Source organism: Salmo trutta, chromosome 8 (genome assembly GCF_901001165.1).
Source record: "Salmo trutta chromosome 8, fSalTru1.1, whole genome shotgun sequence".
In the NCBI taxonomy this organism is placed as follows: domain Eukaryota; kingdom Metazoa; phylum Chordata; class Actinopteri; order Salmoniformes; family Salmonidae; genus Salmo; species Salmo trutta.
Window position 1 is genome coordinate 3,014,303 of NC_042964.1, and position 61,554 is coordinate 3,075,856.

The 61,554-nt window shown below is 41.8% G+C and overlaps 2 long non-coding RNA genes across 2 annotated transcripts; both read right to left on the reverse strand.

Moving 5' to 3' along the window:
* Positions 1-54,078: 54,078 nt before the first annotated feature.
* On the reverse strand, positions 54,079-54,573 carry LOC115197896 (uncharacterized). Its single transcript, XR_003879097.1, has 2 exons — positions 54,385-54,573; positions 54,079-54,278 (listed from the first exon to the last, which is right to left on the reverse strand). It is a non-coding gene; the product is annotated as an uncharacterized LOC115197896 (long non-coding RNA).
* A 3,586-nt stretch (positions 54,574-58,159) lies between these two features.
* Positions 58,160-58,672, reverse strand: LOC115197898 (uncharacterized). The gene is made up of 3 exons (XR_003879098.1): positions 58,615-58,672; positions 58,334-58,381; positions 58,160-58,241 (listed from the first exon to the last, which is right to left on the reverse strand). It is a non-coding gene; the product is annotated as an uncharacterized LOC115197898 (long non-coding RNA).
* Between the last annotated feature and the right edge of the window lie 2,882 nt (positions 58,673-61,554).

A 61,554-nucleotide genomic window follows, 5' to 3' on the forward strand; every position in this document is an offset into this window, starting at 1 on the left:
CGCTCTGTTCCAGACATTATTATGAGCCGTCCTCCACTGCTTGAAAGGCTGGTCATTGCTCACATCAACACCATCATCCTTGGCACCCTGGACCCACTCCAGGTCGCATACTGCCCCAACAGATCCACAGATGACGCAATCTCTGTTGCACTTTCCCATCTGGACATATGTGTCAATGCTGTTCATTGGACTACACCATAGTACCCTCCAAGCTCATCACCATAGTACCCTCCAAGCTCATCACTAAGCTAAGGACCCTGGGACTGAACACCTTCCTCTGCAACTTGATCCTGGTATCCTGAAGGCCACCCCCTGGTGGTTAGGGTATGCAACAACACATCTGCCACACTGACCCTTTACACGGGGGCCCCTTAAGGGTGTGTGCTTAGTCCCCTCCTGTACTCCCTGTTCACCAACGACTGCTTGGCCATGCACGACTCCAACGCCACAACGGTGGTAGGCCTGATCCCCGACGACAATGAGACAACCTATAAGGTTTGGGTGTGCTGACATGGCCATACTTGTAATCGTATCCGTAAATTGAAAGTTAATGGTCAAATCGGATGATGATCAGGAAAGAACTTTAGTGTTTTAATATGCCTAAATGATGTTGGCGTTAATACACTATATATACAAAAGTATGTGGACACCCCTTCAAATTAGTGGATTTGGCTCTTTCAGCCATACCCGTTGCTGACAGGTGTATAAAATTGAGCACACAGCCATGCAATCTCCATAGACAAAGATTGGCAGTAGAGTGGCCTTACTGAAGAGCTTATTGACTTTCAACGTGGCACCGTCATAGGATGCCACCTTTTCAACAAGTCAATGTTTCACATTTCTGCCCTGCTAGAGCTTCCCCAGTCAGCTGTAGGTGCTGCTATTGTGAAGTGGAAACTTCCAGGATCTACATTGACTCAGCCGCAAAGTGGTAGGCCACACAATCTCACAGAACTGGACCGCAGAGTGCTGAAGCGCATGGCGCGTAAAGATCGTCTGTCCTTGGTTGCAACACTCTGGAAGCAACGTCAGCACTGTATGTCGGGAGCTTCATGAAATGGGTTTCCATGGCCGAGCAGGCGCACACATGCCTACGGTTACCATGAGCAATGTCAAGTGTCGGCATAAAGCTCGCTGCCATTGTACTCTGGAGCAGTGGAAACGTGATGAATCACGATTCACCATCTGGCAGTCTGACAGACGAATCTGGGTTTGCCCCAATGCATAGTGCCAACTGTAAAGTTTGGTGGAGGAGGAATAATAGTCTGGGGCTGTTTTTCATGGTTCGGTTTTGTGCTTCCAACTTTGTGGCAACAGTTTGGGGAAGGCCCTTTCCTGTTTCAGCATGACAATACCCCTGTGCACAAAGCGAGGTCCAAAAAGAAATGGTTTGTCGAGATCGACGTGGAAGAACTTGACGGCCTGCACAGAGCCCTGACTTCAACCACATCGAACACCTTTGGGATGAATTGGAACGCCAACTGAGAGCCAGGCCTAATCTCCAAACATCAGTGCCCAACCTCACTAAAGCTCTTGTGGCTAAATGGAAGCAACTCCCCGTAGCAATATTCCAACATCAAGTGGAAAGCATACCCAGAAGAGTGGAGGCTGTTATAGCAGCAAACGGGGGACCAACCCCGTATTAATGACCATGATTTTGGAATTAGACATTCGACGACCAGTTGTCCACATACCTTTGCTCACGCAGTGCACCTCCCTGCACGTTCTCACTCCAAAAAAAGATGCAGATTAGGAGCACCGTGCGGAGGGGTGGGTGTATGTGTTGGTGTGTCAGTGTGTCCCAATGATGTGTCCTCAACTTGCAGTGGGCAGACAAGTTTGTCTGGATGAATTAGCATTTCATCTGGTTTTCCTACCCTTGCCGCACATGTTAGATATTATGCACATTGATAGCTTGATATCAAATGTCCTCGCCATGTGATTTATCATAGTAGCAGGCAACAGCAATCTGTAGTGGAGTGGGTCAAGAGCGTCAAGTTCCTCCGTGTCCACATCACTAAGGATCATGGTCCAAAACACACCAACACAGCTGTGAATAGGGCACGACAATGCCTCTTCCCTTAGGAGGCTGAAAAGATTTGACATGGGCCCTCAGATCCTCAAAAAATTCTACAGCTGCACCATTGAGAGCGTCTTGACTGGTTGCATCACTGCTTGGCATCCAACTGCAAGGCACTATAAAGGGTAGTGCGCACAGCCCAGTTCATCACTGGGGGGAGCTCTCGCCATCCAGGACCGCTATACCAGACGGTGTCAAAAATTGTCTAATAACTCCAGCTACCGAAGTCATAGAATGTTCTCTCTTCTACAGCACATCAATTGGTATTGATGCACCAAGTCTGGAACCAACAGGACCCTGAACAGCTTCTAGCCCCAAGCCATAAAACTGCCAAATAGTTAGTTAAATAGTTAACCAAATAGCTACTCGGACTATCTGCATTGATAATTTTCGCGCTAACTTTTTTGACTCATCACAAACACTGCTGCTACTGTTTATTAATTATCTACCTCAACTACCTCGTACCCCAACACATCAACTCGCTACTGGTTCCCCATGTACTGTATATAGCCAAGTTATCGTTAATCATTGTGTATCTATTATGACTTTCATTATTACATTTTTCTATTATATCTCCAAAAAAAGTATCTCTGCATTGTTGGGAAGGGCCCGTAAGTAAGCATTTCACTGTTAGTCTACACCTGTTGTTTAAAAAAGCATGTGACGAAAACAATTTATTTGATTCCTCCACAGTGGCAATCATTTTGAACCCCAAAAGGTTATTCGAGGCTCAAATAAGTGTGGAGTGTACTTGCCTGTGTTATGTAGTTGTTTCCCCTACTAAACTTAGTTGAATGTATTAAGTCTCACTACGTAATAGCATCTGCTAAATCTGGGGTTTTCAAACTTTTTTATGTCAAGGACCCCCTTGACATATATATTTTTTTTTTAGCCGCCAATTATGTTCCTGAGCGCCGCATGTAACTCATGAGCTGTGTCGTGAGTTGACTATCATTAATCTGATGATTGTTATTTATATAATCAACCTATTTATGTTTAATTTTTACTCGATTAAATTAATCGTGTATCAATTAACTCATTAGGAATTTGGGGCACCAGGAGAATAGTTGTTTAACGAGTTACTATCTCCCAACTTAAACTCTAAAGGTATACGGATATCTCTTACATCAATAACAGTCAATTATTCATTATTACCTCATCAGTCTTATTCTGAACATCGTAGACCTCTTGATATCTGCAAGAATCCTAGTCCTTTTGAATATTCAGAACTACACGAATTACTTTAATAATGTATTTATTAACTAACTAAATAATAGCAGAATACACATACACACTTACATGAGATAAAAGACCCTAGTGGACTGACACGATATGATGGCTTGTTACACAATCGAAAGGAGGGTGGGGAAAGTTGAAGAGAGGGAGGGACAAAGAGAGTCAAATTATCGTACATACATTTGGAAGTTACGCTCACGGAAATACGAATACTTAGCACCCTAACCACGCTCATTCTGATGAGAAATGCAGCTGCAGTGTCACAGAATAAGTCGTACATGAGAGAGAAGGACCAAGGCGCAGCGGAAGTGTGGACACTCATGTTTCTTTAATTAACAAAACAAGTAAAGTATCCACTGGAAAACGCAAAAAAAACAGTACTCACGACAGCAAACAGTTTTGCAGGCTCACAAAGCAAGTGCAAAAACAATTCCCCACAACCCCAAAGACAAACACACACACCTATATAGGACTTCCAATCAAAGGCAACTATACACACCTGCCTTCAATTGGAAGTCCCAATCATCAACCCAACATTTAACAAACACAAATCCCCTGCCACATCCTGACCTAGACTAAGCAATACGCCCTCTGCTGGTCAGGACGTGACATGCAGACTGTGAATGTTCTGGTCTAGTCTTTACCTTCTTCAATCATGTTGAGAGTTTCAGAGTTTGACAATATCCCACAATGACAAAGCAAAAAACATGTTAGAAATGTTGGCTAATGTATTCAAAATAAAAAAACTGAAATATCACATTTATGTAATTAGTCAGACCCTTTACTCAGTACTTTGTTGAAGCACCTTTGGCAGCGATTACAGCCTCAAGTCTTCTTGGGTATGACGCTACAAACTTGGCACACCTGTATTTGGGGAATTTCTCCAATTCTTCCCTGCAGATCCTGGTTTCATCAGACCAGATAATCTTCTTTCTCATGGTCTGAGAGACCTTTAAGTGCCTTTTGGCAAACTCCAAGCGGGCTGTCATGTGCCTTTTCCTGAGGAGAGGCTTCCGTCTGGACACTCTACTATAAAGTGCTGCAGAGATGGTTGTCCTTCTGGAAGGTTATCCCATCTCCACAGAGGAACTCTGGAGCTCTGTCAGAGTGGCCATCAGGTTCTTGGTCACCTCCCTGATGAAGGCCCTTCTACCCCAATTGCTCAGAGTGGTGACCAAACTTCTTCCATTTAAGAATGATGGAGGCCAATGTGTTCCTGGGGGCCTTTAATGCTACAGAAATGTTTTGGTACCCCTCCCCAGATCTGTGCATCAACACAATCCTGTCTCGGAGCTCTGAGGACAATGCCTTCGACCTATTGGCTTAGTTTTTGCTCTTACATGCACTGTCAACTGTGGGACCTTATTTAGACAGGGGTGTGCCTTTCCAAATCATGTCCAATCAATTCAATTTACCACAGGTGGACTCCAATTAAGTTGTAGAAACATCTCAAGGAATATCAATGGAAACAAGATGCACCTGAGCTCAATTTCGAGTTTCATAGCAAAGGGTCTGAATACTTATATAAATAAGGTATTTCTGTTTTTATGTTAATACATTTGTTAAAATTTCTACAAACCTGTTTTCACATTGTAATTATGTGATGTCATTATGGGATATTGTTTGTAGATTGATGAGGAAAAACATGTATTTAATCCATTTTAGAAAAAGGCTGTAATGTAACAAAATGTGGAAAAAGTCAAGGGATCTGAATACTTTCCAAATGCACTGTATATCAAAAGAGTTGAAGTCGAAAGTTTACATACACCTTAGCCAAATACAATTAAATGCAGCTTTTTACAATTCCTGACATTGAATCCCAGTAAAAATGCCCTGTCTTAAGTCAGTTAGAATCACCACTTTATTTTAAGAATGTGAAATGTCAGAATAATAGTAGAGAGAATGATTTATTTCAGCATGTACTTCTTTCATCACATTCCCAGTCGGTCAGAAGTTTTCATACACTGAATTAGTATTTGGTAGCATTTCCTTTAAATTGTTTAACTTGAGTCAAATGTTTCGGGTAGCCTTCCACAACCTTCCCACAATAAGTTGGTGGAATTTTGTCCCATTCCTCCTGACAGAGCTGGTGTAACGGAGTCAGATTTGTATGCCTCCTTGCTCACACACACTTTTTCAGTTCTGCCCACAAAGTTTCTGTAGGATTGAGGTCAGGGCTCTGTGATGGCCACTCCAATACCTTGACTTCGTTGTCCTTAAGCCATTTTGCCACAACTTTGGAAGTATGCTTGGGGTAATTGTTCATTTGGAAGACACATTTGCGACCAAGCTTTAACATCCTGACTGACGTCTTGAGATGTTGCTTCAATATATCCACATAATTTTCCATCCTCATGATGCCATCTATTTTGTGAAGTGCACCAGCCCCTCCTGCAGCAAAGCACCGCCACAACATGATGCTGCCACCCCCGTGCTTCACGGTTAGGATGTTGTTCTTCGGCTCGGAAGCCTCCCCTTTTTCCTCCAAACATAACGTTGGTCATTATGGCCAAAGAGTTCTATTTTTGTTTCATCAGAACAGAGGACATTTCTCTAAAAAGTTTTTTTTTGTACCTGTTTCCTCCAGCATCTTCACAAGGTCTTTTTTGGGAATGATTTGCACTTTCCGCACCAAAGTACGTTCATCTCTAGGAGACAGAAAGCGCCTCCTTCCTGAGTGGTACGACGGTTGTGTGGTCCCATGGTGTTTATACTTACGTACTATTGTTTGTACAGATGAACGTGGAACCTTCGGGCATTTGGAAATTGCTCCCAAGGATGAACCAGACTTGTGGAGGTCTACAATTTTTTTTGGGCTGATTTCTTTTGATTTTCCCTTGATGTCAAGCAACGAGGCACTGAGTTTGAAGGTAGGCCATGAAATACATTCACAGGTACACCTCCAATTGAGTCACGTGATGTCAATTAGCCTATCAGAAGCTTCTAAAGTCATGACATAATTTTCTGGAATTTTCCAAGCTGTTTAAAAGCACAGTCAACTTAGCGTAAACTTCTGACCTAATGGAATTGTGATTCAGTGAGTTAGAAGTGAAATAATCTGTCTGTAAACAATAGTTGGAAAAATGACTTGTGTCGTGCACAAAGTGGATGTGGGGTGAGACATGGTTACTAATTTGGAGAGGGGAGAGTTTGCGGGATTCCACACAGAGGGGCAGATCTTGGGCGGGCAGCCATACCTTCTGCCTGAGACGATACCAGAGAGCCGGGGTCCAGCGGCGATCTGCTTGTCGTTGATACCTGGAGGTGGTCCTGAGAAGGGCTGACCGGGCTCTCTTCCAGGTACGATGACAGCGGCAGACAAATATCTGGGTCGAAGGTATGCCGACCTCTTCCTCCTGCTCAGGGATGAGCGGGGCTGATACCCAGGGAACTCGAAGGGCTATAGAACTGTGGCAGAGCAAGTAAGGGTGTTGTGGGCGTATTCGACCCGCACAAGTTGCTGGCTCCAGGTGGTGAGGTTGGCGGAGAACAGGCAACGCAGTCGTGTCCAGGTCTTGGTTGGCTCGCTCTGACTGGCCGTTGGACTTGGGGTGGAACCCGGAGGACAGGCTGTCTGACGACCCAGTGAGAGTGCAGAAGGCCTTCCAGATCTGGGATGAGAACTGCGGACCACGGTCGGAGACCATGTCCATGGATCCAGAAGACGTGCTGCACCATGAGCTGGGCCTTCTCTTTGGCAGAGGGTAGCTTGGGGAGAGGAATGAAGTGGGCGGTCAGGCTGGTGGTGTTGCCATGAGATGGGGGGAGACCCGTGACAAAGTCCAGAGATATGTGAGACCAGGGACGGTGAGGGACAGGCAGATGTTGGAGTCCAGCCAGAGCTTGCGGAGCGGAAGAGTTGTCGCACAAAGTCCAGGGTTCTACGGGAGCCAAGGTGGCAGGCAAGCCTGGAGGAGTGGGCCCACTCCAGGACTGAGGACTGTGCCAGGAACAAACATCCGGTTATCTAGGCCCCCCGGGGTTTGGCTGGGAAGGCTGCGCCTCACGAACCTGCTTCCCTATTCCCCAACTGATTGCCGTCACCAGGCGCGAGGAGGGAGGTTGGTCTTGGATTCCGGGGTTGATGCCGTGGGGTTATTGTGGCGTGACACCATATCCGGCTTGACATTCTTGGATCCCGGCCGGTATGAGAGGGAGAAGTTAAACCGGGTGAACAGCAGGGCCCACCTAGCTTGCAAGGGAATTGAGGCACTTGGCGGTGCAGAGATTTTCCAGGTTCTTGTGGTCGGTCCACACAATGAACGGATGTTCCGCCCCCGCCAGCCAGTGCCTCCACTCCTCCAACGCCGTCTTCACAGCGAGATGCTCACGATTCCCCACATCGTAGTTCCTCTCCATGGCATTGAGGCGGTGGGAGAAGAAGGCGCAGGGATTTAACTTGAGGACCAGGGCAGAATGCTTGGACAGGACAGCCCCCACTCCGACATCTGAAGCACGAACTGGCGGGTCATAGATATCACACTCATAGATATCATCCTGACCAACTTGCCCTCTAAATACACATCTGCTGTCTTCAACCAGGATCTCAGCGATCACTGCCTCATTGCCTGCGTGTGTAAAGGGTCCGCGGTCAAACAACCACCCCTCATCACTGTCAAACGCTCCCTAAAACACTTCAGCTAGCAGGTCTTTCTAATCGACTTGGCCCGGGTATCCTGGAAGGATATTGACCTCATCCCGTCAGGAAGGGATTCCTGGTTGCTCTTCAATAGTGCTTTCCTCTCCATCTTAAATAAGCATGCCCCATTCAAAAAATGTAGAACTAAAAATAGATATAGCCCTTGGTTCACCCCAGAATTGACTGCCCTTGACCAGCACAAAAACATCCTGTGCCGTTCGGCATTAGCATCGAATAGCCCCCGTGATATGCATCTTTTCAGGGATGTCAGGAACCAATATACCCAGTAAGTTAGGAAAGCTAAGGCTAGCTTTTTCAAACAGAAATTTGCATCCTGTAGCACTAATTCCAAAATGTTTTGTAAAGTCCATGGAGAATAAGAGGACCTCCACCCAGCTGCCCACTGCACTGAGGATAGGAAACACTGTCACCACTGATAAATCTACGATAATAGATTATTTCAAGAAGCATTTTTCTACGGCTGGCCATGCTTTTCACCTGGCTACCCCTACCCTGGCCAACATCTCAGCAACACATGCAGCAACTTTCCCAAGCTCCCTCCCCGCTTCTCCTTCACCCAAATCCAGACAGCTGATGTTCTAAAAGAGCTGCAAAATCTGGATCCTTACAAATCAGCTGGGCTAGACAATCTGGACCTTCTCTTTCTAAAATTATCAGGCAAAATTGTTGCAGCCCCTGTTACTGGCCTATTCAACCTCTTTCGTATCGTCTGAGATCCCCAAAGATTGGAAAGCTGTCATCCCTCTCTTCAAAGGGGGAGACACTCTAGACTCAAACTGTTATAGACCTATATCCATACTGCCCTGCCTTTATAAAATCTTCGAAAGTCAAGTTAACAAACAGATCACTGACCATTTCGAGTCCCACCGTACCTTCTCCACTATGCAATCTGGTTTCCGGGCTGGTCATGGGTGCACCTCAGCCACGCTCAAGGTCCTAAACGATATCATAACCTCCATCGATAAAAGAGAGTATTCTGCAGCTGTCTTTATCGACCTGGCCAGGCTTTCGACTCTGTCAATCATTGCATTCTTATCGGCAGACTCAATAGCCTTGGCGCCTCAAATGACTGCCTAGGCGAGGCACCAACTACTTCTCAGATAGAGTTCTGTGTGTCAAATCGGAGGGCCTGTTGAACCCTCTGGCAGTCTCTATTGGTGTGCCACAGGGTTCAATTCTCGGGCCGACTCTTTTCTCTGTATATATCAATGATGTCGCTCTTGCTGCTGGTTATTCTCTGATCCACCTCTATGCAGATGACTCCATTCTGTATACATCTGGCCCTTCTTTGGACACTGTGCTAACAAACCTCCAAAATAGCTTCAATGCCATACAACACTACTTCAGGGGCCTCCAACTGCTTTCAAATACTAGTAAAACTAAGTGCATGCTCTTCAACTGATTGCTACCTGCACCCTCCCGCCCGACTAGCATCACTACTCTGGACGGTTCTGACCTAGAATATGTGGACAACTACAAATACCTAGGTGTCTGGTTAGACTGTAAACTCTACTTCCAGACTCACATTAAGCATCTCCAATCCAAAATTAAATCTAGAATCAGCTTCCTATTTTGCAACAAAGCATACTTCACTCATGCTGCCAAACAAATCCTCGTAAAACTGACTATCCTACCGATCCTTGACTTCGGCAATGTCATTTACAAAATAGCCCCCAACACTCTACTCAACAAACTGGATGTAGTCTATCACAGTGCCATCTGTTTTGACACCAAAGCCCCATATACTACCCACCACTGCGACCTGTATGCTCTCGTTGGCTGGCCCTCACTACATATTCGTCGCCAAACCCACTGACTCCAGGTCATCTATAAGTCTTTGCTAGGTAAAGCCTTGCCTTATCTCAGCTCACTGGTCACCATAGCAACACCCACCCATTATATTTCACTGGTCATCCCCAAAGCCAGGACTTCCTTTGGTCGCCTTTCCTTCCAGTTCTCTGCTGCCAATGACTGGAACTAATTGCAAAAATCACTGAAGCTGGAGTCTTTTATCTCCCTCTCTAACTTTAAGCATCAGCTGTCAGAGCAGCTTACTGATCACTGTACCTGTACACAGCCAATCTGTAAATAGCACACCCAACTTCCTCATCCCCATATTATTACTTACCCTCTTGCTCTTTTGCACCCCAGTATCTCTACTTGCACAGCATCATCAGCACATTTATCACTCCAGTGTTAATGATAAATTGTAAATATTTCACCTCTATGGCCTATTTATTGTTTACCTCCCTACTCTTCTACATTTGCACACACTGTACATAGATTTTTTTATTGTGTTATTGACTGTACATTTGTTTATGTGTATCTCTGTGTTGTTGTTGTTGTCGCATTGCTTTGCTTTATCTTGGCCAGGTCGCAGTTGTAAATGAGAACTTGTTCTCACTGGCCTACCTGGTTAAATAAAGGTGAAAATAAACATTTTAAAGTTTGTGTGTTCTCTAAAGTTATGTACTTCAAAATGTATCAATTGACCAATTCGGCACATTTAGGCAGACTTGATACAACACTTTGAACAGCAATGCAATGGTTAATTCGACCTGTCTAAAACTTTGCACGTACACTACTACCATCTAGTGGCCAAAACCTATATTCTGCATAGGCTCCTAAGTGATATAATGGTCTTTCTCTTGCATTTCAAATATGATGGAACAAAAAATATGTAGAAAACAAAGTTTTGTCATTGTATTATCTTTTACCAGATCTTCTACATTCTTCTACATTAATTTCATATTTCCACAAACGTCAAAGTGTTTCCTTTCAAATGGTATCAAGAATATGCATATCCTTGCTTCAGGTCCTGAGTTACAGGCAGTTAGATTTGGGAATGTAATTTTTGTCAAAAACAAAATTAAAAAGGGAACGATCCTTAAGTTAAACCACAGACAAATTAGCATTAAGATCATAAATCAATTGACAGTTCTCTTACTACATCTCATGTTTCAACCACAGTAGCTATAGCTTAAGATATAGAACAATTCCACAATAATGAATTGAGACAGCTTTCAGCTAAATGAGTTCTGCAGTTATCCTATTCTAATAGGTACGTTTTCCCCTTTAATCATATCACAATCAATTTTTAACAATTGAATTTAGATACAAATATTATATATTTTTTATTACACATTTTCTGAAATACTGTATTTAAAAGGAAACATTTGACAATATCTAATTAAATATGAACATATTTGCATATACCGCAAATCCATTTTTCTGGACTCTGAAAGAAGTCAGCCTAAATATTTTGGTTTAATTTTGTTAAGACATTCCAGGATTGGACTTTTAACCAGCAGATTATGGATGAATACTTTATTCATCTTTCAAACTCTAAAATGCAAAAACATATATTATTTTTTTTGCATTTTTTCAAAGAAAATGTTATATTGATACAAATTTGACAACATAAAAACAATCCCTTAGTAAAAGTCTGACGTTATCTAAATATAATTACACAAACTTTGGTGAATGTAGCTGAGAAAAAATAACTTGGCCTGTGGGAAGAGTCTGACTTTCGGGAAATGTCAGTTAAAGAAAATGTAACAGAATTTAGCCTACCAATTGCCAAATGCTTATTTAGGTCCAATCACCATCTTTTCAAACTAAGTTACTACATATATTCTGTTTGTAACATTCTCTATGAATTTGGGTTTTACATGATGTGGGATTCAATATAGTGAGCTTTGAAAGTATGTATGCATGTTCATTTTAAAGGGGGTAAAATGTATGACATTTTGGTGATGGTAGCAGTGGCGTATTTAGGTATAGGCAACATGGGCAGCCGCCTGAGGCAGCATCTTGCCGGGAGTGGCACGGAGCAGCTGCACCAAAACATTTCGGAAGAGTGACATTTGCGAGATCGGTTTTCTGTCGCTCATTTGTACATCAGGGAGCCATACAAGCTAGACTGGACATACAAGCTACATACAAGCTACATACAAGACAAGCTACATACAAGCTACATACAAACTACATACAAGACATACAAGCTACACTGGACGTTACATTTTGTTGACGATGGTATGATAAATTAAAGACAACATACATTTATATCTAGTTTTTGACATTTTTATGTTTCCTTTTGAAAGCACTCATATTATTAAAGTACCAAAATACCCCAAATTCTCAAAATGTATAAGCAGGGCTCTATGAGCACATGTGTTCCTAAGTTGAAAAATGTAGGAACACATAAATACATTTAGGAGCACATTGAAAAATATGTGATGTATTAAAGCGACAATCTGGTAAAAGGTTGATAAATGGGGCTGGAGAAATATAACCACACTCCAATTCATAGACAGAGCTATGGATGCAAAGTCCGACCATCCATGATATCAACATTATAGTTTGAACCATGTTGAGGCTATAAATCAAATCAAATGTTATTTGTCACATGCACCGAATACAACAGGTGTAGACCTTACCGTGAAACGCTTACTTACAAGCCCTTAACCTCTATGGGCTAGAAATGCTATTACTTCAATTTCTCAAACAAATGACTATTTTACACCATTTTAAAGACAAGACTCTCGTTAATCTAACCACACTGTCCGATTTCAAAAAGGCTTTACAATGAAAGCAAAACATTAGATTATGTCAGCAGAGTACCCAGCCAGAAATAATCAGACACCCATTTTTCAAGCTAGCATATAATGTCACATAAACCCAAACCACAGCTAAATGCAGCACTAACCTTTGATGATCTTCATCAGATGACAATCCTAGGACATTATGTTATACAATACATGCATGTTTTGTTCAATCAAGTTCATATTTATATCAAAAACCAGCTTTTTACATTAGCATGTGACTAGCATGTGACTAGCATTCCCACCGAACACTTCCGGTGAATTTACTAAATTACTCACGATAAACGTTCACAAAAAACATAACAATTATTTTAAGAATTATAGATACAGAACTCCTTTATGCACTCGCTATGTCCGATTTTAAAATAGCTTTTCGGTGAAAGCACATTTTGCAATATTCTGAGTAGATAGCCCGGCCATCACAGGCTAGCTATTTTGACACCAACCAAGTGTGGTACTCACCAAACTCAGATTTACTATTAGAAAAGTTTGATTACCTTTGCTGTTCTTCGTCAGAATGCACTCCCAGGACTTCTACTTCAATAACAAATGTTGGTTTGGTTCCAAATAATCCATAGTTATATCCAAATAGCGGCGTTTTGTTCGTGTGTTCAAGACACTAACCCTAACCCTAACCCTAACCCTATCCGAAGGGTAAAGAAGGGTGACGCGCCCGACAGGTTTCGTGACAAAAAAATTCAAAATATTCCATTACCGTACGTCGAAGCATGTCAAACGCTGTTTAAAATCAATTTTTATGCGATTTTTCTCGTAAAAAAGCGATAATATTCCGACCGGGAGTCGTTGTTTTCGTTCAAAGAGAGAGAAAGTAAACATGGTGTCGGCTCGTGCACGCGCCTCCAGTCTCATTGTGCTCAGATCGACCACTATCCAAATGCGCTAATGTTTTTCAGCCATGGCCTGCAAAGCTACCATTCATCGTTCTGGCGCCTTCTGAGAGCCTATGGGAGCGTTAGAAAATGTCACGTTATGCCAGAGATCCCCTGTTTTGGTTAGAGATGATCAAGAAGGCCATGAAATGGTCAGAGAGAGCGCTTCCTGTTTGGAATCTTCTCAGGGTTTGGCCTGCCAAATGAGTTCTGTTATACTCACAGACATTATTCAAACAGTTTTAGAAACTTTAGGGTGTTTTCTATCCAAATCAAACATTTATATGCATATTCTAGTTACTGGGCAGGAGTAGTAACCAGATTAAATCGGGTTGATTTTTTATCCGGCCGTGCAAATACTGCCCCCTATCCCCAAAAGGTTTTAAATAACAATGTAGTTTTAAGAAAATGGGTTTAAGAAAATATTTACTAAATAAAATAAATGTAAAAAAAGTAATGAAGAAGTAACACAATAAAATAACAATAATGAGGATAAATACAGAGGGTTTCGGTACCAAGTCAATATGCGGGGGTACAGGTTAGTCGAGGTAATTTGTACATGTAGGTAGGGGTAAAGTGACTATGCATAGATATTAAATAGAGAGTAGGGTGGCCATTTGATTCATTGTTCAGCAGTCTTATGGCTTGGGGGTAAAAGGAGACTTTTGGACCTAGACTTGGTGCTCCGGTACCGCTTGCCATACAGTGTTTGTTTACATTTACTTTACAAATATTGGAAAAACAACCTTATATTTTGTGTAGCATCTGCAGATTGCAGGTTTAGAAGAACAATAATATTTTTTTTAAAGATTGAGATATATCCTACATTGGATCTATATGAATCCTAATTACTTTTGAAGCTCATCTCAATTGTCCTTTCTTTCTGTGCCACAACATGTTTGCATACTACTGAGGCTGGGGGCAGTGAAGAAATCATTACAACATTTATTATCTGAGTGATTTTTTTTCCTAGGGGCACTGGTGCTCCCAAATAAAAATGTCAGGTAGCACAGCAACATATGTAGGAGCATACGTCCCCAAAACGGTAGCACACTGTAGATCCCTGATAAGTAGATGAAGAAAAAAAATTCAGCCTGTGGTGGTTGGCCATAGAAAAAACAAAATAAGGTATCTGAGATATTCTATGAAATAACGTCATGAATCATTTCAACGGCATTGTACTGAAACAATGCATAGCCTAATGACCCTTTTCTATATCATTGACCGAAAATTTATTTATAAGTGAGTTTACAGATTTTTCTTTTGTTGAAAATTGTAAAAATGTGGCTTATTATAATGCATATTAAAATACTTACCCATTATTGTGAAATTGAAATTCTGTTGATTTTAAAACGTCTTAATGGTTGATATCATAATTTCGCAATAAATATATGACTACATGACTATAGCTACACCAAGTTATATGTATCCAGTATATATAGTGCAATATTCAGACGATCAGGAGTAGTTTGTCTTAGAATCCGTGGTGCACCCATAGAGGACTTAATCTTGACTGTGGGCATTTTTAAAAGGTGATGTGTCTAATTTCTAAGGTGTTGTGTTGATGCATTCCTTTTAACTGCCTTAACCTGTTCTCTACTTCTGTGCAAAGGTCATTAGGTTAGAGCAAAACAGAAAGCATATTATTACATTAGGGATGCCAATCATAATATACAATAGAAATGTAACACATTAAAAGTACTACTTTTGCCACAGTTAGTTTTCACTTATTGTGTAATGTGAGTACAAAATCAGATGTCCTAGAATCCAGGCATGAATATTACATTACAATACAAATTCATCCACTAAACATTACAAACGTAGTTGATTAGTTGGCAACATTCCTTCCTTTGATAACGCTACGGTATTCCTTGAATTTAACAATGACCAAACCCATTATCGGACACAGACATATAGATCTGAAAAATCTGATAATTTTCGATAGATTGTAACAATAAATTGCTCATCACTCTATACTGGCGGCAGGTAGCTTAGTGGTTAGAGCGTTGGACTAGTAACTGTAAGACTGAATCCCTGAGCTGACAAGGTAAAAATCTGTTGTTCTGCCCCTGAACAAGGCAGTTAACCCACTGTTCCAAGGCTGTCATTGAAAATAAGGATTGGTTCTTAACTGACTTGCCTAGTTAAATAAAGATTAAAAATAATATATAAATAAAATAAAAACTGCGTAGTGTGTTCAGTTTTTACAATTTCATCACCACATTGTCAGTGATATAACGATATTGGCATTTCATATGCCTGTTTGTCGCAATAATTATGTTAGAATTAATGTATTATATTCTAAAATAAAAATAAAAAGTCTAGACAAAGTTCAGACCTAATCCCAACTGAGAATGTTGTGACAGGACTTAAAACGAAAACTTCTTGCTTGACAAAACCTACAAATGTTGCTGAGTTAAAGTAGTTCTGCATGCAAGAGTCCAAAATTTCTCCACAGTGACGTCAGACTGAAAAACAACTACAGGAAGCATTTGGTTACGGTAATTGTAGCAAAAGGTGGCACAACCAGTTATTGAGCTTAAGTTGACAATTACTTTTTCACACAGGGGAATTGAGTGTTGCCTAAATGTGTTAGTTAAATAAATAAAATAACTATAGATTTGTTTTGTTATTTTTAAACTAAGGTTCCCATTATCTCATATTAGGTTTAGGTTGAAGATCTGATAACAATCAGAATCAATAATATGCTAAAATTTTGAAATTCAGAAAGGGGGAAAATTATTTTTCAAGGCACTGTATGTACAATGCCACCTTGTTGTCACTCATACAAAAATCCAGGAGGAAGTAATGCTGATGTTATTATAAGGCTGATCATCTGCCATATGCCTCACGTCATAGGGTCTTTTTCACAGGCTACAGGTGAAGACAGATACTTCAGGGATGCATCTGCACGCTTCCTTATCCAATTCCGAGGTGCATATTGACGATATTGGAAGAACTGTCCACATTTACTTTTCGTCAGCCAACAAGATGAGTAGGCCTAACGAACAGCAAAAGCACTAGCCTATGTCAATCTATTATCCCCCATAGTACAATAGTTGACCTAAATAAATAAATATTCCAAATATAGTCTAGGACAGGTAGATCCCAAATTAATACAACCATTAGCATAAAAATATTTATTTACACAATGAGGCTGCCGCAACAGATCAGAACGTTTAGCTAAAAACATGATAAAATATTAGGCTATTTCTTTACGTTATAAGCACAGCTATGCGCAAACGGGCAATAGGCTATAAGCGCTAATGAGCCATTAGCGGGAAAACACCATTATCAAAAGTGACCCCAAATGCGATTATGCATGTAATGATTTTATTATAAAGGTGCATTTTTATGGTGAAAATTATTTTCCCCCAACATGAAACTCTCTCGCTGCTTATGTATGCCAGTTAGAATCTACACCTCTTGTAAAGCGGATTAATGTGCTTAATTTTAAGAATTTATTTGGACACTTTAGTTGTGATACAAACCTTATCAAAACATATAGGCCAATGGGCTAGGTAGGCTACATGAGGTTTGCGACTATGATTCGAAAAAGAAAAGGCTTTGTTTCTTGCCAATATACTGGACATCATTCACAAGTGATAATATATAATTCACATGTGATAGGCTAATATTGTCACCCATCAGACTATTCTTGTTCTATTCTTTCTAATCTTGTCTTTACATGTAGTAAATTATATACAGTTGAAGTCGAAAGTTTACATACACCTTAGCCAAATAAATTTCAACTCAGTTTCACAATTCCTGACCATTAATCCAAGTAAAAAATCCATGTTTTAGGTCAGTTAGGATCACCACTTTATTTTAAGAATGTGAACTGTCAGGAAAAATAGTAGAAAGAATGATTTATTTCAGCTTGTACTTCTTTCATCAGATTCCCAGTGGGTCAGACGTTTTCATACACTTAATTAGTATCTGGTAGCAATGCCTTTAACTTGTTTACCTTGGATCAAACGTTTCGGGTAGCCTTCCACAAGCTTCCCACAATAAGTTGGGGGAATTTTGGCCCATTCATCCTGACAGACCTAGTGTAACGGAGTCAGGTTTCTAGGCCTCCTTGCTCACACACACTTTTTCAGTTCTGCCCAAAAATGTTCTATAGGATTGAGGTCAGGGCTCTGTGATGGCCACTCCAATACCTTGACTTTGTTGTCCTTAAGCCATTTTGCCACAACTTTGGAAGTATGCTTGGGGTCATTGTCCATTTGGAAGACCTATTTGCAACCAAGCTTTAACTTCCTGACTGATGTCTTGAGATGTTGCTTCAATTTATCCACATAATTTTCCTCCCTCATGATGCCATCTATTTTGTGAAGTGCACCAGTCCCTTCTGCAGCAAAGCACCCGCACAACATGATGCTGCCACCCCTGTGCTTCACGGTTGGGATGGTGTTCTTCAGCTTGCAAGCCTCCCCCTTTTTCCTCCAAACATGACGATGGTCATTATGGCCAGAAAGTTATATTTTTGTTTCATCAGACCAGAGGACATTTCTCCAAAAAGTATGATCTTTGTCCCCATGTGCAGTTACAAACCTTAGTCTGGCTTTTTTATGGCGGTTTTGGAGCAGTGGCTTCTTCCTTGCTGAGCGGCCTTTCAGGTTATGTCAATATAGAACTCGTTTTACTGTGGATATAGATACTTTTGTACCTGTTTCCTCCAGCATCTTCACAAGGTCCTTTGCTGTTGTTCTGGGATTGATTTGCACTTTTCACACCAAAGTACGTTCGTCTCTAGGAGACAGAACGCATCTCCTTCCAGAGTGGTATGACGGCTGCGTGGTCCCATGGTGTTTAAACTTGCGTACTATTGTTTGTACAGATGAACGTGGTACCTTCAGGCATTTGGAAATTGCTCCCAAGGATGAACCAGACTAGAGGTCTACAATTTATTTTCTGAGGTCTTTGCTGATTTCTTTTGATTTTCCCATGATGTCAAGCAAAGAGGCACTGAGTTTGATGGTAGGCCTTGAAAAACATCCACAGGTACACCTCCAATTGACTCAAATGAGTTTAACTAGCCTATCAGAAGCTTCTAAAGCCATGACATCATTTTCTGGAATTTTCCAAGCTGTTTAAAGGCACAGTCAACTTAGTGTATGTAAACTTCTGACCCACTGGAATTGTGATACAGGGAAATGTAAGTGAAATAATCTGTCTGTAAACAATTGTTGGAAAAATTACTCGTGTCATGCACAAAGTAAATGTCCTAACCGACTTGCCAAAATTATAGTTTGTTAACAAGAAATTTGTGGAGTGGTTGAAAAACAAGTTTTAATGACTCCAACCTTAGTCTATGTAAACTTCCGACTTCAACTATATGTGTGAAATTTGTTTTGATTTAGAATGGACCATTATCATGCACCTGTCTCGAAACAGGTACAGGGCAGGGGATAAATTAGACTGAGTGGCGCAGCATCTCAGTGCAAGAGACATCACTACAGTCCCTGGTTTGATTCCAGGCTGTATTACATCCGAATGGGAGTCTCATAGGGTGGCGCACAATTGGCCCAGCGTTGGCTGGGGTAGGCAGTCATTGTAAATAAGAATTTGTTCTTGCCTAGTTAATTAAAGGTAAAAAAATATGTAATGATAATATGCACATCGATAGCCAATGCAGGACGCTTTTTTGTGGTTCATTTTCATGCCAGCCAGGTAGGCTATACTTCTGTTATAAAGATAAACAATGTGTTTGTTATTAGGAAAGTTGAGAAATGAATATAGTAGGCCTAGCCTATGGAAAGCTGATGGGATCCACCTCTTTTTAATAGAGGCCATGACTCTGTTTTCTTGCGCAATTGCATAGCCAATAGAAATGTTGCGCAACATGAGCTCATGGGCTCTCATGAAGTGTTTGATTCCATTTTCAATTATATTTGCATTGATGTCAGAGTGATTAGAGGGACAATAGAGTGCGGGGTACGAGGCACTTAGCAATTTTGGTAGGCTACTAATAACCATCAGCAGCATCAGAGCATGGAGAAGCCTAATTACCGTGACTAAATAATCACATGGAATTTGACTGCCTTCATGACTTGTGACCGGGTGTGGCGGTAATATGGTCACAGCAACATCACTAGTCATGCATAAATGCATTAAAAAATGGATGGATGGATGGAACCCATGATCCATGGCGTTGCAAGCACCACGCTCTAGCAACTCAGCCACACAGAACAAGTCTTGGCTCTATTGTTTTAATGATTCAGCCTGCACTTGCATGCAATTATGCTGGTTGGAATAATGTTCAGAGGTCTTCCCTGTTTTCAATGTATCTGTCAAATCTCTAATGTCTGTGGTGCTGCTTAGACCCACTGTCTGGTTCCTGAATGTACTGTAAGTAAGGGATTCATCCACAACCACAGAGCCATTCCTCCACAGAGAAATACAGCAAGTGAAATTGTAGAGATTATCAGAAAGTGTTGGGCAATTAACTTCGAGGTCTCACCTGAATGTATTAACTGTGCAATTGAGGAATGTTGTTGGATACCTTATCCTGAAAGCATGGCTAACCTGTGAACATGAGTGCAAAACACACACAAATAACACATACTGTATAATGTAACCTACACATGCACGCACGCACGCACGCACACACACACACACACACACACACACACACTAGAGGTTGAACAATAATCCTATAAATCTACCCTAATCCTCACTAATCATGGAACTCTATGACAACGGTCCACTCGTCCTGAACTGTGCGCCAGGTTCCATGTATAAACTGCTAGGTGTGGCCTGCGTTCCATAATGATTAAAATAGGCTACATGTCCCAAATTATCGCACAACATTAGCCTAATATAATCCACTAATGCTCGCGACCCTCAGGAACAACTAGACAGAAGTGCCAGAGGAGAGAAAGGTAAACAGAATGGAATGATCAAAAATGTAGGCTACAAACAGTAAAGTGACAGTCATAAATATAAGTGGGTATTACTGATGGTGGCTATCGATAGTGGCTTATATTTAACATGATACAAATTGTAAAATAATACAGAGAAAAGCCCAGGCATATAATTAAAACATTCTAAAGCACATAAATAAACTCGGCAGATTCGGTCTCACAGAAGCTTATAGTGTGGGTCTCCAGATTTCGTCCCTGCAAATTACGAGGGCATACAATTAAAATTCTGAATAACAGCACAACTATTTATAGCCTAATTCACTGTGGAAAACGGCCGCAATACATGTCATGTTGATTTGATTTTCAGTTTGTTTCCTTATGACTGGTTTCACATTCGTCTCCTGGCATCATAAGGAGATATTTTCTAAACCAATTGCTATGTATATTTACAATCCCCTTCTCCAAACGGATGACTAATTTACATAACTCTTATCAATAGCGATTATGAATCTATAAATTACAGTACACAGAGTATGCTGTTATTTCTATCAGAAAATATTAAGTAGATGCTTTTTCAATTTGGAACAGACAGGTTCTCTTGAGATTATTTCCTCATACATAAAGGTGGTATAATTATTAGGGAATTAAATCAAGGTCAGAATACAGTGTATTCATAGACACACCTCCGCCACAACAAGTTCCTTGTTGGCATGAGCAATTTCCCCATGCTTCAGTTCATGTTCAGAATACGCATACAGAGAAAAGTGCACAAAAAGGATATGAAGTTCAATTTACGCACGAGTAACTGGGGTCTGAACCTAGTACATTCAACAGTTGGATAAGCAAAGAAAATGGGCCTAACAACAGCCAGTTTGGGTGTGTGTTTCATCTGGGTAATGGACCTTCTGGGTCTTCTGAACCAGGTTTAATGTTGGTTGTAAGTGGTGCAGCTGGGGAGTATTTGGGGGATTTGGGAGCCTGAGAAATTATGTGTGGCCACAGTTTGTTTTTCTACTAATTCTGGCTGAGAGGCTGAATTTGTTGATTTCACAATGGTTGAAGTTTGTGATGATGTTGTGGAATATGTAGGAGGTTGTTAGCTTAGAGAAAATGCTGTTGGTTGCAGTGTAGTTTTGAAAATGAAGGAAGCTGATGTTGGTTGGAATGGTGAAATGGTTGCCATGGGTCCTAATGTTGTTGAGGATGTAATAGTCTGCAGCGCTGAATCATTTTTTTAAAGTTAGAATAATACCCAGCATGCTTTGCAACCGTTAAATTTACATTTGTCGTTTAACAGATGCTTATATCCAGAGCGACTTCAGTTAGTGCAATCAATGAAGGTATATAAACAACCACATGCAAAAAGTAAAAAGTAAACTGTTTCTGTAAATGTTATTGAGAATGTTGTTGTAGTTAATATGGTATTTTGGTTGACATGACTGAGAATGTTGCTGTAGTTAAATTAGTCTGTTGGTTGACACATACATGGCCTCTAACCCTTCAAGCTGCAACTAAACTACTGGAAGAGCTGCTTCCTGTGCTTGGCTCTGTTGCTTGGCCCTATTATGTTGAGCATAATCAGTCTTCACTGTAGCTTGTTGGTAGAGCATGGTGTTTGCAACGCCAGGGTTGTGGGTTTGATTTCCATGGGGGACCAGCAGAGAAAAAAAATTTATGAAATGAAATGTATGCATTCACTACTGTAAGTCGCTCTGGATAAGAGTGTCTGCTAAATGACTAAAATGTAAAAAATAATAAATGGCTCCCTGTGTACCAAACTCACTAAAAGTAGCAGTAATAAAGCCTCTCTTGAAAGAGCCAAACCTTAACACCAGAAAAGTTTTTTTTTAAATAGCGGCCGATATCGAATCTCCCATTCCTCTCAAAAAGTTTAGAAAAAGCTGTTGCGCAGCAACTCACAGCCTTCCTGAAGACAAACAATGCATACGAAATGCTTCAGTCTGATTTTCGACCCCATCATAGCACTGAGACTACACTCATGAAGGTGGAAAATTAACTTTTTAAAGCATCAGACCTATGTGGACGATACACAGCTGTACCTTTCAATGAAACATGGTGAAGCACCAAAATTGCCCTCCCTGGAAGCCTGTATTTCAGACATAAGGAAGTGGATGGAGGCAAATGTTTTACTTTTAAACTCTGAAAAAACAGAGATGCTAGTTCTAGGTCCCAAGAAATAAAGAGATCTTCTGTTGGATCTGACAATTCAGCTTGATGGTTGTACAGTCGTCACAAATAACCTTAGCGTTACTCTGGATCCTGATCTCTCTTTTTACAAACATATCAAGAATATTTAAAGGACAGATTTTTTCCATCTTTGTAACATTGCAAAAATCTGGAACTTTTTGTCCAAAAATGATGCAGAAAAGCTAATCCATGCTTTTGTCACTTCTAGATTGCAATGCTATACTTTCTGGCTACCCGGATAAAGCACTAATTAACTTCAGTTAGTGCTAAACATGGCTGGTAGAATCTTGAAAATAACCAAAATATTTGATCATATTACTCCAGTGCTAGCCTCTCTACACTGGCTTCCTGTAAAGGCTAGGGCTGATTTCAAGGTTTTACTGCCAACCTACAAAGCCATACATGGCCTTGCTCCTACCTATCTCTTAATTTTGGTCCTGCCGTACATACCTACATGTACTCTATGGTCACAAGACGCAGGCCTCCTTACTGTCCCTAGAATTTCAAAGCAAACAGCTAAAGGCAGGGCTTTCTCCTATAGAGCTCAATTGTTATGGAATGGTCTGCCTATCCATGTGAGAGACGCAGACTCTGTCTTGACCTTTAAGTCTTTATTAAAGACTCATCACTTCAGTAGGTTCTATGATTGAGTGTAGTATGGCCCAGGGGTGCGAAGGTGAATGGAAAGGCACTGGAGCAACGAATGTCCCTTGCTTTCTCTGCCTGGTCAGTTCCCCTCCTGCCACTGGGATTCTCATCCTCTTACCTGAGTCACTGGCTTACTAGTCCTCTTCCATGCCGTCCCTAGGAGGGGTGCGTCACTTGAGTGAGTTGAGTCACTGATGTGATCATCCTGTCGATGATCAGCACCTCAGGAGTAAATGTCAGTTGGCTTTTCATAGCCGATCATTGAGAGTTTCTCTCCCGCTCCTGCTCTCTAGAGAGTTGAAAACAGCAGGTCTGGGACAGGTAGCACGTCCGGTGAACAGGTCAGGGTTCCATAGCCGCAGGCAGAACAGTTGAAACTGGAGCAGCAGCAGGCCAGGTGGACTGGGGACAGCAAGGAGTCATCATGCCAGATATTCCTGAGGCATGGTTCTAGGGCTCAGGTCATCCGAGAGAGAGAAAGAAAGAGAGAATTAGAGAGAATTAGAGAGAGCATACTTAAGTTCACACAGGACACCGGATAAGACAAGAGAACCACCAACTTACCATCCTGAGACAAGGCCGAGTATAGCCCACAAAGATCTCCGCCACGGCACAACCCAAGGGGGGCGCCAACCCAGACAGGAAGACCACGTGAGTGGCTCAACCCACTAAAGTGACGCACCCCTCCTAGCGACGGCCCCTGTAATAGGGTTAGAGGCAGAGAATCCCAGTGGAGAGAGGGGAATCGGCCAGGCAGAGACAGCAAGGGTGGTTCGTTGCTCTAGTGCCTTTCTGTTCACCTTCACACTTATGGGCCAGACAACACTCAATCATAGGACCTACTGAAGAGATGAGTCTTCAATAAAGACTTAAAGGTTGAGACCGAGTCTGCGTCTCTCACATGGGTAGGCAGACCATTCCATAAAAATGGAGCTCTGTAGGAGAAAGCCCTGCCTCCAGCTGTTTGCTTAGAAAGTCTAGGGACAACTAGGATGCCTGCGTCTTGTGACCGTAGCGTACGTGTAGGTATGTATGGCAGGACCAAATCGGAAAGATAGGTAGGAGCAAGCCCATGTAATGCTTTGTAGGTTAGCAGTAAAACCTTGAAATCAGCCCTTGCCTTAAAAGGAAGCCAGTGTAGAGAGACTAGCACTGGAGTAATATGATCACATTTTTTGGTTCTAGTCAGGATTCTAGCAGCCGTATTTAGCACTAACTGAAGTTTATTTTTGTGCTTTATCCGGGTAGTCGGAAAGTAGAGCAGCTTTTAGTTTTTAGGGGTGCGACTGCATCTAGGGTACTGTGCAAGGTTAAATTGAGTTCCTCAGTTAGGTGGTTAACTGATTTTTATCCTCGGACATCCTTGGGTAGGCAGAGGGCGTCTGAAAGGGCATCAAGGAATCTTTGGGTTGTCTGAGAATTTATAGCACGACTTTTGATGATCCTTGGTTGGGGTCTGAAAAGATAATTTGTTGCAATTGCAAACGTAATAAAATGGTGGTCCGATAGTCCAGGATTATGAGGAAAAACAATAAGATCCACAACATTTATTCCATGTGACAAAACTAGGTCCAGAGTATGACTGTGGCAGTGAGTAGGTCCGGAGACATGTTGGACAAAACCCACCGAGTCGATGATGGCTCCGAAAGCCTTTTGGAGTGGGTCTGTGAACTTTTCCATGTGAATATTAAAGTCACCAAAAATGTGAATATTATCTGCTATGACTACAAGGTCCGATAGGAATTCAGGGAACTCAGTGAGGAACGCTGTATATGGCCCAGGAGGCTTGTAAACAGTAGCTATAAAAAGTGATTGAGTAGGCTGCATAGATTTCATGACTAGAAGCTCAAAAGATGAAAACAATGGGGTTTTTTTGTAAATTGAAATGTGCTATCGTAAATGTTAGCAACACCTCCGCCTTTGTGGGATGCGCGGGGGATATGGTCACCAGTGTAACCAGGAGGTGAGGCCTCATTTAACACAGTAAATTCATCAGGCTTAAGCCATGTTTCAGTCAGGGCAATCACATCAAGATAATGATCAGTGATTAGTCCATTGACCATAACTGCCTTGGAAGTGAGGGATCGAACATTAAGCAGCCCTATTTTGAGATGTGAGGTGTCACAATCTCTTTCAATATGGCAGGAATCGAGGAGGTCTTTATTCTAGTGAGATTGCTAAGGCGAACACCGCCATGTTTAGTTTTGCCAAACCTAGGTCGAGGCACAGACACGGTCTCAATGGGGATAGCTGAGCTGACTACACTGACTGTGCTAGTGGCAGACTCCACTAAGCTGGCAGACTGGCTATCAGCCTGCTGCCTGGCCTGCACCGTATTTCATTGTGGAGCTAGGGGAGTTAGAGCCCTGTCTATGTTCGTAGATAAGATGAGAGCACCCCTCCAGCTAGGATGGAGTCCATCACTCCTCAACAGGCCAGGCTTGGTCCTGTTTGTGGGTGAGTCCCAGAAAGAGGGCCAATTATCTTCAAATTCTATCTTTTGGGAGGGGCAGAAAACAGTTTTCAACCAGCGATTGAGTTGTGAGACTCTGCTGTAGAGCTCATCACTCTCCCTAACTGGGAGGGGGCCAGAGACAATTACTCAATGCCGACACATCTTTCTTGCTGATTTACACGCTGAAGCTATGTTGCGCTTGGTGACCTCTAACTGTTTCATCCTAACAGCATTGGTGCCGACGTGGATAACAATATACCTATACTCTCTACACTCGCCAGTTTTAGCTTTAGCCAGCACCATCTTCAGATTAGCCTTAACGTCGGTAGCCCTGCCCCCTGGTAAACAGTGTATGATCGCTGGATGATTCGTTTCAAGTCTAATACTGCGGGTAATGGAGTCACCAATGAATAGGGTTTTCAATTTGTCAGAGCTAATGGTGGGAGGCTTCGGTGTCTCAGACCCCGTAACGGGAGGAGTAGAGACCAGAGAAGGCTCGGCCTCTGACTCTGACTCGCTGCTTAATGGGAAGAATCGGTTGAAAGTTTCTGTCGGCTGAATGAGCGATACCGGTTGAGCATTCCTACAGCATTTCCCTCCAGAAGCCATGAGAAAGTTGTCCGGCTGCGTGGACCGTGCGAGGGGATTTATACTACTATCTGTCTCCCTTTTTCACCGATCCAGAGAAGCAGGTAGCTGCACTTTTCCTCTTCTCCTCTTTCCTTCAGAGGACCCGTGAACATTAGCTCCACATGCTGTTTAAACTTACGCATCGGGTAAGTTTGTAGACTCCCAGTCCATTCGAGGTGAAGGAACTTCAGCAAAATCCATATTTTAGTCCTTTTACTCTGACACCATGTCTTGTTTTACACGCTTTGCACAAAATAATAAAATGCAGTACGACAGGATCTTTGTAAAACGTAGCTCTTTATTAGCTAGCTATAACTGGTATGTTCATGTGTCTCCGGCCATGATCAACTGAAAAAGACCTCATGACCTGGGTGGTATTAACCAATCATAATGCAGTATGATATGACGGTAGAATGCAATCAATTACAATTCAGTATGTTGACACATATGAATTTTACATTCTCATATTTAATGATGATTACAATGGTACAACTGAAATTTTGAACGGAATGAGGGAGAGCTCGGTTTTGTTGTTTTGAAAAGTTTGTTGTTTTGAAAGTGTATTGGAATTTGTTTGTAGCTAGCTAACTTTTTTGTTTGAAACCCGCAACGCAGTTCGGCATCAGTTGCTGGGACTGCTAGTCTCTGCCCAGTGAACCTGCCGACCAAGGATGGGCTATTTGGCGTAGCAGCTAGCCTAGCTGCTAACTAGCTGCCTATCAAGCTAGCTAGGTTTTCTTGAGGGCTTGAACGCAGCCCGTGACACAGTTAGCCATTGTGGCTGGGACTGCGGATTGTCCCGGGTTTGTGGATGTCTATATCCCTGCTGTTCGTTGTTTTCAATCTTCCCTGTGATCTGCCCTATCTGGAACTGCAAGGAGTAACAGCGAAACCTACGTTGCTAGCTACCATTACAAAGACCAAAGCCGGTGGAAGGTACCGTTGAGGACAGTGGTGTCTCTCTATCACACGTGAAGGATCTTTTCAATGAACAGAAAGAGTTCTACAAGCAGTTGTTCCAACAACAAGAAAATAGCCTCAAGTGTTTTGTCCAAATATTGGTGGATTGAACGTATAAAAAAATGGATGACCTGACCAGAGAACCTGAAGAACGGTTTGCAATTCTCCCAGGGTCAGCTCAATGATTTGAAACAGGAGAACGGCAAGATCTGTAATCTGTGAGTCATTGAGAGAGGACATCAGTTCTGTGTGTGAATCCATGATAACAATGACGGATAAATCTCGAGGGATAATCAAGGCGGAACAACATGGTTGTGGACGGAATTGCAGAATCTCCACCGTCCCTAACCTGGACGGAGTCTGAGGAAAAAGTTAGGGAAATGATCTCTGAGGAATTGAAGATGGAGCATAGGAAGATTGAGATGGAGCGCGCCCACAGGACTGGAAAAAAACACCACCGGTCCAAGTGACAGGCCCAGCCCGATAGTGGTTCCTGAGGTTCAAGGATGAGGTAGCTGTTCTTTAAAGAGCCAAGAACTTGAGAGAGACTTATATCTTCCTCAACGAGGACTATCCTGAAGCTGTGTGCCAGAAGAGGAAGGAACTTATCCCGGCCACGAAAACTGCCAGAGCACATGCGGACATTGCTTACATCTGCTATGACAGGCTCATTGTACACCCTCCTTCCTGGAAGCCTTAAAGGGATGAGAGAGCCAAGCCTATGGATAGATATATAGATATATAGATATAGATATATAGATATATAGATATAGATATCATAGATTCAACCCCACAGCACACACACAGACACGCACCAGTTAATGAATGGAATGCATATTTTTTTATCTTGCTTTTGTTTGCTCTTTTCAGTATTGTGTCTATCTCTGATAAGGAAAGGGCTGAAAATAGCCCATCTTAATATATATAGCCTTATAAAGAATGTTCATGATATCACTAACTTGCTAACATCAGATAACATTCATATTTTAGCTTTTTCTGAGACTCATTTAAATAATTCATTTGATGATACAGCAGTAGCAATACAAGGATATAACATCTATAGAAGAGACATAAATGCTTATAGGGGAGGTGTTGCTGTATATATTCAGAGCCATATCCCTGTAATGCTTAGAGAAGATCTTATGTCAAGTGTTATTGAAGTGTTGTGGTTGCAGTTTAACTTGGCACATCTAAAGCCTTTTCTTTTGAGGTGTTGCTGTAGACCACCAACTGTGAACAATCAGTATCTAAATCATATGTGTGAAATGCTTGACAGTGTATGTGATGTAAATCGAGAGGTCTACTTTCTTGGGAACCTGAATATTGACTGGTTTTCATCAAGCTGTCCACTCAATACGAAGCTTCTCACTGTAACTACTGCCTGTAGTCTGGTTCAGGTTATTAATCAACCTACCAGGGTGTTTACAAACACTGCAGGAACAAAATCATCCAAATGTATCAATCACATTTTTATTAATACTGTAGAACTTCGTTCTAAAGCTGTATCTGTACCCATTGGATGCAGTGACCACAATATAGTGGCTATATCCAGGAAAGCCAAAGTTCCAACAGCTGTGCCAAAAATAGTGTATAAGAGATCATACAAAAGATTTAGCTGTGAATGATTTAAAAAATATTTGTTGGTCTGATGTGATTAATAAGGAATATCCAGACGCTGCACTTTATGAATGTATTATTGATAAACATGCACCTGTTAGAAACTGACTGATAGAACTGTTCAGGTGCCAAGGCTTGATGAGGAATTGAAAAACTGTATGGTTGAAAGAGATGGGGCAAAAGGAGTGGCTAATAAGTCTGGCTGCACATCTGACTGGCTGACTTACTGCAAATTGAGAAATGATGTAACTAAACTCAACAAAAGAAGAAGAAACTGAATTATTAAGCCAAGAGCAATGATATAAAGAATGATGGAAAAAACTTTGGAGTACTTTAAATGAAATTACTGGCAGAAAGACAAATTTAGCTCCATCTTTCATCGAATCAGATGGCTTATTCATCACAAAACCATTTGATGTTGCCAATTATTTTAATGATGACTTCATTGGCAAAGTGGGCAAATTTAGGCAGGAAATGCCAACAACGAACAGTGAGCCATCGTATTCATGCATAAAAATAAATAATGAAAGAAAAGCGTTGCAGGTTTGAATTTTGTAAAGTTAGTGTGGGAGAGGTGGAAACATGATTGTTATCAATTAATAATGACAAACCTCCTGGCACTGAAAACTTAGATGGAAAGCGACTGAGGATGGTAGCTGACTCTACAGCCACTCCTATCTGTCATATCTTTAATCTGAGCCTAGAGGAATGTTTTTGTAATCAGGTCTGGAAGGAAGCAAAAGTAATTCCGCCACCCAAGAGTGGTAAATCAGCCTTTACTGGTTCTAACAGCAGACCAATCAGCTTGCTGCCAGCTCTTAGCAAACTATTGGAAAACTATTTAACCAAACACAAATCAAATCAAATTGTATTCATCACATGCGCCGAATATGCTTACTTACAAGCCTGTAACCAACAAGCAGTTTTAAGAAAAATACCGACAAAAATAAGAAATAAAAGTAACAAATAATTAAAGAGCAGCAGTAAAATAGCAATAGCAACGCTATATACAGGGGGCACTGGTTTGTCGTGAACATGCCAGCTAGGTAAATACAATGCTATTTCTCTTTAAACAAACGAACAACAGACTTTCAGCATGTTTATAGAGAAGGGCACTCAACATGTACTGCACTGACACAAATGACTGATGATTTGTGTCAATGATTTCTGCAGGCTCTAGTTTTGTCAAACCTTGATTATTGTCCAGTCGCGTAGTCGAGTGCTGCAAGGAAAGACCTAGTTAAGCTGCAGCTGACCCAGAAAAGAGTGGCACGTCTTTCTCTTCATTGTAATCAGAGGGCTGATAAAAATACTATGCATGCCAGTCTCTTTTGGCTAAGAGTAGAGGAGAGACCGACTGCATCAGTTCTTATTTTTATAAGAAACATTATTGTTAACCAAAAAAGAAAGAAAAAAGGAAACAATGTGTTTAAAATCCCAAATTGTCTGCATAGCCAACTTACACACAGCTCTGACACACACACTTATCCCACCAGACATGCCACCAGGGGTCTTTTCACAATCCCCAAATCCAGAACAAAGAAAAACGTACATATAGTGTACAATATTATATAGAGCCATTATTGCATGGAACTCATTTCCATCTCATATTGCTCAAATAAACAGCAAACCTGGTTTAAATAAAAAGATAAATAAACACCTCACGGCACAATGCCTCTCCCCGTTTGACCTAGATAGTTTGTGTGTATGTCATGGGCGTCGTAAGGATTGGACCAAGGCACAGCGGGTAAAGTGCTCATCTTCTTAATTTATTTAAAGAAAACACTTAAACAAAATAAACACACCACGAAAAAAGTTCCATAAGGCTCCCAGGCTATACAGAAAATAACCACAAAACACAAGTGAAACAAACACAACTAAATATGGCCTCCAATTAGAGGCAACGACAACCAGCTGCCTCTAATTGGAGGTCATTGCCAAAAACCCAAACATAGAAATAGAAAACTACATATATACATAGAAATAGAGAACATAGAACCTAAACCCCAAAACATCGAAACACACAAAACAAACACCCCCTGCCACGCCCTGACCAAACTACAATGACAAATAACCACTTTTGCTGGTCACTACGTGACAGTGTATGTATTAATATGTAGGCTTCGTGTGCTTTAACAAAATAAATGATGAAGGTCTGTTCTTGTCTATTAATGTTCTGTACTATGTCATGTTTCATGTTTTGTGTGCAGACCCCAGCAAATGTAGATGCTACTTTTGCAACAGCTAATGGGGATCCTAATAAAATACCAAAACATTTTGGAGACTATTTTTGTATGTGTTCACAGTGGCTGCAGTTTTGGACTTTGAGTTGATCAAATCTATAGTTGACTTCTGGGAAACTCAAAAGTGGGTAAAAACAAGTGGAGAGGGCACATGTTTACAGGGGATCTTAGGCTACAGATGTTACTCATCCTGCATCCTCCTCCTCTTCCACCACTACCAGATGCTCTCATAACCCCACTTTTCCAATATCTTATGGGCAGCATCAATCTCCACCAAAGTCAGAGATTGATTTGTGCAGTGGCAACAACAGATGCCCATAAATCCACAGTAACTAGGGTTCCCACACCCAGTTCTGACAAAAATATGCTAAATCCTTTAGCGTGGACAAAAAAACAGAGGTGTCAATGCTGGTAAATGCCTCAGGTACTACATAGGCAAACAAGCCACTTTGACAGTGGGTGGTAGAATGATAACACTGAGCACTGCTGTTGTCAATTAAATGTCTCCTGGCAGTGCAACTTTCCTGGCCTTTAGTATCCCTGGGTCACATTACACAACATCAAACCCTACCCCTGTCACTGCTGCTGCCCACACAAATGTGACTGATACAGCAGAAAGTGGAGCAAACATGACTATAAATACATCAGTCAATTTGGCAAAAAAACACATTGGTAGTTACAGTTAATATCTCTTAGTCAAACAAAGCTCATACACTGTCATCAACATTTATCACACAGACAACAAGAAAAGGATTCCTTACACCCCAAATGTTGAATATGATAGTCCCTAAAAACACATAAATGAATTCAGCAACTTGTCACGTCCTGACCCTTGTAAGAGGTCATTTTCCATAATAGAGTAGTCAGGGCGTGACAGGTAGGTGTTTTGGGTGGTTTTGATTTTCTGTTTCTATGTGGGGTTTTCTAGTTTTCTATTTCTATGTTTTTGTTTTCTATGTTTTGGCCAGGTATGGTTTCCAATCAGAGGCAGCTGTCTATCGTTGTCTCTTATCGGAAGCCATACTTAGGCAGCCTGTTTTTCATGTGTGGGTGTGGGTAGTTGTTTTCCGTTTCGTCAAGTGTACCTTACGGAACTGTTATCGGTCGTTTGTTGTTTTGTTGAAGTGTTTTTTTATTAAAGAAAAGAATGAGCCTTGGTCTCCTTTAGATGACCCTCGTTACACAACTGGTAATTTGGCAACAGACACTACCATGTATACAAACCCTGCTATACATTCCCTATATCTTGTATTGGGTACTGAAGCTGTCACCGGAGTTATTTGTAATGGTGTTGTGGATTCTGAAATTAAAGGTTTAGTTGGTAATGGTGTTGTGGATTCTGAAATTAAAGGTTTAGTTTGTAATGGTGTTGTGGATTCTGAAATTAAAGGTGTAGTTTGTAATGGTGTTGTGGATTCTGAAATTAAAGGTTTAGTTTGTAATGGTGTTGTGGATTCTGAAATTAAAGGTTTAGTTTGTAATGGTGTTGTATTGACAACTGATATATCTATAGGTCCATTAACAACAAATATATATTCAACCATCCTATGGTCAAATATCTCCACTTCCCCTCATTCAACCAACATCTCTACCTCAACCACGTCTATGAAAATTTCAACCAAAAATGTTTTTATGAACACAGAAACGTATAGCCCTATGGCTCCTTCAATCAAAAATGTATTTAATCTCTTCAAACATTGAAACATTTTCAGACCCTAAATCTCAAATGAAACAACAACTTCCCAAGGTAAAGAGGCCTAGTAGTAGTGGTGGAGGAGGATACAGGATGAGTAACACCTTTGGTCTAGTAGTAGTAGTAGTAGTAGTAGTAGTAGTGGTGGAGGAGGATACAGGATGAGTAACACCTTTGGCCTCTGTTTCTGAAGGACCAGATGTATGAAATGGAGTACGAGAATCTGTTGTAATGTTTGATGGTTGAATCCTTGCCATAGTGTTGGTCAAGGATTGTGTTTGAATGACAGCTATGAGAAAAGGAAAGGTGAAAGGGATCGTGTTACTAAATACTGGAGTAGAACATTGTATCAATTCAAAGGGGAATCTACACCAAAGTAACCACAACGACCTACAATAACCCCTCCATTTTAAACTAAAGAAAGACATAGCCACAGTGTATTGGACCTACTGCATCTTAATTAAATCACTTCTATGTTGTTTATTACATGCAGATATGCTATGAATAACCTGTTGTAGGTTGCAGTTAAAACTTCATGACAATAGTGTTACACATATTGGGAGAGGCAGGTAGCCTAGTGGTTAGAGTGTTGGGCCAGCAACAGAAAGGTTGCTAGATCAAATCCCGGAGCTGACAAGCTAAACGTCTTTTGTTCTGCCTTTAACAAGGCAGTTAACCCACTGTTCCTAGGCTGTCATTGTAAATAAGAATTTGTTCTTGACTGACTTGCTGTAACGGCCGTCGTCAGAATTAGACCGAGGTGCAGCGGAGGATGTGTTCATCATTAGAATTTTAATAGACTGAACGAACACAATACAAAAACGAAACAAAAACGACCAGAAACAGTTCTGTCAGGAAAACACACTAACAGAAAACAATCACCCACCAACCCCAAAGGAAAAACAGGCTGCCTATGTATGACTCCCAATCAGCAACAACGAACTACAGCTGTTCCTGATTGAGAGCCACACACGGCCAACCAAAGAAACAAACCAACATAGAAAAATAAACATAGAACGCCCACCCATGTAATACCCTGGCCTAACCAAAATAGAGAACTAAAAACCCCTCTCTATGGCCAGGGCGTTACACTTGCCTAGTTAGATAAATTGAATAAGAATGTATGACTAACATCAAATCACTGATGAAGGTTGAGAAAGGTTACCTCCAGTCACTAATGTGAATTCTACAAATTCTGTGAAAGGTGACTCACCAGCCATAACAATGAAAATGGAAACTGCATATGTCATGGTGGCTTTTCCTGTGGCTTTGGGGTGGAGACATTTTATATCTCTTTAAAAAACAAGGGGAAAATGTAATTCACTACTCAGGGCGCTACTGACAAATATAAATAGGTATGGCAGCATTTCATTTCATTTGTGTTCAAGATCCGCAAATAAATAGGCAAGTGAGATAAACACGTAACACAGCTCATCGGATAAATATTTGTGAGATTAGGGCTGTTAACACCCAAAATATAATACAAAATTATTACTGTAGTATACATATGACTATGTATATACAGTATATATATATTGTGTATGACTACCTAGAGTGCATTCAGAGAGAATTCAGAACCTTTCACTTTCTCCACATTTTGTTACGTTACAGACTTATCATAAAATGGATTCAGTAATGTTTTCCCCCTCATCAATCTACACAAAATACCCCATAATGACAAATCGGGGGAAAAAAACAGTTAAAAAAAAAATCTGAAACTGAAATATCTTATTTACATAAGTACTCAGACCCTTTGCTATGAGACTTGAAATTGAGCTCATCCTATTGGTCTCTTCCTTGTGTTTGGCATGGAAGGGTAAGGCTCTTCTTTCTGACGTTTTTCCCCCCCTGAAGGTCATTGTGTTATCATCCACCATATATCCATAGCTTTGGGAAGTAGGGGTGCAGAGGGTGCTGCATCACCCCCTGAAAAATCACAATAAAAAAATAGAGATATATTTCCGCAGCAACCTCCCCCCCTACTAATTTGAATTTGGATTGTTAGCACCCCCACCCCCAAACAATTTCCCATGGCTATGCATATAACTTTTATTATGATAATCCATTCTTCCATTTACAAAGACTAGACAACATCATATCACTACATTGTCAGTGGTATCATGATATTGGCATTTCATATGCCCTCATGTTTGAACGAATGTATTATATTCCAAAAGAAAAAAAAGTCTATACAAAATGATCAACTTTTCTTTTATTGGCTTTAGTATTATAGACAGTCTGATTTGCCTGCTCCTAAGGGTGCTGCAATATTGAATACATATACAGTATTCCATTTTTCAAACCTGATAATTATATGACATTCACATCTTGTGAAGCAGTGTCATTCCACCAAGTATAGTCAGGATTGAAGTGATTGCTATTATATTTCGTTAATGTTATCCTCCTCTTTTGTCCAACTTGATCCCATACACTTGAATATGCGTACCTAAACCAAAATGAAATGTAACCTTTTCATCAACTGCTTAATGTAAACATAACTCAGTCTATTTCTTTGTTGCCTTTTGTGCTTGTGCTATTTTTATTTTAACAAACATCATCAGTCTCAGAGAGTGAATATGAGAGTATAAATAACATGCTTCAAAAACACGTCTCAATTGCACACAAATCTAAAAGAACACAAACATACACTCTTATGAACACACATACAGTGACGTGAAGAAGTATTTCCCCCTTTCCCTCAGTAACTGGTTGTTCCACCTTCAGCTGCAATGACTGCAACTAGAAGGAATCTTGTCACACTTGTGGATGCAGAACTGCTTTAACTCAGTTACATTTGTGGGTTAATTAAAGGGTTTTGTGTGTTTTCAAGCATGAACTGGTTGTTCAAACATAATCCCAATTGTTGTGGCAGGACTTGAAACGAGAAGTTCATGTTTGAAAATCCACAAATGTTGCTGAGTTAAAGTAGTTCTGCATGCAAGAGTGGGACAACATTCCTCCACAGTGACGTCAGACAGAAAAACATCTACAGGAAGCATTTGGTTGTGGTAATTGCAGCTAAAGGTGGCACAACCAGTTATTGAGTGTAATGTGGTAATTGCTTTTTCACACAGGGGAATTTGGTGTTCTATAAGTATATATTTTTATTATTATTTGTAAACTGAGGTTCCCTTTGTCTGTTTATTATCTATGCATTGTCACTTTACCGCTACCTACATGTACATATTACCTCAATTACCTTGACTAACCTCGCACATTGACACTGTACCGATACCCCTTGTATATAGCCTCATTACTATTATTTTATTGTTGCTCTTTAATAATGTTATTTTATTTATTTTACTTCAGTTTATTTGAGTAAATACTTTCTTAAAACCTGTTAGGGCTAGGGGACAGTATTTACACGTCCGGATAAAAAACGTACCCGATTTAATCTGGTTACTACTCCTAACCAGTAACTAGAATATGCATATAATTATTGGCTTTGGATAGAAAACACCCTAAAGTTTCTAAAACTGTTTGAATGGTGTCTGTGAGTATAACAGAACTCATATGGCAGGCAAAAACCTGAGAAGATTTCATGCAGGAAGTGGCCTATCTGACAAGGTGTTGTTGTTCTTGCTTCTGTTTATTGAAGAGTCAGGACCTTAGCTGTAACGTGACACTTCCTACGGCTCCAATAGGCTCTCAGAGCCCGGGAAAAACCTGAACGATGACGAGGCAGCCTCAGGCTGAAACACATAATTGCCTTTGCCAAGTGGCCGATCAGAGGACAATGGAATTAGGCGCGTGCCCGATTCGACCCTGTGCTGTATTTTCTTTCGGCTGTTTACCTAATTGCAGATTCCCGGTCGGAATATTATCGCTTTTTTACGAGAAAAATGGCATAAAAATTGATTTTAAACAGCGGTTGACATGCTTCGAAGTACGATAATGAAATATTTAGAAATCTTTTGTCACGAAATGTGCCGTGCGTATGACCGTTATTTACCATTGGGATAGTGTCTAGAACGCACGAACAAAACGTCGCTGTTGGAACATAACTATGGATTACTTTGGACCAAACCTACATTTGTTATTGAAGTAGAAGGCCTGGAAGTGCATTCTGACGAAGAACAGGAAAGGTAATCAAACTTTTCTAATAGTAAATCTGACTTTGGTGAAGGCTAAACTTGGTGGGTGTCTAAATAGCTAGCCCTGTGATGCCGGGCTATCTACTTAGAATATTGCAAAATGTGCTTTCACCGAAAAGCTATTTTAAAATCGGACATATCGAGTGCATAGAGGAGTAATGTATCTATAATTCTTAAAATAATTGTTATGCTTTTTGTGAACGTTTATCGTGAGTAATTTAGTAAATTGTTAGTAAATTCGCCGGAAGTTTGCGGGGGGTATGCTAGTTCTGAACGTCACATGCTAATGTAAAAAGCTGGTTTTTTATATAAATATGAACTTGATTGAACAAAACATGCATGTATTGTATAACATAATGTCCTAGGTGTGTCATCTGATGAAGATCATCAAAGGTTAGTGCTGCATTTAGCTGTCTTCTGGGTTTTTGTGACATTATATGCTAGCTTGAAAAATGGGTGTCTGATTATTTCTGGCTGGGTACTCTGCTGACATAATCTAATGTTTTGCTTTCGTTGTAAAGTCTTTTTGAAATCGGACAGTGTGGTTAGATTAACGAGAGTCTTGTCTTTAAATAGCTGTAAAATAGTCATATGTTTGAGAAATTGAAGTAATAGCATTTCAAAGGTATTTGAAAATCGCGCCACAGGATTCAACTGGCTGTTACGTAGGTGGGACGAATTCGTCCCGCCGGTCCTAGAGAAGTTTTAACACATTTTTCTAAAACTGCATTGCAGGTTAGGGGCTTGTAAGTAAGAATTTCATTGTAAGGTCTATACCTGTTGTATTCTGCGCATGTGACAAATACGATTTGATTTTGATATGATCCACTAATACTAGCAACCCTCAGGAACAACTACACAGATGTGACTGAGAAAAGAAAGGTAAACAGAATGAAATTATGCAAAAACGTAGTCTACAAATTGAAGGAAACTAACATTAAAGTGACAGTTATGAATGTATTTGTGGGAGTCGAGAAGCAGGTGCAGGTGGTAAGTTTAATATAACAAAGAACATGGAATGATACAACATAGTAGCGTTTTGACCTGAAACAGGAACAATACTACCTAGGGATAGAACCTAAGGGAGTGCCAGATAAAAGGGGATTAATGAGTCCCTTCCAGTGTGTTCTGGATTTTCAGCTGACCTTGGCTCTGTGGACTTCGGACCAGGACCGAAGCTCCTGCGGTGCATCGAGCATCCCCAGCGAGTGAGATGCACATCATTGGGTGAGTCAGTGAAATTGGAAGGCGTTTTTATGACTATAACTTCCTCCTCATATTGTAGTCTACAATATGTGCCTCCACACACCTAGGCCTAGGTTATTGATGAATTCAAGACAAGATAATTTTTATTTATCTCAGATTCTCAGGTTGTCTGTGTCAAAGTCAAATTTTGATAATTTGTGCAGTATTATGGCGCTTTCAAGACAACTGGGAACTCAGAAAAAAAGTAGGTTGAATCATGAGGTCAGTGATCTGCAGGTTGGAAAGTCGGAGATCTAGAAAGATGCCCGAGTTCCCAACTTGGAATTCCGAGTTGGATGACTGCTTTTTATTTTTTTTAAGTTCCCAGTTGTCTTGAACGCACTGAAGTCAGAGATTTCCCAGTCTTCTGTTCCGAGTTACTAGTTCGCAGCATTAAAAAAGAATATGCCAAAGTCTCCAGACATGTAAAAGGACAGAATTGCGTGAAATGCATTTATAAAAGGCCAAACATTTCCCATACCCTAGGCCACAAAATGTTTTTCCCATGTGTGCAACTTCTGTTAATGTGTCTACTCTACTGCTCTATGTCACTATGCAAATGTGATGATATGCATGCAATGCTTGATTATAAAGGTGATTTTTTTTCTCATGCTTTGCGGAACTTCAGAGCTCCCCAGGTCACTACCCTCTTGCACTCGTTTTTTGTTCCGGCACCTCCCAATTTACTAATTAAGCACGGCTCCTAAGTGAGAATGCTGTTCATTGACTACGGCTCAGCGTTCAACACCATAGTGCCCTCTAAGATCATCACTAAGCTAAGGACCCTGGAACTGAACCCCTCCCTCTGCAACTGGATCTTGGACTTCCTGACTGGGCGGCCCCAGGCTTTCAGTCTAGGCAACAACACATCCGCCATGCTGACCCTCAAACACAGGGGCCCCTCAGGGATCGCTTCCTGTACTCCCTGTTCACCCAGGACTGCGTGGCCAAGCACAACACCATCATTAAGTTTGCAGACAACACGAATGGAGATAAGACCTCCTATAGAGATGAGATCAGTGGCCTGGCAGTGTGGTGCCAGGACAACAACCTCTCCCTCAACATCAGCAAGACAAAGGAGCTGATCATGGACTACAGGAAAGGGAGGGCTGAGCACACCTGCGCTCTGCATGGTGTTTGTTACACTCTCCTGTAGTCCTAACAGACTGAGGCAGTGCAGTCTCGGACGCCACAGAGTTCACACGGCAGGTCGGGTCTCAGGGGCAGTTGCCAAGGTGTCCTAGACAACAGGGACAGGAGAAGGCTGAACAAGGGTCGTCTGGGCTAGTATGGGGCCACCAGCAGCAGACGATGCTCCGCCATCCTGGTCCTGTCCAGCACAGGCTGGATCAGGGGAATAAGAGGGGGGAATGCGTAAAGCTCCAGCCCTGGCCAATTGTGAGCCAGAGCATCCAAGCCCAGAGGCCCTGGTGGATCTGACATGGAGTACCACAGGGGGCAGTGTGCATTGTCCAGGGAGGCAAACAGGTCCACCTGCACCCTCCCGAACTTGTCCCACAGGTGCTGCACGACCAGGGGATGAAGGCTCCAATCCCAAGGTGGTGGGCCCTCCTTCGAGAGTATATCCGCTGCCACATTCAGGATCCCAGGTACGTGTGCTGCGCTTAGAGACGCTAGACGTCCCTGACCCCAGAGAAGGACCTCCCCTGCCATAAGATTAAGGCGGTGAGACCTCAGTCCACCCTGATGGTTGATGTAAGCCACCACTGTGGTGTTTTCCATTCTCACAGGACATGTCTTCCCTTCAGATGTGGAAGGAAAGACCGCAGAGCCAGCAGGACAGCTCAGAACTAGTGTATTGATGTCCCTGCTGCTCCGAGGGGGTAGCCAACAACCACTGGCCGACCTGCCCTTGGTCACACCCCCCCAGTCGATTTTCGAGGCCAGCTCCCGGCGGCACGTCCTCAGCATCTCAACCCCACCTGAGAGAAAGAAGCGACAGCACCACCTCAACAATGCCCTGAGGCACTGTGCGGTCACCCGGCAGCTGGTGGTGACGATGGTGCTTCGGATGCAGCCGGTGGGAGTTGAACTACCGCTGAAGAGTCTGGAGACAGAGCAGGCCCAGGGGAATCAGCAGCAAGGCCGCAGTCAACAAGCCCAACAGGCTTTGGCAGGTCAGGAGCGGATACCACCCGCCCCTGCCGAAAGTGGTCAAGGCAAGACAAGATCGCCTGAACCCTTCTGATGGGCAGGAAGGTGTGCTCTCATGAGGACTGAGTCTAGTTCAGCTACCCTCTGGGTGAGCATCACGACTCTTCTTGTCATTTACAGTAATGCCCAGCCCGTCGATGTAGCCAATCGTCCAGATAATTGAGGATCAACAATCCTCGTGATGTGAGAGTGCCAGGACAGCGTCCATGCACTTTGTTGAAGTGCGGGGTGCCAAGGAGAGGCCGAAGGGAAAAACCATGAATTTGTAAGCCATCTCTAACTCCAAAGTTAATGTCTCAATGTAGTGGAAGCCCACCACAATACTCTCACACTCTGCAGGGGGAAAGAACAAGAAAAAACCCTTCAGGATAATTAGCAGAGAACCCGTGCCTATGGCGTGGGGAGCAGCATGTTAAAGCAATTCACAACACACACATAGAACAAGCCAGTCGGCAAGTTGTGTCAGGTAAATTACAGTTTGTGGCAGCAAGAGCCACCATACTAACGGATGCACACGGAGTTGTGGCGTAACGCTAACGGAACTCAAGTACGACAAACCACGGGCGGAAGATACAGATCAACCGTGCGCAGCAAGTTGTGCACTCAAGAGGAGGGGCGGCCATGTTGTGGCCAGCTGCTCCAGGCTGCAAACAGCCAGTGAGTATACTTTCACGCAAGATATTACACTTACCAGTGACTTACCAAGCTAACTTCAGAAAGTTTGTACCTCAAACACAATACGGACGGACGTCAGCCGACAAAATGAAATAGAACGTGTGTCGCGGCCATGGGGTCTATATATTGCTAAACAGCAATCACTAACTCAGAGAGGCTGCTGCCTACATTGAGCCCCAATCACTGGACACTTTAATAAATGGATCACTAGTCACTTTAAACAATGCCACTCTAAATAATGGCACTTTAATAATGTTTACATATCTTACATTACTCATATCCCATGTATATACTGTATTTTATACCATCTACATGCCTATGCCGCTCGGCCATCGCTCATCCATGTACTTATATGTACATATTCTCATTCCCCCTTTAGATTTGTGTGTATTAGCTAGTTGTTGGGGAATTTTTAGATTACTTGTTAGATTTGTGTGTATTGGGTAGTTGTTGGGAATTGTTAGATTACTTGTTAGATATTACTGCACTGTTGGAACTAGAATCACAAGCATTTCGCTGCACTCGCATTAACATGTGTATGTGACCAATACAATTTGATTTGATATAGTGGCGGACCCCAGCCGTGACACAGGTGTACACGGGAGTAAATCTGTAAATCATCACCTCGGATGTATCCCTCCGCTGCAGACTGATACCAATATATTGGAGTGATCCAATATAGTGAAACATAATCGCTGTTCCTGTGTGGTGCCCGTATGGCTACTTCCACTGATATCCATCCGTGCGTGCTGATTATAGTAGACATTGCCAGAGCATTTTAGCTACATATCTGTCAATGGAGAACCTGTTTTGTAAATGATTGTCTAAAGACAAGTGTCATATAAGCTACTGTAAGGATAACATTTGTTTATAAAAACATTTCAATAACTTGCTGGGAAAATATTTCACTATCCAAAATTGTGTGCGCCCCTGACAAAAACAGTAGGTTGTCACTTAGGGATATTTTGGGTAAAATTAGGGTTTTGCACAAAATTACTAGTCCTGGCCCTATATACACTTTTATAGATGCATAGTCACTTTATCCCTATCTACTTGTACATATTACCGCAATTGCCTTGACTAATGTGTACCCCCGCATATTGACTCGGTATCGGTACCCCCTGCATATAGCCTCATTATTGTTCTTTTATTGTTACTCTTTAAATGTTTTCCTTTAGTTTATTTAGTAAATATTTTGGTTAAGGGCTTGTCAGCAAGCCTTTCACGGTAAGGTCTACTACACCTGTTGTATTCGGTGCATGTGACAAAATAAAAATGTATTTGATTTGAGATAACAGGACATGATTTATAGAGAGTATTTACAAGTGACATATTTCCTCACCCTCAGCACTGAACATAACAAACCTTCATCTAATCAAGGTAATTGTGAACTCTTGCCGGTGGATGCTAGTTGTTGCATGAAATGAATGAATGGTGGAATGAATAACCCAATTCTTCAAGGGAAATTGACACCCATACACTCAACACCATATGTATTTGGACAGTGAAGCTAAAATGTTGTCTACACTCCGGCATTTTGGATTTGAGATCAAATGTTTCAAATGAGGCGACAGTACAGAATGGGACCTTTTTATTTGAGGGTATTTTCATACATACAGTATCTATTTTAACATTTAGAAATTAAAGCACTTTATGTATCTAGTCCCCCCATTTGAAGAAACCATAAGTATTTGCTATTTTGACAAATTTACGTGTAGTGTATTGGAGTAGGGCAGGTTTCCACGGTAATGGAATTACGTTGAGACTTAAATGTGTGCGACACAAAAACCATTGATTTCAAGGTTTAACAAACCTATACCCAAAAGGACTAGGCTACTTTGAACAATTTCCACAGACAATTTTACAAAAACATATTTAATGGAAGAACTGTGCAGAATTACGTTTAAATCTCCCTACAGTTTTTTTATGTGGCCAAGTTTTCCTAAAACCCTGTTACATATCTGCTCTGTAATTAAGATTCAACAATGTCTGCAGAAAGAATGGGAATGACACCTTGAGTTTAAAAACATATATATTTTGGTTATTGAACTACATGAAGTGAAGTGGATTTACATGCAGAATTACGGTAATGGAATTATATCATCGGTCCCTGATCTGTACTATACAGAAATGGATATGAATACCGTTTTCGTCATGGTGAAATAGCCTGGATAGTTACACAAAGGTAGAAATATGTAATTCATGTTTTCATAAAGCTTATAATGTTTTATTTTAGTGACGTGTATGGAAATAAACTTCGAAAGGGTAATTGAGAACACAACAAAAAAAACGTCTCCTATTTTTCTTCACTACAAGAAAACATTTTGTTCTACACTTTGTGAACAAAAATTAACTAACTAATCAATCTAGGACAGGGGACAGTAGCAGGTGCCCCAACTGAGGTTGGGACAGCTGTTGTAGACAATTCAGTACAGCACAATACTGTAGAGCAGAGTAGATTAAAGTAGATATGTGCAGTACAGTAGCGTACAATATACAGTACTCTCTACTGTACTTTACTATACTGTTCTCTACTGTACTGTCCAAACTGGACCAAAAATCTATGTCTGTGGATGTTGAAATCAAGGCCGTTCCGGGCCAGACCAAATAACGACATCTGTGGATGTTGAAATCAAGGCTGTTCCGGGCCGGACCAAATAACGACATCTGTGGATGATGAAATCAAGGCTGTTCCGGGCCGGACCAAATAACGACGTCTGTGGATGTTGAAATCAAGGTCGTTCCGGGCCGGACCAAATAACGACGTCTGTGGATGTTGAAATCAAGGCCAGGGCCAACTGCCAAAATTTAAACTACTTTTCAACGTCAATGGACTTCTGGTGTCAGTCGGTGCTCAGTGGGTCAGGATGATGGTTACTGTAAATAGAAAGAGTATTGGTGGTAGGTGTCATGGTGGGCGTCAGTAAGAAGTGACATTAACTGAAGAGAAAGAAGAGAGAGAAAGAGAGGCAGAGAGAGAGTGAGGGAGGGGTTGTCCAGATTGTTTTAACACTTGCTTCGACCACAAGATGACAGAAAGAGAAAGAAAACAGTTATGAGCTGAACATAACAGTTTGCCAGTGGAAGGGAGGACAGTAGCAGGAGACCCTATGAGCTGAACATAACAGTATGACAGTGGAAGAGAGGACAGTAGCAGGAGACCCAATGAGCTGAACATAACAGTATGTTCAGCTCATAACAGTACAACAGATTTTCTGTAATTCCGTTACCGATTTGGTAACATAATTATGAGTTTTAATCACTTATAAATTGATATCAGTAAAAACACTATAACTAATTGGTACTTATGTGAACATTCATTATTCTCCCTCATGAGGGAGAGAAATTAGAAAATATCTGAAAGAAACTAAATATGTTTTGCTATTAGTTGGCAGTGGTCTTTACTTCAACATGTTTGTCTTTTGATGTATTTCTAAAACCTTTTTTAAAGACTTTCTATCTGTTTTGACCAGAAATCAAAGCCTTTGCTTATTCCACATTTTGATGAAAAATGGTGGAGAAAAAAATGTATATGCCTTAATTTATAAAAAAAAATAGCTTTCATTTGATACCAGATTTGATGTGCTCCTATGAACTTCACATGTTGGTGCTCATGCGTCCATTTTACATGGAAATTACCTGGCGCTTATGGCTCCTTACGTGGAAATGCCCAGTAATCAAAAGTACAGTCATGGCCAAAAGTTTTGAGAATGACACAAATATTAATTTCCACAAAGTTTGCTGGTTCAGTGTCTTTAGATATTTTTGTCAGATGTTACTATGGAATACTGAAGTATAATTACAAGCATTTCATAAGTGTCAAAGGCTTTTATTGACAATTACATGAAGTTATTGCAAAGAGTCAATATTTGCAGTGTTGACCCTTCTTTTTCAAGACCTCTGCAATCCGCCCTGGCATGCTGTCAATTAACTTCTGGGCCACATCCTGACTGATGGCAGCCCATTCTTGCATAATCAATGCTTGGAGTTTGTCAGAATTTATGGGTTTTTGTTTGTCCACCCGTCTCTTGAGGACTGACCACCAGTTCTCAATGGGATTAAGGTCTGGGGAGTTTCCTGGCCATGGACCCAAAATATCGATGTTTTGTTCCCCGAGCCACTTAGTTATCACTTTTGCCTTGACTTTATCCCAGTCCTCAGCAGTCCAATTAATATTTGTGTCATTCTCAAAACTTTTGGCCACGACTGTAAACACAATACACACAAATCTAAGTAAAGGAATGGAATTAAGAATATATAAATATATGGACGAGCAATGTCAGAGCAGCATAGACTAAGATACAGTAGAATAGAATACAGTATATACATATGAGATGAGTAATGCAAGATATGTAAACATTATTAAAGTGACTAGTGTTCTATTATTTAAGTGGCTAGTGATTTCAAGTCTATGTATATAGACAGCAGCCTCTAATGTGCTAGTGATGGCTATTTAACAGTCTGATGGCCTTGAGATAGAAGCTGTTTTTCAGTCTCTCGGTCCTAGCTTTGATATGAAACATTTGATCTCAAATGCTAAACGCTGGACTAGGTCTTCAGTGTATTTCCAGTCACTGTTGTAGGAGGCCGCACTCTTTCTGAATCGGGGCGATTTGGTTTCATGTCCATGGTACGTAATGACTATCGACTCTTTTGAGAGACACATTTTGCTAGCTTAACGAGAGGCTGGGTCCTTAGCCTAAGTAGATAACACAACTTCCATTTTATAGGAAACATCTCAGTAACTGTAGGGTCAATGAACACAAATGAACGCAAGATGAACACAAGAAAGGCAAAGCCATCCGACATGCTGTCAGACAGCTCCAAACTCATATTCACATAAGTGACATGCTATGGTCGAAGCAATATAGCCTAAATGCACCTTAAGACACCTGTATTGCATATACTGTGGTCCGCCAGGCTAGAGGTACACCAGCCTAGAGGTCCGCCAGGCTACAAGTCCACCAGGCTAGAGATCCCGAAAGGCTAGAGGTCCCCCAGGCTAATGGCTAGAGGTCCCCCAGGCTAAAGGCTAGAGGTCCCCCAGGCTAATGGCTAGAGGTCCCCCAGGCTAATGGCTAGAGGTCCCCCAGGCTAAAGGCTAGAGGTCCCCCAGGCTAATGGCTAGAGGTCCCCCAGGCTAATGGCTAGAGGTCCCCCAGGCTAAAGGCTAGAGGTCCCCCAGGCTAAAGGCTAGAGGTCCCCAGGCTAATGGCTAGAGGTCCCCCAGGCTAAAGGCTAGAGGTCCCCAGGCTAATGGCTAGAGGTCCCCCAGGCTAAAGGCTAGAGGTCCCCAGGCTAATGGCTAGAGGTCCCCCAGGCTAATGGCTAGAGGTCCCCAGGCTAATGGCTAGAGGTCCCCAGGCTAATGGCTAGAGGTCCCCAGGCTAATGGCTAGAGGTCCCCCAGGCTAATGGCTAGAGGTCCCCAGGCTAATGGCTAGAGGTCCCCAGGCTAATGGCTAGACGTCCCCCAGGCTAATGGCTAGAGGTCCCCAGGCTAAAGGCTAAAGGTCCCCCAGGCTAGAGGCCTCCCAGGCTAGAGGCTATGTGTCCCGTGTGGCTCAGTTGGTAGAGCATGGTGTTTGCAACGCCAGGGTTGTGGGTTCGATTCCCACGGAGGACCAGTACAGAGAAAAAAATGTATGCATTCACTACTGTAAGTCGCTCTGGATAAGAGTGTCTGCTAAATGACTCAAATGTAAAAAATGTGTCCCCCAGGCTACAGGCTAGACATCCCCTGGCTAGAGGCTAGACATACACCAGGCTAGAGGTTAGACATGCTACAGGCTAGACATGCTAGAGTTTAGACATCCCCCAGGCTTGAGTCTAGTGGTCCCCCAGGCTGGAGGCTAGTTGTTGCCCAGGTTAGAAGCTAGATGAACCCAGGCTAGAAGCTAGACATGCTAGAGGTCCACCAGGCTAGAGGCTAGACTTCCCCCAGCCTAGAGGTCTCTGAGGCTAGACATCCCCTGGGCTAGAAGCTAGACATCCCCAGGCTAGAAGCTAGGTGTCCTGCAGGCTAGAGGCTAGAGGTCCACCAGGCTAGAGTCTAGTGGTCCACTAGGCTACAGGCTAGACTTCCCCCATGCTGGAAGCTAGACATCTCCCAGGCTAGAGGTCCCCCAGGCTAGAGTCTAGATATAGGCCAGGCTAGAGTTCCTGAGGCTGGTGGTCCACAAGGCTAGAGGCTAGGTGTCCCCAGGCTAGAGACTAGATTTCCCTCAGGCTAGAGGTCCCCCAGGCTAGAGACTAGACGTCCCCCATGTTAAAGGCTAGATGCCCCCCAGGTGAGAGGCTAGACACCTGCCGGGCTAGAGGCTAGACATCCCCCAGACTAGATGTTCCCCCAGGCTAGAGGTCCCCTATATAAAAGTTTAAAATACTTTTTCGCCCTGAACTGGGCTTAATCTGTGTCCAGGAAACTGGCCCTTAGAATGAGACTATATGTAAGCCAACCTGCTCAATTTTCTCTGAAACATTTCCTATCTGTCCCCTTCACTAGCCTCAAGGCCATCCAGACCTAAACACTCCCAGACCCAACGCAGACCCTCAGCCAGAGCTGGTGAAGTCGAGGACCTTCCTTTCAGAGATGACCCCAATGACCTCCACTACAAACCTGTTGCAAAGAGGAAGTCACTTAACTGCCTGTCCAAATTAATGGTGTATGTAATAGTTAATACCAGTACATTAATATGAATGACTACTCTGCAGGTAATATCTACATACTGTTTATAAAAGTAACTAAGTGAAAGATCCACTTAAAGCAAATGTATTTTATTTACCTCCATCTCACGTCTACAGAGAGCCTCAGAAAACAAGCCAACGTCCTACGAAGCAGAAAGAAGAGAAGAGAGAGATAAAAGAAGATGGAATGCGAGAAATCGATTTGAAGACAGGAAATTAGTTGGGAGAGGAGCCTCCTAGGAAGTAAGTGATGGAGGGATGAATGGGGGAACATGATGGACGGATAGATCTACTTAAACAATAAGGCCCAAGGGGGTGTGGTATATGGCCAATATACCACCGCTAAGGACTATTCTTATGTACGACGCAACATGGAGTGCCTGGATACAGCCCTTAGCCGTGGTATATCGGCCATATACCACAAACCCCCCGAGGTGCCTTATTGCTATTATAAAATGGTTACCAACGTAATTAGAACAATAAAAATACATATTTTGTCATACCTGTGGTATACGATCTGATATACAATGGCTGTCAGCCAATCAATGGGCTCGAACCACCCATTTTCTAAAAATGGATAGACCATGGAAAGGGATTGCACGGAGGAATGAGTTAAAACTCCACGCAGCCAATGCTAAGCTGTTCATTACCCTGTCATCATAGGAGAGGTTGGCAGCAGAAAGATCCCAAAACTCCTCAACTGCCAAAAAGAAAGTAATTTTTTTGTTACATTTTGCCTTGTAACCGTGAATATACTGTAACTGTGTACGAACTTGTAACCATCATCTCAGTCCAACAATCTGCTCTCAATATTTAGAAAGGCCTCCTTTCTGAAACATGAATAGTATAATATCAATTCCCCCTCTCCTGCCTCCTGTTAACAAGAAGGCGGCCCTCAGTGCAGTATGTTCGCTGTGAGATGGAGGGCTGTGGCACTGTGTTAGCCCACCCACGCTACCTACAGGTCTGCCATCCAATCTGGAGTAACCACGATGACACTGATACCTTTTTCTCTCTTTCTCCTAGTATCTAATCTCGCCATTTCCACCCTCTCCATCTTTCTCGCTCTCTCTTTCTCGCTCTCTCTTTCTCGCTCTCTCTTTCTTTCTCGCTCTCTCTTTCTCGCTCTCTCTTTCTCGCTCTCTCTTTCTCTCGCTCTCTCCTTCTCTCTTTCTCTCTCTCTCTTTCTCTCTTTCTCTCTCTCTCTTTCTTTTTTCTTTCTCTCTCTTTTTTTTTCTCTCTCTCTCAGCACCACTTAAACAGACAAACAGACAAACAGTGCTTCAACATGTCAATAGCTCTCACAAATACAAGTAGTGATGAAGTCAATCTCTCCTCCACTTTGAGTCAGGTGAGATTAACATGCATATTATTCATGTTGAGACACTGTGTACATCGAAGGGCCTGCCGTGCTGCCCTGTTCTAAGCCAATTGCAATTTTCCTAACTCCCTCTTTGTGGCACCTGACCACACGACTGAACATTAGTCCAGGTGCGACAAAACTAGAGCCTGTAGGACCTGCCTTGTTGATAGTGCTGTTAAACGACTAGCACACAGTGCAGACAACCATGCATACCCTACAAGAAATGCCACGAGAGGTCTCGTCACTGTCCCCAAGTCCAGAACAGACTATGGGAGGCATACAGTCCTACATAGAGCCATGAATACATGGAGCTCTATTCCACATCAGGTAACGTGCCGTGTCTTTACTATCATTAAATGTGAAGACTGTTATTTTATCAAATCAATTCTCTATGTGTAATTATTATTACGTGACTAAACTAATCATTTAAACTTAATTAACTAGGAAGTCGGGGCACCACGGAAAATTTTGAGATTACAAAGTTATAATTTTACTGAATATAACTCTTCAGATATTTTAATATCTGATCAATTAGTCTTCTATTAATGAATTATTACCTCATCAGTTCTCATTCCAAATGTCGTAAAATTATTGGTTATCCGCACGGACCCTAGTTTAAATTATGAATCAGTGACATGCAAATTGGCTTAATTATTTAATCAAATCACAGAAATACATAATATATACACAGGATAGATCATACATCGATTACTAATGATGTCAGGAAAAGTTCCTAGCGGACTACCCCGATATGATGGCTGGTTACACAAAGGAAGGGGGTTGGGTTTCAATGAAAGAGCGGGAAGACTGAGGGACAAAGGGATCGGGTCTCTATCAGACCTTGAGAAGCTATGTTACCGTAAATACAGAATCTTATGCATTCTAATGACAGCTCATTCGGGAAAAGGAAAATGCAAGATATAGATTTACTCTGAGCTGCGCTTCAATAGATGGATCGAAGATGGACGACTGGTTTGTCCAGCACAGATCACCATTGTCCTTTGAATAATCTTTCTGGTCACGTTGAAGTACCCTGTCAATCTGAAGAGATTGTCTCTCCTTTCCTAGGCCACGTACGTTTACAGCTTCAGCGGATAACACAACGTCTAAGATGTATCACTCCTTCTTTAGTGAATTATAGTTCAAAGTTCACACCATTTTCCCATAATCAGCTCGCCCAGCTCACAGGGACTTTTTTGCTGGAGAAGAGAAGGGGATTGGTTCATTATTTCCAACCAATGTCTGTGCTCCCGTGGGCGGGTTTACTGATTGAACATAAGTTTACTATGAAATCAATTCTGTCATTTATAAGTCTAAAATCACATTTCATCACATTCTCACAAATACTTTCAAATTCAATCATATACATTTTGCAACATTTACATGTAAATCTGATAACTAGGATGTGTAGACTTTCCAATATACAATTTAAGTTGTCCTGTCTTCAGTAATAATGTCCCAGACAACAACTGATCTGACATCATATTCTTTAAGTACCAACGGACACTTTCAACTGGTTGAGAAAGGGGAAGTATTGTTCCATTCCCCAGCCTTTCTATGTTACTGTATTGTAAAGTCTCTCTCTGTGGTAAGAAAGAATTTTCAAAAGTCCATTCTACAGAGTGGATAGAGAGAGATTAGGTATTTATGGAGGGGGTCATAAACCTGTGGGGGAAGAGAGAGAAAGGGTGTTTTATGACCCTCACCCAACAGGGCAAAGTCATGACAAACTGAAGCAAGCAGTAGAATCAGATTTTTTTTAAACTGATACAAATACACCTTATGGAACAGCAGGACCTTGAAGCAACACAAACATAGGCACAGACACATGCATACACACACATGATAACATACACACACGTACACATGGATTTTGTGTTGTAGATATGTGGTAGTGGAGTAGGGGCCTGAGCGCACACACTTAACGTGTTGTGAAATCTGTTGTGATTGTATTGCCATGTATAAAAAAAATTGTATAGCTGGCTTAATTTAGCCAGACGACAGGAAGAGTGGTAGCGGCTAATGGGGACCCATAAATAAATACAAATACAAATATCCCGCCTCTCAAAGTGACACCATTGACTGGCATCAATATGCCTTCAAATAAATGGATATTAACAGTACAGCTGGTTTAACTTTCATCAAATTGTAATAATACCATTTGATGGGAGTTAAGTCACCTGTACTATAAAAATACATGTTGTAAATTAAAGGCATTTTTTCTAAATTGTGTAAAACAAGTGTAAATCAATTTGATTCTGAATCCAATATGGCTAACATGATGGCACTAAGACACCTTCACCTGCGTATAAATTATAGATGTGAAAAAAACATGGTTGTGTTTTGTTACACCTCGGGTAGGGGTATCTCAAAATGTTGGGGGCCTTGCTAGTAGCCTAAAGATATTTAAGGACCTTGAGCGTTCCCTCCAGTGGAAAACTGTTTTTTTGGAAAGGGGTTTATATAAAGTACCAGTCAAAAGTTTGGACACACCTACTCGTTCAAGGGTTTTTCTTAATTTTTACTATTTTCTACATTTTAGAATAATAATGCTGACGTCAAAGCTATGAAAAAACACATATGGAATCATGTAGTAACCAAAAAAGTATTAAACAAATCAAAATATATTTTATATTTGAGATTCTTCAAAGTAGCCACCCTTTGCCTTAATGACAGCTTTGCACAGTCTTGGCATTCTCTCAACCAGCTTTAAGAGGTAGTCACCTGTAAAACATTTAAATGAACAGGTGTGCTTTGTTAAAAGTTCATTTGTGGAATTTCTTAATGCTTTTGAGCCAATAAGTTGTGTTGTGACAAGGTAGGGGTGGTATACAGAAGATAGCCCTATTTGGTAAAAGACCAAGTCCATATTATGGCAAGAACAGCTCAAATAAGCAGTCCATCATTACTTTAATTCTTAGGGCTAGGCCCCTTTTTACTCCATTTCCGCCTGAATGACTTGCCCAAAGTAAACTGCCTGTTACTCAGGCCCTGAAGCCAGGATATGCATATAATTGGTACCATTGGAAAGAAAACACTTTGAAGTTTGTAGAAATGTTAAAATAATGTAGGAGAAGATAACACAATAGATATGGTAGGACAAAATGCAAAGAAAAACCAACCAGAGTTTTTTTTTGAGAGAGAGACCATCTTCTTAGAAAGGCAAGTGAAAGGTCATATTGAAAATTAGCTCCCTGGATGCAATTCCTATGGTTTCCACAGGGTGTCAGTCTATGATCAAGGGCTCATGCACCATGAAGACAGTATGCACCTGCTAATATCGGTTTCCTATTGAACATACTTCTTCCGTAAGAAATATAGTTTGATTACATTTGAGTCAATAGAAATGTATTTTGACTTGTTGAAACAAAGTTTAGGGGTAGATTTTCAGATTCCTTTTTCTGCATGTTGAACGAGTGGATTACTCAAGTCGATGGCTCCAACTAAACAGTAGCAGGATGCCTATCCCTAAGAAGTTTTAAGACATGAAGGTCAGTCAATGCGTAAAATTTCAAGAACTTTGAAAGTTTCTTCAAGTGCAGTCGTAAAAACCATCAAGCTGTCACGCGGAATGACGCTGGAGGGACAAAGCAGGTACGGGGAGTAAACATTTAAATAAATAACGGACATAAAATGAGACAAGCACAGCGTCAGCAAACAAATACAAAGACAAGAAACAATCAATGCAGCAGCAGGGAACAGAGCTAGGGAACTGACAATTATAGGGGAGGAAATTAACAGGAGATAAGTGAGTCCAGGTGAGTCCAATAATGCTGATGCAAGTGACGAGGGAAGGCAAGTGTGAGTGATGAATGGCAGGAACGTGTGATGCAGGGTAATCTGGCGCCCTCAAGTGCAAGGGGAAGGGAAGAGCAGGAGCAGACGTGACAATCGCTATGATGAAATTGGCTCTCATGAGGACTGCCACAGGAAAGGAAGACCAAGAGTTAGCCTCAGAAATTGCAACCCAAATAAATGCTTCACAGAGTTCAAGTAACAGACACATCTCAACATTAACCTTTCAGAGGAGACTGCGTGAATCAGGCCTTCATGATTGAATTGCTGCAAAGAATCCACTACTAAAGGACACCAATAATAAGAAGTGACTTGCTTGGGCCAAGAAACACGAGTAATGGACATTAGACAGGTGGAAATCTATCCTTTGGTCGGATGAGTCCAAATTTGATATTTTTCGTTCAAACCGCTGTGTCTTTGTGAGATGCAGAGTAGGTGACCGGATGATCTCAGCATGTGTGGTTCTCACCGTGAAGCATTGAAGAGGAGGTGTGATGGTGTGGGGGGCCTTTGCTGGTGACACTGTCTATGATTTATTTAGAATTCAAGGCACGCTTAACCAGCATGGTTACCACAGTATTTATTTAGATTTCAAGGCACACATAACCAGCATGGCTACCACAGCATTCTCCAGGGATACGCCATCCCATCTGGTTTGCACTTAGTGGGACTATCATTTGTTTTTCAACAGGGCAATTACCCAAAACACACCTCCAAGCTGTGTAAGGGCTATTTGACCAAGAAGGAGAGTGATGGAGTGCTGCATCAGATGACCTGGCCTCCACAATCACCCGACCTCAACCCAAATGAGATGGTTTGGGATGAGTTGGACCACAGAGTGAAGGAAAAGCAGCCAACAAGTGCTCAGCAGTCTTCAAGACTGTTGGAAAAACATTACTCACTAAGCTGGTTGAGAGAATGCCAAGTGTGCAAAGCTGTCATCAAGGCAAAGGGTGGCAATTTTGAATAATCAAAAATATATTTTGATTTGTTTCACACTGTTTTGGTTATTACATTTATTTATTCACTTTTAATTCACTAATCATACCTTTTTCGTATCTAAGGCTATAATCACTTCCTGAGTATTGAAGTGTGTAATACCAATGCAAAGTGTCCATTCTGTGTAAATAGTCTTCCAGACTAGAGTCACTACTAACATGGTAAAACGTTAAGAAAAACATTCTCAGTCTCAGAAGAAAAAGTCAATTTCTCAGCTGCCTCCATTCATTTTATTTTAAATGTAACATATTTGTTGACATCCAAATCAATAACATATGTAGGGTTGTGTTCTCTAAAAACACTGGTCTGAAAATGAGCTGGCTACACAACAACATACAGTCACTAGTTTGCACATTGATTTATTGATTGGTTGCTTAATTCATTTATCAGTTATTCATCGTGTTTGATTATGGAGTAAATCCAGAGTAAAAAGGGCATCCAGTCAGAGTTCTTCTGTTGAATGAAAGAAAAACACAAATAAAAAGATTCAGTCATGCGTTTATCACATCACTTAATATGGGTTCATATGTAGACCAGCAGTAGAGTAGACAGGACTCACCGATGGAGGCGGACAGGAAGTGGCAGCAGCCGAGCCAGGCCATCATTACCCTGTAAGGGCTAAGGTAGGTTACAGTCAGAGGGTGTGTCTCCATAGTCTAGAGTGGCTTCCTCTCTACTATCTCCATAGCCTACAGTGGCTTCCTGTCTACGATCTCCATAGTCTAGAGTGGCTTCATCTCCTCTCCACATTTCAATCAACTACAAAGCCTTCCTCCTCTCCACCCTTCCTCTCTTTCATTGCCCCTATCCTCATCTTCTTTTCTTCCACCCTCTTCTCCTTCATCTCCTCCTCTGCATCATGTTAACAGTACAATAGCTTCCCCTCCTCTCTATCATCTCAACATTCTACAGTAGCTTCCTAATTTCCTCCTCTCTTTCCTCTTCTTGTTTCATCTCCTCATCTCCTCTCCTTATCTCCTTTCCTTCCTCTCCTCATCTCATCTCTTTCCTCACCTTCCCCTCCTTATCTCTTACCCTCATCTCCTTCCTCTCCTCCTCTCCATTCTTTCCTTCATGGCTAAAGATTTAGGCAGGTTACCTGAGTGTTCTTGGGCACAGGGACTATGGTGGTCTGCTTGAAACATGTTGGTATTACAGACTCAGACAGGGAGAGGTTGAAAATGTCAGTGAAGACACTTGCCAGTTGGTCAGCGCATGCTCAGAGTACACGTCCTGGTAATCCATCTGGCCCTGTGGCCTTATGAATGTTGACCTGTTTACAGGTCTTACTCACATCAGCTGCGGAGAGCGTGATCACAGTCGTCCAGAACAGCTGATGCTCTCATGCATGTTTCAGTGTTACTTGCCTCGAAGCGAGCATAGAATTTATTTAGCTCGTCTGTTAGGCTTGTGTCACTAGACAGGTCTTGGCTGTGCTTCCTTTTGTAGTCTGTAATAGTTTGCAAGCCCGGCCACATAAGACGAGCGTCGGAGCCGGTGTAGTACAATTCGATCTTAGTCCTGTATTTGCCTGTTTGATGGTTCATCGGACGGCATAGCGGGATTTCTTATAAGCTTCCGGGTTAGAGTCCTTGAAAGCGGTGCTCTACCCTTTAGCTCAGTGCGAATGTTGCCTGTAATCCATGGCTTCTGGTTGGGATATGTACGTACAGTCACTGTGGGGACAACTTCCTCGATGCACTTTGATAAAGCCAGTGACTGTTGTGGTGTACTCCTCAATGCCATCGGAAGAATCCCGGAACATAGTCCAGTCTGTGCTAGCAAAACAGTCCTAAAGTTTAGCATCTGCTTCATCTGACCACTTTTTTACAAGCCAAGTCACTGGTGCTTCCTGCTTTAATTTTTGTTTGTAAGCAGGGATCAGGAGGATATAATTATGGTCAGATTTGCCAAATGGGGGGTGAGGGAGAGCTTGTATGCATCTCTGTGTGTGGAGTAAAGGTGGTCTCGAATTGTTTTCCCTCTGGTTGCACATTTAACAAGCTGATAGAAATTAGGTATAACTGATTTAAGTTTCCCTGCATTAAAGTCCCCGGCCACTAGGAGCACCGCCTTTGGGTGAGCATTTTCCTGTTTGCTTATGTCAGTATACAGCTCATTGAGCACAGTTTTAGTGCCAGCATTGGTCTGTGGTGGTATGTAGACAGCTCCGAAAAATACAGATGAAAACTCTCTAGGTAGATAGTGTGGTCTACAGCTTATCATGATATACTCTACCTGAGGCGAGCAAAACCTCGAGACTTCCTTAGATAAAGTGCCCCAGCTGTTGTTTACAAATATGCATAGGCCCCCACCCCGTGTTTAACCAGAGGCTGCTGTTCTATCCTGCCGGTAGAGTGTATAATCCGCCAGCTGTATGTTCTTAATGTCGTCGTTCAGCCACGACTCAGTGAAACATAAGATATTACAGTTTTTAATGTCCCGTTGGTAGGATATACGTGCTTTCAGTTCATCCCATTTCTTTTCCAGCGATTGAACGTTAGCTAGCAGGATGGAAGGCCAAGGCAGATTAGCCAGTCGTCACTTAATCCTCAAAAGGCACTTTTCTTCTCTAGCCAATGACGGGGATCTGGGCCTGGTCGGGTGTCTGTACTATATCCCTTCCATCCGACTCATTGTTGAAAATCTCTTCGTCTAATCTGAGGTGAGTACTCTCAGTTCTGATATCCAGAAGCTTTTTCGGTCATAAGAGACGGTAGCAGCAACATTATGTACAAAACAAGTTACGAACAACGCAAAAAAAATTATAAAATAGCATGGTTAGGTAAGATCCGATCAGACGGCAGCCATCCCATCCGGCACCGTCACTTCAATCTGCTGCTGAGACACAACATCAGCCCTGCTGCTGAGATAATGGAGGATAAGGAAAAGGATGAAAAGCAAGAAAGAGAGGTGGGGGAGTAATCAAAGAGAGGTGGGAGGAGTAATCAAAGACAGGTGGGAGGAGTAATCAAAGAGAGGTGGGAGGAGCAATCAAAGAGACGTGGGGGGAGTAATCAAAGAGAGTTGGGAGGAGCAATCAAAAAGGTGGGAGGAGCAATCAAAGAGAGGTGGGAGGAGCAATTCAAAGAGAGGAGAGGAGCAATCAAAAAGTTGAGAGGAGTAATCAAAGAGAGGTGGGAGGAGCAATTAAAAGAGAGGTTTGAGGAGTAATCAAAGAGAGGTGGGAGGAGCATTCAAAGAGAGGTGGGAGGAGTAATCAAAGAGGTGGGAAGAGCAATCAAAGAGAGGTGGGAGGAGAAATCAAAGAGAGATGGGAGGAGCAATCAAAGAGAGGTGGGGGGAGTAATCAAAGAGAGGTTGGAGGTTGGTTAAGTTAAGGGTTTAGGCATATCAGGGTTTAGGGACACAAACAACTCTTAGGTTAACTTCAGGCATTAATTCTGATTGGTCACATTAAGGTTAAAAACAGAAAAACGACTACACTGCTAAGTTTTGAGATGTATTAAGACTTGCCATGACAACTAAAAGTGGATGGATGGTGCTGTGGTCTGAACAGCATTAGTCTGTCATATAGACCTGGGTTCTAGCTCCAGGTACTTGTTTTGTTTGCACCCTAGTGGATGGTTTTGACGGAGCCTCCCGACCTCCTGAGGACTTTCAAAAATGTCAAATTCCAACTTGTATCTGGAGTGATCTCCCTGGATTTTTAACTTGTATCTGAAGTAATTTCCCTGGATTTAACTTGTATCTGGAGTGATTTACCTGGATTTAACTTGTATCTGGAGTGATCTCCCTGGATTTAACTTGTATCTGGAGTGATCTACCAGGATTTAACTTGTATCTGGAGTAATTTCCTTGGATTTACTTTGTATCTGGAGTGATCTCCCTGGATTTAACTTGTATCTGGAGTGATCTACCTGGATTTAACTTGTATCTGGAGTGATCTACCAGGATTTAACTTGTATGTGGAGTGATCTCCCTGGATTTAACTTGTATCTGGAGTGATCTCCCTGGATTTAACTTGTATCTGGAGGGATCTACCTGTATTTACCTTGTATCTGGAGAGATCTACCTGGATTTACCTTGGATCTGGAGGGATCTCGCTGTATATACCTTGCATCTGGAGTGATCTCCCTGGATTTACCTTGTATATGGAGTGATATACATGGATTTACCTTCGATATGCACACTATAGGGTGTGTGTGTGTGTGTGTGTGTGTGTGTGTGTGTGTGTGTGTGTGTGTGTGTGTGTGTGTGTGTGTGTGTGTGTGTGTGTGTGTGTGTGTGTGTGTGTGTGTGTGTGTGTGTGTGTGTGTGTGTGTGACCAGAGTGCCAGAGTTCCTTCCTGGGAACACTTTGTGTTAGTCAGCTGACTCTGAGGTCGTCCCTGACTGCAGGTCTGGCTGTCTGTGCGTCCATACAGTGCTTTCTGAAGAAAGACCACCCCATTTCCTATGAGAGAGAGCGAGAGAAGAGGGAGCATGAGAGACTCACGAGTCAACTCAACTAAGTAACCGATTGACACACAGAGTGTTGTTTCTTACCACATTCCAAATGCACCACACCGGCACCCTCACAGGTAGTCACCTTCTCTGTGGACGACAAAAATCTGATTGATACAAACACATCACATAGAGAAACATTTTCAGCATATTTCTATGTGTGTGTCTGTCTGTCTGTCTGTCTGTCTGTCTGTCTGTCTGTCTATGAGTGAGTGAGTGAGTGAGTGAGTGAGTGAGTGAGTGAGTGAGTGAGTGAGTGAGTGAGTGAGTGAGTGAGTGAGTGAGTGAGTGAGTGTGTGTGTGTGTGTGTGTGTGCTACTCACTGCTCTCCAGGCAGCCATAGGAAACATCCAGGAAGATATACAGTTGAAGTCAGAAGTTTACATCCACTTAGGTTGGAGTCATTAAAACTCGTTTTTCAACCACTCCACAAATTTCTTGTTAACAAACTATAGTTTAGACAAGTCGGTTAGGACATCTACTTTCTGCATGACACAAGTAATGTTTCCAATAATTGTTTACAGACAGTTTCTTCACTCATAATTCACTGTATCACAATTCCAGTGGGTCAGAAGTTTAAATACACTAAGTTGACTGTGCCTTTAAACAGCTTTGAAAATTTGAGAAAATGATGTCAACGCTTTAGAAGCTTCTGATAGGCTAATTGACATCATTTGAGTCAATTGGAGGTGTACCTGTGGATGTATTTCAAGGCATACCTTCAAACTCAGTGCCTCTTTTCTTGACATCAGGGGAAAATCAAAAGAAATCAGCCAAGACCTTAGAAAAAAAATGGTAGACTTCCACAAGTCTGGTTCATCCTTGGGATCAATTTCCAAATGCCTGAAGGTACCACATTCATCTGTACAAACAATAGCAAGCAAGTATAAACACCATGGGACCACGCAGCCGTCATACCGCTCAGGAAGGAGATGCGCTCTGTCTCCTAGAGATGAACGTACTTTGGTGCGAAAAGTGCAAATCAATCCCAGAACAACAGCAAAGCACCTTGTGAAGATGCTGGAGGAAACAGGTACAAAAGTATCTATATCCACAGTAAAACGAGTCCTATATCGACATAACCTGAAAGGTCGCTCAGTAAGAAGAAGCCACTGCTCCAAAACCGCCATAAAAAAAGCCAGACTACAGTTTGCAACTGCAAATGGGGACAAAGATCGTACTTTTTGGAGAAATGTCCTCTGGTCTGATGAAACAAAAATAGAACTGTTTGGCCATAATGACCATCATTATGTTTGGAGGAAAAAGGGGGATGCTTGCAAGCCGAAGAACACCATCCCAACCGTGAAGCACAGAGGTGGCAGGATCATGTTCTGGGGGTGCTTTGCTGCAGGAGGGGCTGGTGCACTTCCCAAAATAGATGGCATCATGAGGTGGGACAATTATGTGGGTATATTGAAGCAATATCTCAAGACATCAGTCAGGAAGTTAAAGCTTGGTCGCAAATGGGTCTTCCAAATGGACAATAACCCCAAGCATACTTCCAAAGTTGTGGCAAAATGGCTTAAGGACAACAAAGTCAAGGTATTGGAGTGGCCATCACAAAGCCCTGACCTCAATCCTATAGAACATTTGTGGGCAGAACTGAAAAAGTGTGTGCGAGCAAGGAGGCCTACAAACCTAACTCAGTTACACCAGCTCTGTCAGGAGGAATGGGCCAAAATTCACCAAAGTTATTGTAGGAAGCTTGTGGAAGGCTACCTGAAATATTTCACATTCACATTCTTAAAATAAAGTGGTGATCCTAACTGACCTAAGACAGGGAATTTTTACTAGAATTAATTGTCAGGAATTGTGAAAAACTGAGTTTAAATGTATTTGGCTAAGGTGTATGTAATCTTCCGACTTCAACTGTAAGTCAGGTGTGCAGAGTTACAGAGGTCACACACACTGCCGTAGGTCGCCACCTCCCACTTCCCATTTCCATCACACCTGGATGAGCAGTAGTAATGTCACACAACTAAAACACCTCCGACACTGTCCATACTTAGGTTTTAGAAAGCATGATGTTATTTCTCTCCATTTCCTCCCTCTCTGTGCTATCAGTTTTAGGACCACTTTCTTTTTCAGTGCAGCTCAGTTTTGCTGTGAAGCTGTTCTTGATAAGATTCCCATCTGGCTGAACCAATACAAGGAGTGGCATTCGGAGGGTATTCAGACCCCTTGACTTTTTCCACATTTTGTTACGCTACGGCCTTATTCTAATGTATTAAAATGTATTTTTTGTTCTTTAATCTACACACAATACCCCATAATGACAAAGCAAAACAGATTTTTCATATTTTTTTCAAGTTTATAAAGACAAAAAACCCGGAAATATCACATTTACATAAGTATTCAGACCATTTACTCAGTACTTTATTGACGCACCTTTGGCAGCGATTACAGCCTCGTATTCTTGGGTATTCTTGGGTATGATGCTACAAGCTTGGCACATATGTATTTGGGGAGTTTCTCCCATTCTTCTCTGCAGTTCTTCTCAAGCTCTGTCAGGTTGGATGGGGAGCATCACTGCACAGTTATTTTCAGGTCTCTCCAGAGATGTTAGATCGGTTTCAAGTCCGGGCTCTTGCTGGGCCACCCAAGGACATTCAGAGACTTGAAACAAAGCCACTCCTGCGTTGTCTTGGCTGTGTGCTTAGGGTCGTTGTCCTGTTGGAAGGTGAACCTTTGCCCCAGCTCTGGAGCAGGTTTTCATCAAGGATCTCTCTGTACTTTGCTACGTTCATCTTTCCCTCGATCCTGGCTAGTCTCTCAGTGCCTGCCTCTGAAAAACATCCCCACAGCATGATGCTGCCATCACCATGCTTCACCGTATGGATGGTGCCAAGTTTCAACCAGACATGATGCTTGGCATTCAGGCCAAAGAGTTCAATGTAGGTTTCATCAGACCAGAGAATATTGTTTATCATGGTCTGAGAGTATCTAAACATTATTTTAATATCTCCTAAGCAATTGCCTCTCTATGAACCACTGGCTACTTTTTCTATATCAACACACCTGCTGGTAACTCTGAACTGGTTAGGACAGCTCATGTGGTCTCCTAAATATCTGTCAACTAGGTTAGGACTCTTATGACTAAAGAGGTTTAATATCTAGCTTTTATTTCTACCAATAAGAGTAGGAGTAAAATGTAAAATGTCTCTATTCTCAGCGCTTACGACACATTTTCTACCCTGAGACGCTTTGTGGATACGGCCTGATTACTGTAAAACTGCTGGAAATATGCCAACAGGACACTGAAG